At 39.7% G+C, this 72,089-nt stretch overlaps 2 protein-coding genes across 2 annotated transcripts; both read left to right on the top strand.

Moving 5' to 3' along the window:
• The first annotated feature begins 28,455 nt into the window (after positions 1 to 28,455).
• LOC111896263 (uncharacterized) lies at positions 28,456 to 38,422 on the top strand. The gene is made up of 7 exons (XM_023892269.1): positions 28,456 to 28,667; positions 28,822 to 29,028; positions 36,912 to 37,314; positions 37,516 to 37,588; positions 37,640 to 37,792; positions 37,885 to 37,973; positions 38,123 to 38,422. The coding sequence occupies exons 1-7, from the start codon at positions 28,456 to 28,458 to the stop codon at positions 38,420 to 38,422; spliced, it is 1,437 nt and encodes a 478-aa protein (XP_023748037.1).
• A 6,141-nt stretch (positions 38,423 to 44,563) lies between these two features.
• Positions 44,564 to 47,001, top strand: LOC111896265 (UPF0051 protein ABCI8, chloroplastic). Its single transcript, XM_023892271.3, has 2 exons — positions 44,564 to 46,116; positions 46,585 to 47,001. The coding sequence occupies exons 1-2, from the start codon at positions 44,677 to 44,679 to the stop codon at positions 46,801 to 46,803; spliced, it is 1,659 nt and encodes a 552-aa protein (XP_023748039.1). The 5' UTR covers positions 44,564 to 44,676; the 3' UTR covers positions 46,804 to 47,001.
• The last annotated feature ends 25,088 nt before the right edge of the window (positions 47,002 to 72,089 follow it).

Genomic DNA, 72,089 nt, shown 5'->3' on the forward strand with positions numbered 1-72,089 from the left:
AATCCCCATATATTTAATTAGTCTCTTTTGATCACTAAATTAAGTCCAAATTTATTCTTGATCAATACTAATTAAATAACATGATTTCATATTAATATAGAACTTATAATATATTAATATGTCACAAATGTCCTTTTCTCACAAACGGTCTATCCAAATGTTCTGATGCCATGCAACCCAAATGGACCATGCCGAGTCAGGTCAAGTACATACCAATTATAGTTATGGACTTAGACACTAATCCAACATGTAAGTCTCCTTAAACCATATCTTAGTGGTTCTTTCTTTTTAAGACTTGGAATTTTATGCTAGTTGGTCAATTTGATGAGTTTTGAGTGAGATTCGGGAATAAAGTTTGCAATTTTATTACTCTCAAAGGTCCCAAGAATATTGTATGTTTCAGATCTAGAGTCTTAAGTTTCTTTGGTGCTATACATGGGGTTTTGACCCTATTTTTCACCATTTTGGCCTAATATGGTGTATGACACGCATTGGACATGCATGTCCATAAATTTAGGATTTTTATGGACCATTAGGGCGCCATGAATCCTTCTAGAAAGTATTAGTGGAGGACTTAACAAATTAAGAGCTTAATAAGAGTTTGGATCTGCCAGCATAACCGTAACGTGGTCAGGTTTTGACCACGGAGTGGTGGGCAGATCCATCGTGATTTTGTTTGAGCCAGACCACGGCATGGTAGCCTGCATGGTTGACTTTTGACCGTTGAATTTTTTTACCAATTTGAATTTTAGTCAATTGATGGTTTTAGATGTTAAATTGAGGTTTTACCTTTTGATTAATGTTAGGTGGTGTGTAGTACTAGGCCTTATATTTTGCGAGCGGTGGTGTTAGTCTATTTTTATTGTGAGGTGAGTCTTCTCACTATACTACGTAGGATACTAGACTATCTTTTTAACTCTTGTATGTATGTTATGTATGTTGGGAGAGGCCCATTGGGCGAGAACCGTTACGAAGGTTGGGCGAGGCCTGTTGGGTGAGACCCATTATATTATTGGGCGAGGCCCGTAACGTATGTTGGGCGAGGCTCGTTATGTATGTTGAACGAGACACGTATTGGTATGTGGTATCTTGGGGAGATCACTAAGATTTGTGCTTACAGTTTTAAGTTTAAATGTTTCAGGTACTTCTTGTATCAAGGGGAAGAGCCATGCTTGATTTCATTGCATCCACTGGAGATTTCCGCACTATATGTTTTTGATGTTTTTCACTCTGATTTTTTGAACATATAAATTGTTACTATTCAATTGAGCATATAAGCCCATAACTATAATTGGTATAAACTTGAATTGATAGTAGCACAACCCTTTTGGGTTGCCCTCAAACCTAGCAATTGAATAGGATAGCTTTTAGAGAGATAGTGATTTATTAATTTATTATATGATTAATAAATTAATTAGAAATCAAAATAAATAATTTTTTAATGGATTATGAGAATAATATATTAATTGGAAATAATATTATTTAATTAATAATTAATCAGAAATTAATTGGAATTAATTTTGGGATTAATTGGATTAATTAAAACTAGGAGGACTAAAGGTGACAATGTTCAATAGTTGAGCATTGAGGAATTCTAGAACCTCCTGTAGATTTCGAAATTAGTTGTGAGGTGTCGAAGGTCATGGATAGTTTTGATAGTGTGTTAGTTTGTTTGCAAGGGCATTTTATGGATCGAAGTTTCAGTGTTTAATCCCTTGTATTTTTTGTTTACTTTCATCATCCCTATAAATATGGGATGTGTACTAGAGTTAGAGAAGAACTTTCATAATTCCTATCTAAAACACTTTGTACTCTTGAAAGCATAATTAAGCCAAAAAGAAATTATTTAGATCTCGTGTTCATTGTTTTCATATCTTTCTGATCTCGTAATTCATACTCGATTACATAACAACTACAATTGGTATCAACGCATGAATCATTCTGATTTTCATTGGTTTCAAAAATATTTTGAGTCTCATTCTAGATTCAAAAGTTTCCGCACTTTTGATTTTGAAAATCTCATTAGATCTTCAGTAGTGATTCAATTATGCGATTAGGTTGTTTAATTGAGTGTTCGGTTTGTGTTTTCTGATTAATTCATCCATAAATTTTCAAACTACTGAAGCTTTTCTTAAAAATTTGTCCATACGTCAAGGGTGAATTTCAACTTGAACACCATGACGTGTTTCTCTCATCTTCTAGGATCATCAACAAAGATTCCTATGTTAATACCTGAATATTACGATCAATAGGTTGATCGTATGGAAGACTATCTGAATGGTATCAATGAGGAACTATGGAAATGCGTCACTGATGATGTTCATCCTCCATCTGAAGTTTGTAGTGTTGGTACTTCTTCTACAAATTCTGATGTTAATAATCAATCTGAAAGGTAGCTGAAGAACGAGAAGAGATGTATGAGAGAACTCAGATGTAACACCATAAATTTTCAAACAATTTTTTCGTTTTGAAATCACATAATTCTCATATCACAATTCACAAAATCCCATTTATTTAATTTATAAATGCAACTCCATAGTTGTTCTTTTAATAATCCAGGATCCTCAAAGCATAACTCTTTCTCTGGTGTGTACAATCAAGCCAACGCCTTCCCGCGATCCTGAGAGAACCTAAAACACATATCACATAACACGGTAAGCACGAAGCTTAGTGAGTTCCCCAAAATACCACATACACTCATTAGCCACACGAGGCTATAACTCTGTAAGACCCTCCAGTCAATGTGTCTCAGTGGGACCCTCCGGACCCACAACTCTGATGGACCCTCCGGTCGTAACTCTGTGGACCCTCTGGTCCTAACTCTGTGGACCCTCTAGTCCTAACTCTGTAAGCTCAGAATAATACACAATATAAATCACATAGAAATAATGCAGGATATCAAAGTACTCAATATAAACACATAAGACCCTCCGGTCACACAAGAATTACTACTCTAGGTAAAGTATAGTGAGAAGACTTACCTCGGATGATGAACAACTCTTATAAACGCTGCTGCAGCGCACCGACCTCTAACTCTGAGCCAAACCCATAATTAACCCAATTAAGATCTACGACCAAACCCTCACTCATTAGGTCTAAAGGTAGTCCACTAACTAGCCAATCAACAACTCAAAACCCATTGGGCCCACCAAGGCCCAATAATAAATGAGCTCTCCCAAGGCCCAACCCTTATGTCCAAGAGGCAAGCCCAACACAAGGGCCCCAAGGCACACACACACACACACACACACACACACACACACACACATATATATATATATATATATATATATATATATATATATATATATATATTCCTCTGATCCAAATCTCTAATACAACATGCCCAAACTCCAGGCCCAACGCTTAAGGCTGAATATGAGATTTAGCCCAAAAAGCTCACTGCGAGACTACGCGGAGCATACCTCCCTTGGTACGCTCAACGTACATGCCAATCTCGATCGGGAGACTCAATCCAGTATGCGGGGTGTATTAGACTTACGCGGGGCGTAATGCTCAGGTCTAGAAACTCCATTTTCGACTTAACCACTTCATCCCAAAGCATCCAGACCTCAGGGAAGCTTTGCTACAAGCTCCTAACTGATAAAGTTGGCGACTTTATCAGTTTGCATGTCTTAATGGGACCCAACTTTCAAAAATAACCATTAAGACTCTCTTTACTCATCTTAACACATGCATGAGGAGTTCTAAACGACCAAGTTTACATTTTTATGAAACAAGGCAACCCAATACACTTAAAAGGACAGGAGATTTGCTCTGGAGCTCACCAAACTCACAAAGTTCCAATCTTGGGACATAAAACCCTAAAAATGGACTCAAAACAAGAACTAGCACAACAATGAGCAAGTTTCGAACTTGATACTTATGGAAGATGCACCAACAAGTGTATAACTCAGATCCAAAAGCTAGACGCTCAAGCTATTCTTGTTCAAGGCTCCTTCTTCTTCCAAGGACAAACATAACAAGTTATCACCTTTCTAGATCCACATAAGAAAGCCACCAAGATTCAAACTTTATGCTTTCTGGAGCTAGATCAATATGATTAGGGCTTGGATCCACAAGCTCCAAGCCAAGCAATGCTTCCTCAAGGAACTCCTTCTTCCACAATAAGCACCTAAAACTTCACTAAATCACTAAAAAGCTCAAGAATCACTCCAATGGAGGCTTAGGGTCGATTTCTAGGGTTTAGTGGGATGGAGACTGAAGATATTAGGGTTAGGATATGAGATAAGGAGCTTAAATAGGGTCCAAGAACCTAAAATAGGGTTTGGGTCTGATTAGCGTACGCCCAACGTACATATGGTACGCCCAGCATACTCCGAAGAACATTCGCGATCATCCTGGTTAGTATGCCCATCATACTAGTACGCCCCGCGTACACTTTGTGCATGCCTAGCGTACTTGGCTAAGCCTGAAACCATGAAACTTCCGAAGGCCATAACTTCTTCATTATAAATCTTTTTCCGACGATCCTTATATCCATGAAAAGGTAAAGAGAAGCCCCACACTTCTATCAACTTTATTCCTCCTAAAGCCCACTCGAACTCAGATCCAAAATTCATGAAAAGCCCGCACCAGTGCCTTTAACAATGCCTTTGGGCTCTAAAGCACAACCCGAACTCTTTTATCACACAACCTACCTTACCCATATCCCAAAATGGGCCTAAACCTTTCTCTTTTAAAGACTCAAAACCTTCTCATACTCGTATTAAGGCCTATGGGCCTTAAATGACAAAACAATCCTGGACAGGATGTTACAATTCTCCCCCACTTAAATTAGATTTCGCCCTCGAAATCGTTCTTTATCTTCACATAGATCGAAACAAAAACCTGAGAAGCATAACCGGAAAATCTCTTAACATTCATTGATCCCTCTCCCAAGACATTCGAACCAAATAGAAATTCCCAACCCGAAGAAGGACGGACCCTTTTTCCATGGAAGTACCTGCTCTAACTCTCAAGAACTGGAAACTATAGTGGTCTGTCTCCTTGACAGACCGCCCATGCTGAACATCACCCTGATAATTTCTCATCGAATAACATACTCATATAAAACACTTCCAACTCTAAGTACCACGTCAGCTCCCGACCCAACAGTTGAACCTCCAAGGGCTACCCCTTGCACACCAAATAAAATGACTTTACAACCCTCCTTTTCACAATATCTATCTCAGCCCATCATATGACACACAAAGTCACGAAGTTTACTTTACCTCAAGCGAATACTTCAATCCATATGATGTCGCCTCACCTCCGACCTCTGTCGTCTACCACTTACTAGTTCCATGCGTCTGGTGGTCCTTCCCAACCAACGAACCGACCTACTCAGGTCTAAAAACATCATATGGAAACCATTACCACCCAAACTGAGATCCCTTTGAAAATCTGGAATCTCGTCCTGCCTACACAATGCTCAAAAAGAGCCAAACTCGAACTCGAGAGTCTGGTTCAACAGCAGAATTGGAACCACTCATATCTGATCTGATACTCAACTCAAAACCCGAGATCCGCGAATTTTTGTATACATTACTTCTCCAATCCCTTCTGATTAACAACAATCCCTCCTCAACACGAGATATACCAATTCCAACCGTCACAGAGACCCCAGACTCGCCCATGGTCTGACAACCAGGTTCCCGAAGACTTAAGCGATAAGGCTACCCCAGCTTAAGAACTCCTCTGCGTTATACTCTAACTAGTGAATACTAAAGTTCCACGTAGAACAATATTCACTCTTATCGAATACTGAGTGCTACGGCTCCCCGCAGGCTTACGACACCCTCTCACTAACCAGTGAGTACTATGGCTCCCCGTAGTATCACAACACTCTCTCGTTGACTAGTGAGTACTACGGTATCGCGACACCCTTTCCCACTGACTCATGGATGCTACGGCTCCCTATAGTCTTACAACACTCTCTCGTTCACTGACTCACCATGGGCTCATTCCATGGTTTCTCCTGATAATCCCAAGCGATTACTTCCACCCGGATCCACTTGTTCTCTTACCACCCCATAATCTCATTGTCAAGGCATCACTACACTGAGTTCACCAACTCATGCTCCGCATTTCAACATAGATAGGTGCTTACACCCACTCGACATAATCTCCATCACTCCTTATGTAATTTGTCGTAGGCAAGGCATTTTTCTCAGCACAGATACGCCCTTAGATAGTCCCACTCCGCCGACACTTAACTAATGGGTTCCCACTGGAACAAAGTCTCTCGGTACTCCACTCACCATCTCACGAATCGAGCCCCAACATGACCAAAATTAGGACTACATATATGGGTATCTTGGCACACCATCACAACATCTCACGATGTCTTGCCTCAACCACTAATTCTCCACTCACGCAACTCAAAACCTCGAAATGCTCCCATCTTACAATTTAAAACACGGAGGAATCGTCAATGATTGAAAACACGTTGGTGAAAATCCGAAGCTCCATCCTCTACTGATCACCACCCATACGATACTACTCATACCAACTCTAAAATTGGTTGATAAATCAATTTTTGTCCCTCCTGGAGTACAGATCACAATCTATACCTATACCCACAAATCTCAGCTATTGCACCCTGAATGCAGCGACCCAACCGTCTCGAACTCAACATTTACAAACCTGAAAAATCCCTAGCCATCATAAATTCTTTGACCCAACGGCCACATGTCGTGGATTCACTCATCCTTTCTTAAGCACATACACATACATCATCTCGCCTTGCACCTCGCCTCATCCACCAATAACCCAGGTCTCATGTGTCCGCACCATAGATCTCCATAACCATTTCTCTAAGTGCACTTGAACGGATCGCTGATCCCCTCAATAGAATACCCAGTTCTCCCCCACTCATGGTTCGAACCATCACCAATTGGCATACCAAAAATCTACTCCATAGACTGTTTCACCAGGTACATCACACTTGACTCTTGGAACGTACCATGCAATCACTCAATTATCTTCCCAATGGAAACCAAGCAATCTCCAAATATCCCGTAACTCACACAAAAATCTCAGAATCCTTCTAAGGTAACTGCCTCTAGTCCTCTCGAAGCCTCAGACTGACACACTGCCGGATACCCCACTGTTCCGAATTAGATCTAGCTCTCAATTTGGAAATAATGAACTATCACGCACATCGTCTCTGATTCCCCGACCTTCCTCCCAACGTGGGAATCATCAAAAAAGCAAGAGACCTCACTCTCTCAGTCGATACATAATGTAGACAACGAGGGTCGCCGCCCTGATATACTCCTCTTAATCATCTGGAACTTGCTGCTAAAAGTGTGCCTCCCTCAATAAGGCTTCTCCTTGTCCTCTTTCATCCTAGTCCCACTAAAGACTCTCTCATGGTATAAGAAATACTTCGCAGCAAACATACTACCTGAATACTCTGGTGAAAAGGTTGCAACCCTATGCTACCCCATGGGGTTTACCTCCAAACTCTAAAACCGGAAGCTCGTCATCTCTTTTGATTCTCCAAGGAAATGGGGACAACGCAACTCTTGCCACCTAAGGTGGCGCCTCATTTATCGGTCATTTGCTCAACTCAGACCGTGATCCTCCAATAAGCATCATCTTTACTCATCCCTGAGTCTTGCGACTCCAACTGGTATCTCACCAAAAATCTCTTGGAAACTAACTCGATTTCCCTCTCAAGGTATGCTCCATTGAAACTCGTTCGACATAGACCTCTGGCCCCACACTCTATCACATCTTATCTCAGTCTAATCAATCACAACGGGATAATTGGTAAAACTAGAAGCACTAACCGCCACGAATCATGGTACTCGAACCATGCGATCACCTCTCGATCTGCTACGAATCATGGTACCCGAACCATGTTATCTCCTCTCAATCTGCTACTTAGAACCTCTCGAATTCTCTCTGTTTCGAGTACAGGTCCTCTTCTTTCAGTAGTACGGGCCCATACTACCTGCCACATCTACCCCTACTTTCCACACGGGTCTTCCCAGATTTCCTAAGTAGCTGCTCAACCTTCTCGATCACCAATCCCGTTAAACCTGGTCGCTCCCCAACGAATACTCTCCTCCATCAGCATACTCATCTGGCTAAGGTCACTCCCTAGGCTCTTCCTAGGTTCTCTCACTTCTTTGCCATCAGCTGCTGAAGAACTCCTTATGATGCCAGTCATCTACCTCCTAAATATCATCATATTCACTTAATAGTTGACTCCCATCATCAAGGGTTCCACAAAGCACGAAGCAAGCAGCATTTGAGCATCAAATAATCTCTACCAACACATAAAACCACTCTAGGTTACAACTCCACTTGCTCTACTCACACTCAAAAGGTATCACCGAACTCAAGCAACTTTACCCTTCACGGGTATCTAACTACTCTCTCAGTAGGCTCTTCCAAGCTCGACTAGGTATCTCTCCTAGATTACTCCTCTACTCAAAGTTCTCTCTCAAAGATTCCTATTGGATACTCTTACTCTGCACATACTCAAAGCACATCACAGATAGCAAAATTCCTAGGCTAAGGCATCACAAATCAGGCAACTCTAGCCCTAAAATATGAAATACCTAGCCTATCTTCTAGAATGCATCACTAATATCTCAATAATAACTCATAACACAGATAAGTAAGGGTATTTTGGGAAATCAACGTTCGGGCTCTCGCTGATTGTACACAATACTCCTTTTCGTTTTTCTTTTAGAAACTCTTACTCGTTTTTTTTTTTTAAAAAGTCATTTCTTTTGAAAAGTTTGAGTCCAAATATACCCGAAGGTACATCTGAATCCCTCAAACCAAGGCTCTAATACCAACTTGTAACACCATAAATTTTCAAACAAATTTTTCGTTTTGAAATCACATAATTCTCATATCACAATTCACAAAATCCCATTTATTTAATTTACAAACGCAACTCCATAATTGTTCGTCTAATAATCCAGGATCCTCAAAGCATAACTCTTTCTCTGGTGTGTACAATCAAGCTGTCGCCTTCTCGCGATCCTCAGAGAACCCGAAACACATATGACATAACACGGTAAGCACGAAGCTTAGTGAGTTCACCAAAATACCACATACACTCATTAGCCACTCGAGGCTATAAATTTGTAAGACCCTCCGATCAATGTGTCTCAGTGGGACCCTCCAGTCCCACAACTTTGATGGACCCTCCGGTCCTAACTCTGTGGACCCTCCTGTCCTAATTTTGTAAGCTCAGAATAATACACAACATAAATCACATAAACATAATGCAGGATATCACAGTACTCAGTATAAACACATAAGACCCTCCAGTCACACAAGAATTACTACTCTAGGTAAAGTATAGCGAGAAGACTTACCTCGGATGATGAACAGCTCCTATAAACGCTGCTACAGCGCACCGGGCTCTAACTCTGAGCCAAACCCATAATTAACCTAATTAAGATCTACGATCAAACCCTCACTGATTAGGTCTAAAGGTAGTCCACTAACCAGCCCATCAATAACCCAAAACCCATTGGGCCCACCAAGGCCCAATAATAAATGAGCTTTCCCAAGGCCCAACCCTTAAGTCCAAGAGGCAAGCCCAACACAAGGGCCCCAAGCCACACATTTATATATTCCTCTGGTCCAAATCTCTAATACAACAAGCCCAAACTCCAGGCCCAACGCTTAAGGCAAAATATGAGATTTAGCCCAAAAAGCTCACAACGAGACTACGTGGAGCGTACCTCACTTGGTACGCTCAGCGTACATGCCAATGTCGATCGGGAGACTCAATCCAGTACATGGGGTGTACTAGACTTACGCGGGACGTAATGCTCAGGTCTAGAAGCTCCATTTTTGACTTAACCACTTTAGCCCAAAGCATCCAGACCTCAGGGAAGCTTTGCTACAAGCTCCTAACTGATAAAGTTGGCGACTTTATCAGTTTGCATGTCTTAATGGGACCCAACTTTAAAAAATAACCATTAAGACTCGCTTTACTCATCTTAACACATGCATGAGGAGTTCTAAATGACAAAATGGACATTTTTATGAAACAAGGCAACCCAATACACTTAAAAGGACAGGAGATTTGCTCTGGAGCTCACCAAACTCACAAAGTTCCAATCTTGGGACATAAAACCCTAAAAATGGACTCAAAACAATAACTAGCACAACAATGAGCAAGTTTCAAACTTGATACCTGTGGAAGATGCACCAACAAGTGTATAACTCAGATCCAAAATCTAGATGATCAAGTTATTTTCTTTCAAGGCTCCTTCTTCTTCCAAGGAAAAACATAACAATTCATCACCCTTCTTGATCCACATAAGAAAGCCACCAAGATTCAAACTTTATGCTTTCTGGAGCTAGATCAATATGATTAGGGCTTGGATCCACAAGCTCCAAGCCAAGCAATGTTTCCTCAAGGAACTCCTTCTTCCATAGTAAGCACCAAAAACTTCACTAAATCACCAAAAAGCTTAAGAATCACTCTAATGGAGGCTTAGGGTTGATTTCTAGGGTTTAGTGGGATGGATGCTTAAGATATTAGGGTTAGGATATGAGATAAGGAGCTTAAATAGGATCCAAGACCCTAAAATAGGGTTCAGGTATGATTAGCGTACGCCCAATGTACTCCGAAGAACATTCGCGATCATCCTGGTCAGTACGCCCAACGTACTATGTAACATCCCAAAATTCAAGTCCAAAAATATCATTTTTTATTTAATTAACTCATAAAACATTCACTAGAAAATATTGTATAAACACGTCATCTCATAAAATCAAGTATCATGGTTGAAACCCACAACATAAACAAATATCATATCAGAGTACAATCCCAGAAAACACCGTGCGGAAAATCAGATGTGTGTGTGATGCCATTTTACCCCACAAACACTCAGTTAGAAATTGATTTCTATACTCTTAGGGTAAAATGACCATTTTACCCCCAACCAAGTCAAGTCAAAGTCAAAGTCAACTTCCAGTTGACCCGACTCGTCGTGTTGGGACAACAACTCGCCGAGTCCCTCCCTCTCTACTCGTCCTCATCCGTGATCCTACTCATCGAGTTGGGTCGTCAACTCGATGAGTACTTCTCTCATCCGAACGCCCCATGAAAACTCATCCGACTTGCCGAGTTTATGAACAACTCGTCGAGTTGGCCTTCATCCGATGAACCAGATCTGTCCTCAACTCGCCGAGTTGATGAACAACTCGCTGAGTTCTAAGGAGATTGCCTTGGACTCGCCGAGTCCAGTCTTGACCAATTCCATATAGTTGATTTAAATGAGATCTAACACACCAAAACCATAGATATGGCCTCCTAATGTCCACTTCATACGTAAAGTTCCAAACTTGATGCACATGCATGGGGTTTTTAGCTCAAAAATCCACATAAAGTGTCCTACAATGTGTATGGGGCTTTCATGGCCCTTTTATGCCATGAAACCCCTCTTAAGCCCCAGATCTGAAGTCAAAACCCACCCCACACTCCGAATATCGAAATATGACTTAGCAATCCAAATAAATCCCAAGTTAAAGATAAATAAACACCTAGATGAGTCAAGACAGAGGCATTATACCTTGAAGTTGCTGAAGATGAAGTAAACTCCCTGGATCTACTGTCCCCAACTCAAGTTCCAAGCTCCTTTCTTCCTTCCAAGCTTTACTATCACACAAGAACACCAAAAATGGCCTCAACAAAGCACAAACGGCTAGGGTTTTGATGAGAAGTGTTTGGGAGCATAAAGGGGGAATGGAGGTTGCATAAGGTTGTTTAAATAGGGTGCAAACCCTTGGATTAGGGTTTTAGTCCGGACAGCAGCTACTCGGCGACTCCGAGACCCGACTCGGCGAGTCCATGGCTTAAACTCCGCGCCTCATCCCGCTTCTACTTGGCGAGTTGGTCCTTCAACTCGCCGAGTCCAAGACCAAAAATGCAAAATAATTAAATATTTAATAACATAATACGTACCAAGAACCAGGTGCTACAAATCTCCCCCACTTATTTTAGACTTCATCCTCGAAGTCTGCTGCTCGATCCTGGAACAGCTCTGGGTAATGCTCCATCATCTCATCCATCGGCTCCCATGTCCATTCTGATCCCTTCCGGTGCTGCCATTGCACCTTTACCAGCTCAACCCTCTTGTTCCTCAGATCCTTCGACTTTCGGTCGAGGATCACTACAGGCCACTCGATGTAATTCAGGCTGTCATCAAACTGAATGTCCTCCAAGGGTACCACTGCTGAGTCATCCACCAGGCAGTTCCGCAGCTGAGAGACGTGGAAAGTGTTGTGGATCTGACTGAGTTCGGCTGGCAGATCCAATCGGTATGCCACCTTGCCCACCCGGGCTACAACCCTAAATGGTCCAATATACCTGGGGCCCAACTTTCCCCGTTTCCTGAATCGGATGACGCCCTTCCAAGGCGACACCTCCAGGAGAACCATATCCCCAACCTGGAACTCTAGGTCTGATCGACGTCTATCGGCATAACTTTTCTGCCGACTTTGAGCAGTCTGAAGTCTGCTCCGGACCTGCTGAATCTTCTCTGTCGTCTTGAGCACTACTTCGATGCTCCCCATGACCCTTTGGCCAACCTCACCCCAACATATCGGGGTCCTGCACCTCTTCCCATACAACATCTCGAAGGGAGGACGGTCGATACTGATGGGTTTTAGCCATAAGAACTTTCCTATGTGCGCATGCAAAACCCTAATGCTTGGATCTAGGCTTTCTAATTAAACATGATTTGAATCCAAGACTTCTAATGACTATTTAGGTATAAGAACAATATTAAAACAGATCTAGAATCATACCTTTGAATTCCTTGTTTGATCTTGTTGTCTTGGAGCTTCTAGAGTCACAATTGTCACTCCTCTAATGGCTTACAAACACCAAATAGCAAGGAGGATGATTTGGGAGAGAGGAGAGGGAAGGAAATCGGCCAGGGGTTCTCTTCTTTAGATGAAGTGCCGATTTCCCTTTGCCATAGGGTCTATTTATACTTGTAGACTCCTTAAGGGTTACAACCTAAACCCTAATTGGATAATCTTCTCTTAAAGCTATCCAAATCCATTCCTTAGATAACCTTGGACGATTTGAAGCTATCCCTAACTTCTAGAATCCACCCAATCCCTATCTAATATGGATTTACAGTCTAAAGTTTAACTATCAAACAATTGACAGTTTATACCCTCTTATTTAATTAATCTCTTTAAGTCACCAAATTAATTCCAATTAATTCTATGACTTATATTAATCAAATAACAATATTATTATTATTTATATTATTCTCATAATATATTAATAATATTTATTCTATCTTAATAAATCATCCTATCAAGTTGCTATGGTGAAGGCAACCCAAAAGGACCATGCACAACCGGGTCAAATACTTGCCTAATATAGTTGCAGCCTTAGACACTATTCCAGCAGATACTCGCATGATAGCTATTATTATACGAGAACTCCGCCAACGGAAGGTAGGTATCCCAGCTACCTCCGAAGTCTAAAACACATGCCCACAGCATGTCCTCCAGAGTTTGGATGGTCCGCTCGCTCTGGCCATCCGTCTACGGGTGAAAGGGGGTGCTGAAATGCAGACGAGTACCCAATTTGTCGTGGAATTTCTTCCAAAACCTGGAAGTGAACCGCACATCCCTATCCGAAATCACTGAGATTGGCACTCCGTGCTGCGCCACCACCTCCCTGATATAGATTTCGGCCAATTTCTTGGCCGAAATGCTCTCCTGAATCGGGATAAAGTGGGAACTCTTGGTCAATCGATCAAAGATGACCCAGATCAAATCTACTCCTCACACGGTCCTAGGAAGCTTGGTGATAAAATCCATCGCGATGTCTTCCCATTTTCACAGTAGAATATCCAACGGCTGCATCTTGCCGTGTGGTCTCTGATGCTCGGCCTTGACCTTCATGCAGGTCAAACACCTCTCCACGTACCATGCCACATCCCGCTTCATGCAGGGCCACCAATAGTCCAGACGAAGATCCCTATACATCTTCGTCGCCCCGGGATGAATGGAGAACCAGGATTTATGTGCCTCCTCCATCAGGACCTGGCGCACGCCTCCATGATAAGGGACCCACACCCTACGGTGAAGAGTCAACAACCCTCGGCTATCATAGTCGAAGGAGGAAACCTGCCCCACAATCCGCTCACTCTTCTGATGTTCCTCCTTCATAGCCTCCTACTGAGCCTCCTGGATCCGCTCCAGAAGCGGAGTCACCACTGTCATCCTCAGACAGATATCTCGATCGGCGTTGCCTTGCGGCTAAGCACATCGGCCACGACACTAGCCTTCCCCGGATGGTAGAGGATCTCACAATCATAATCCTTTACCGCATCAAGCCACCGACGCTGCCTCATATTCAGATTTGGCTGGTCCATGAGATACCTCAAACTCTTGAGGTCCGTGTAAATCGTATAACGAACCCCATAGAGGTAATGTCGCTAAATCTTGAGGGCGAATACAACAACCCCCAACTCCAAATCATGCGTCGGGTAGTTCGCCTCGTGAGGCTTCAGCTGCCTTGACGCGTAAGTGATGACATGCCCTCTCTGCATCAATACCGCACCCAAACCTGCGATGGATGCATCGCAGTACACAACAAAACCCGCTATGCCCTCTGGTAGGGATAAGATTGGCGCGTCGCACAATCTCTGTCTCAGTGCCTCCAACGCGGCCTGCTGCTCAGTCCCCCAACGATACACCACCGACTTCTTAGTCAGTCGGGTGAGCCGAACTGCTATCTTGGAGAAGTCCTGAATGAATCTTCGATAGTAGCCTGCCAATCCCAGAAAGCTCCGAATCTCAGATGGAGACCTCGGAACCTCCCAACTCATCACGGCCTCCACTTTGGCCGGATCTAACGAAATCCCGTTTTGGTTGACAAGGTGCCCAAGAAACTACACCTCGCGCAACTAGAACTCACACTTGGAGAACTTAGCATACAAGTTCTCCCTCCTCAAAGTCTCTAGAACCTCCCGCAGATGCTCCTCATGATGCTCTCGCGTCTTGGAGTAAACCAAGATATCATCAATAAATACTATCACAGACCTACCTAACATCGATCTACACACGCGGTTCATGAGGTCCATGAACGCGGCAGGAGCATTGGTAAGCCCGAAAGGCATCACCACAAACTCATAGTGGCCATAACGCGTCTGAAACACAGTCTTCTGCACATCCTCCTCTCTGAATGTAAATCAATCTTGGAGAACCAAGATGCTCCTTGTAGCTGGTCAAATAGGTCATCAAATCCTCGGAAGTGGGTAGCGGTTCTTCACCATTACCTTATTCAGCTCCCAATAATCTATACACATCCGATACGACCCGTCCTTCTTCTTCACAAACAGAATCAGGGCTCCCCAGGGTGAACTGCTCGGTCTAATGAAACCCTTGTCTAACAACTCCTGCAACTGTGTAGACAACTCCTGCATCTCAGGAGGAGCCAACCGATACGGTGCCTTGGCTATCGGAGCCGCACCAGGGACAAGGTCGATCCTGAACTCCACCTGTCGCTCCGGAGGTATCCCAAGCAACTCCTCGAGGAATACATTCGCGAACTCTCGTACTATGGGCACATCGCCCACTGTCGCCCTACCCATTTCCCGAGTATCCATAAAGTACGCAACATAACCTGCGCAACCCTGCTGCAGGTAACGTCTAGCTCTTGCTGCCGAACATAAAGCTGGTCCTCGCTGCGGCCTCTCGCCCAGAATCACCAGCTCTCCCCCACTTGGGGTCCTGATTCACACCAACTATTGCACGCAGTCAGTCACTGCCCCATTGGGGCTTAGCCAATCCATACCAATAATAACCTTGTTCCCTCGCAAAGGTATGGGAACCAGATCCACCAGGTAGCGCTCCTCGAATAATCTCAGCACACAATCTCGAAATACCATCTATGCTTGCACCGATCGGTCGTCTGCAATCTCTACCTCTAGAGGGCAATCCAACATGCCCGAAGACTTGGAAAATCTCTTGCTGAGCGCAAGAGAAAAAAACGATCGGGTAGCGCCCGAATCAAACAACACTTGAACCGGGATGCTGTTCACATGGAACGATCCTAAACAGAGCACATATCAATAACATAAACATCATAAAAATAAATCAGAGGGAAAGAATCATACCCGTCACCACATCAGGTGCAGCACATGCCTCCTCGGCTGTCAGCTGAAATGCTCGGCTCCGCACCACTGGAGCCTCTGCCTTGACCTTCCGGCCATCTGTAACCCGCGCCGTCGCTGAGACCGGCGTCGCTGCTGGCGCTTTTGTCAATCTCGGTCAATTAGCCCTTTTATGGCCCCACTGATTGCAATGGAATCATATCAGGTTTGTCATCTGTACTGCAGGGGTGGGGGCAGTACAATCCCTGCCAAAATGCCCCACCTTGTCACACTTATAGCAGCCCGAACCCGGCCCAGTGCGACAAGCTCCCTCGTGTGACCAACCGCATTTCCCACACCGGTCCCGTCCTGCCTGGCCTTTCGGCCTACCATCAGATCCCTTGGGCTTCTTCCCCGAAGCCCCAGTCGTCAGCCCCTCCACTGCCTTCCTCTTCTAGATCTGCTCCATATCAATCTCCCTCTCCCTAGCCCTGGCAAACATGGAATCCAAGGTAGGGCAAGCTGAAAAACTAACATGCTCCCGAATGTCATCTCGTAGCATGTCGTGGTAGCAGGTCCTCCTCATATCCTCATCTCCCGCATACTGGGGCACCAGAAATTCCCTCTCCCGAAACTTGGTGGTGATCTCCGCCACAGTCTCCATAGTCTAGCTCATATCCAAGAACTCCCTGGCCAACCGCTAAAGCTCCACAGCTGGCGCAAACTTCGCCTTGAATCTGGTCACAAAGTCTGACCATGTCATAGCCTCAATAGTTGAGGCTCCCAATGAGTCACCAACAGACTCCCACCAATCTCTAGCCCTGTCTTGCAAGCATCCTGCTGCATATCTCACCTTCGACCCCTCCGGGCAAAAGCTCATTAGTTGCGCAGACTCAATGTCTGCGATCCATCTCCTAGCGGCAATGGGGTCTTTCACCCCATGGAAATGTGACGCACCACTCCCTCGAAAGTTCTTAAAGGACAGTGTGCACGTACCCACCTGGCTAGACGTCATATCACTCCTGAATGCTCGGAGGTGATCCTCCATCAGCTCAACAATCCCTTCCTTGATCGACCCGAAAATGATAGGGGTCGACTCAAGGATGCCTCTCGTGATCTCAGACGCGATGAACTCGTGCAGCCCGTTATCAACCTGCTCGGATCCCACACCCGAGCTTGATCCCAATCCTGATCTGAAACCTCCTGCTCCATGTTGTGTGGTCACCATGCTAAAAATACACGCATAAATGTCAGGATCATACATATACTCGAGAGATCTAACACACTTTCCAAGGTTCCCGGTTTCATCTAGGCCATCCTTGATTCGAGTACGGGTCCTCTGCTTTCAGTAGTACGGGCCCATACTACCTTCCACATCTACCTGTACTTTCCTCAAGGATTGCTTCGACTTCACCAAGTCCCTTTTACCGATACCCTTTCCACTGACCTCATCCTAGGCTTCCCTAGGGCGCTCTCCGACCTACCTTCCGCCATCAGCTACACTAGGAGCCCCTACTACTTCCACCTAACTAACTTGTAGGTACTGTTACATATCCGCTCCTTAGTTAGTTGGAAAAATCCAAAACCCCCATAGCACAAAGCATGAAGCATTCGTGCATCGAGTAACCAAATCAGGCATAACCTATACAGGCTATCCTACTGCTGACTAAACAGTCCTAGCATACAACTCATACAACAGACATATAAGGCATCCTCCTAGATCCTTAGCCCTAACTAGCATGCAATTCACAGAATCATATATCATGCACACCAGGCATCCTCCTAGATCCTTAGTCCTATTCTAGCATGCAATTCTGAATCAAAGCCATATAACATAACATAACAAGTATGGGTATCTTGGGGAAAACTTACTTGAGCCCGTCCGGTCGCATGCATCACACACCTTGTCTTTCTTAAAATCCTTTCGTTTAGATTTTTAGAAACCATTTTATTGTAAAAATCTTTTAGCCCCTCAGTTTGAGTCTAGACACCCCTGAGGGTGTGTCCGAATCCCTCAAACCAGGGCTCTGATACCAACTTGTAACATCCCAAAATTCAAGTCCAAAAAATTTCATTTTTTATTTAATTAACTCATAAAACATTCACTAGAAAATATTTTATAAACATGTTATCTCATAAAATCAAGTATCATGATTGAAACCCACAACATAAACACATATCATATCAGAGTACACTCCCAGAAAACACCGTGCGGAAAATCAAATGTGTGTGTGATGCCATGCTACGCCGCCGGCTCTTTCCCCTTAGACGAAGAGGTACCTGAAACCAAAAACTGAAACCGTAAGCACAAAGCTTAGTGAGTTCCCCCATCATACCACATACCATACAATACCATTGGTATCTTTCAACCGGTAATCATCATCGGTATCTTTCAACCGGTAATCGTCATCGGTATCTTTCAACCGGTAATCATCATCGGTATCTTTCAACCGGTAATTGGGGACTATTCCACCCCTTACCAGTAGCATACAATAACAAGATATAAGCATACAGTCAGGCATATCCGGGTACTGACCTACCCCTTGGTCCTAAGGACCACTATCAGGGAAACTATCCCTATCATGCACGTAACATATCATACAGATATAACTCATAACCAAACACATACCAGACCAAGATAATTATCACAATGACAATCATCTTCTAAATACTCCTCATTGGTGGGCCGGCATTGTGGCCTTAGACCCACCCCTACTGGAAGGTAACTCACCTCGTACAGGTAGCTGCTGATAATTAGTGCGGGAAACCTCTGTCCGCTGCTGCTCCGGAAATCCTTCGGCTACAAACCCCACAAACACTCAGTTAGAAACTGATTTCTATACTCTTAGGGTAAAATGACCATTTTACCCCCAACCAAGTCAAGTTAAAGTCAAAGTCAACTTCCAGTTGACCCGACTCACCGAGTTGGGACAACAACTTGCCGAGTCCCTCCCTCTCTACTCGTCCTCATCCGCGACCCTACTTGTCGAGTTGGGTCGTCAACTCGACGAGTTCTTCTCTCATCCGAACGCCCTGGCCTTCATCCGATGAACCAGATCTGTCCTCAACTCACCGAGTCCTAAGGAGATTGCCTTGGACTCGCCGAGTCCAAGAATGCACTCGCCGAGTCCAGTCTTGAACAATTCCATACAGTTGATTTAAATGAGATTTAACACACCAAAACCATAGATCTGGCCTCCTAATGTCCACTTCATACGTAAAGTTCCAAACTTGATGCACATGCATGGGGTTTTTAGCTCAAAAATCCACATAAAGTGTCCTACAATGTGCATGGGGTTTTCATGGCCCTAAAGTTGGCACCTTTATGCCATGAAACCCCTCTTAAGGCCCAGATCTGAAGTCAAAACCCACCCCACACTCCCAATATCGAAATATGACTTAGCAATCCAAAGAAATACTAAGTTAAAGATGAATAAACACCTAGATGAGTCAAGACAGGGGCATTATACCTTGAAGTTACTGAAGATGAAGTAAACTCCCTGGATCTACTGTCCCCAACTCAAGTTCCAAGCTCCTTTCTTCCTTCCAAGCTTGACTATCACACAAGAACACCAAAAATGGCCTCAACAAAGCACAAACAGCTAGGGTTTCGATGAGAAGTGTTTGGGAGCATAAAGGGGGAATGGAGGCTACATAAGGTTGTTTAAATAGGGTGCAAACCCTTGGATTAGGGTTTTAGTCCAGACAACAGCTACTCGCCGAGTCCGGGACCCGACTCGGCGAGTCCATGGCTTAAACTCCGCGCCTCATCCCGCTTCTACTCGGCGAGTTGGTCCTTCAACTCGCCGAGTCCAAGACCAAAAATGCAAATAATTAAAGATTTAATAACATAATACATACCAAGAACCAGGTGCTACATACTAGTTGATGGGTTTTCGCCAAAAGAACATCCTATGTGCTCATGCAAACCCTAACGCTTGGATCTAGGTTTCTCTATTGTACATGCAATGTATCCAAGACTTAAAATCTTAGATCTAACATATTATAAACTGAAATTAGGGTTTAAAGAATTACCTTTGAATTTTATATAGCAATAACAATCACAAATCCTCCTTGTAATGACTTTAGAAAGCTTAGAGTCACAATTGTCACTCCTCTAATGGCTCACAAACACCAAGAGCAAGAGGATGAAGAACAAGGAGAGAGGAGGCTGCCCAAAATGTCCAGAAACCCTAGTGGAACTCTTAGCCACGTTTTTGGGGCTTAAGGGTACTATATATACATGTAGGCTATTAGGGTTTTCAACTAGGAAACCCTAATCTGACTGCTTAAGCCCTAAGCAGCCCGTGGACCCTTTTAGAATATCTCTTGGACGATTTCTAATGGGTTTCCCCATAGAATTCGTCCAACCTATTATTCCAAGGTGATCCATAGCCAAAATGCAGTTATCTTATAATTACAGTTCCAGTCCCTTAAGTTTAATTAATCTCTTTTAGCCACAAAATCAATTATCAATTAATTCTTTACTAATATCAATTAAACAATATGATTTCTCCTTTAATATATTATTCTCATAATATATTAATAAATCATAATTAATCCTTTCTCTCCATAATTCATCCTATCAAGTTGCTTTGATGAAGGCAACCCAAAAGGACCATGCACCATCGGGTCAAGTACATACCAAAATAGTTATGGACTTAGACACTAATCCAACAGTCTCCCACTTGGATAAGTCTAATAACTATTCTGCGTATGACTTTAGATCCTGATCTGCAATCGTAGCTTTCAAAAGCCGCTGTCAACTCTAATCTTATCAGAAACACGTGTCCTTTAGATAAAGGATCATATATTCCTCCATTCTAGATATCGTATAGACGTGAGACATGGATTGAAATCATTCTCTCAGTCTATATGGTGTTTCCCGATTTCCGATTTATGACGACTGACAACAGACTACAATTGAACACATCAAATTAGTCCCGGCTTGGCCAAGCACTTAGGGTGTCATCACTAAATCATCGAGGGGCCCACATATATCGCTTTCATCCTACTTTGGATAAAAGGAACGGATAAACTTTGATTCAATGCTTGCTTGCACTCACTCACTGAATCACACACAACAATATGTTTTATGACACCAAGTTACTGGTGTGTTTACATATTATCAATGTGTAACTGACTCGCAAGATACAACTCACACATCTCGGTTTCAAGAATATAAGATATTATCGTCTCACCAATCACTCGTGATAAAATCCATGAAGCGATCCAAGTGAGCATGGGTTTAATCCAATGCTCAAATCATATTCATAAGCACTCATGAACGTTGCAGCAAACATTTGCTTATGTCTAATACACTTTAGACAATCCACACACCAATTCACGACAGTCTTCATTCATACCTACTTCCAACATATGAATGATTGTGGTCTGTTCAAATAATTTGATTGTTCTGAATCAATCTAATTATTCAGGAAGTCAAAACATGCAAAGTGAAACACAAGAATAATACTAATCCCATATGGCCCCAAACTCTGGGTATAAATAAAACATTTTATTTAATCGCCATATTGATTACTCATTATTTGTTGTTTCGGGTAATCAACTTCTTACTTGAATTATAAAAACAATTGTCCCATGCTCTTAGCATGCACACAATGTTTACCTACGTTCCTTACTTTGTGAAATAGATCAAATGAACACATTTCCAATCATACTCATTTCACAACTCCCAATCCTTATCACAAGTATAAGAATACCAAATTCTTGCCACTTATAGAATATGCTGGATTCTAACATTTTATGCAATGATCCTTTCGTAAATTCATAGCTCAAAATCATCAAGACTTGGCCATTCTCTATCAGAAGCAATTCTATAGATATGATGTCTCTCATTCAAAGTAGATTCCTTTGAACATCATTCTTTCATAAAAGTTTCTAATCTAGACATAGATTCTCAATATCCAACTCCCAATATGGAAACATTTCCAAATTTTGCCATACGACAACTTATTCTTAATAGAATCTTATCTATTCATAATAATGTCGATATGGTCCATCCAATACCATACTTCCAACTACTCACAAGCGACCAATCCTCAGCGAGCTTTGGATCCTCCTTTGATAGTTGTTTAATTATTTTAGTTAAAACCGATTCTAGTCCTTTTTCCCTCTAAATGCGCTAGACATTTGGAAAATTTTAGAATGGTCAAATATAATAGCACTAGAAATCAATCCTATACCCGAAGCGTATGGGATACGATGCATAATGTCTTACATAAAGATATGATACTTTATCAATCTTCTATCATAATATTTAATGTGTCACGTTCTCACAATTCGAACTATGAAGAGGGATGCCATAATCATAATTGAAATTTTGAGAACGCACTATGTATCCTTGACTAAATTTATTAACATTCCACAACCTAAGCCTTTAGATTTGAAATGAAGTACAATATTCTCTCCCTTAATTATAGCAAAACAACTATTCAACCCTTACGACTTTGCAAAGTATAACTCTTGTTTTCTATAATTAATGTTGCTAACTTGCAATACTTGCCTTAATAATCATATAAGCACAACATTTATGCTCCCACTATCATGATGATTATTATCATATAAGCATAACACTTATGCTCCCACTAGCTTTGACATGTATTCAAAAAACAGCTTAACTTCCAGAAAAACAATACCTATTGAATTTCTTAAGTTCATATTTCTAATACCTAGTGCTTTGATAATCTTTTATCTAAGCTTCTTAGTCTTATACACCTTTTCCTTAGATAGCTCATATGTGTGTCTAAACAATTATAACTAATTGCCAAATATCACAATTCGAATCATGGAAAGGGATACTGTAACCATAATCGAATTCGAGAATACAATTTCACAATCACTATCTTCTTAAAATCTCTCTTAGTGAAAGCATTTCCTCACAGTCATTTTCATGAAGGAGGGAATCTTATGACACTTAGATTTTAATGGTGTATGTGTTCCTATCCATGCGAATTTGCCCAAAACCAAAGTTTGCGACAAATCCAAACTCATATGGACCGAACCTTCTCAATCTTGATCTCTTGCCTTATGGTAACACGGCTGCCCACCATGTCTTCCAAGTAGTTAAGTAGCTCACCCTTTCCTATCAATATACTTTTCATTGATCAAAGTGCTTGCCTTTTATGCGTTCAAATGAGAACTCATAGAACTCACATGCATAATTAACTCAATTGGAATGGCACAGAAACAAAATAATGTCAACACGATGGGTTGTAAACCTCAAGTCGTGTGCTAGTGATGATCGATAAGGTTTATTCTTGATTTGTTTTTGAAACCTTTCAAGACCATTGAGACTCCCACTAACTCCTTGACATATAAGATTCTCTTGTCAATAAACATTTCTTGACAAACAAATATTCAAGAGTTAGTGTAGCTTTTATCAAGACAAAACACTTCACAAAATTGGTCTTAGTTGGTCTTTGTCTTATCCAAGACATCACAACTTTCTAATTTCAAATGTGTAATAATAAGAAAACCTTTTTCAAATTCTACATTTGATGAATGTTATAAACCTTCTTAAGACTTGTCACTCAATGTCACAATCTTAACTCTAAGACTTGTTTTGGAACGAAGTATGATTGACTTCTTGATTTAACTATTTCTTCGATTCTTGATTCCTCTTCTCAGACATACGATTGCACTGAGACTCACTTAGAGGATCAATTGAGATATGGTTCTTAATCATTAAGACCTATCATAAAACATAATAAAAGTACTCTCCCTTCTTCTTAGTATAGAGAAACTTTTATCTTTCTACCTATTTGATTCTTCTTATTCGTTCTGCTATTGATTGATACTCTTTCAATCAACTCAGAATTACACTTAATCTCTTAAGTATAATCATATTTACTTAACCTTAGTAAATCATGACGAATATCTTTGTTACTCTCGTGGTGGACTTGATCAACACACAACCTTGTGTACTCGATCTCCTAGTCCTTCACTTGACACTTTGTCAATGAATTAGTCTAATTTCCAAATATGAAATTTCTTATTTATCATGCAACCAAGTTGTATGATTCCAAGTTTCTATCCAATTGAAACTTGGGCGATGAGAAACTTTCCCTATTTGGTAAATTATTGACCTTTCTACAAATAACATTATTAAGAATCAAATCCATTATTGCAAATAATAGAAACTTACAAACATCAATTTTTCATACACGCCATTGCAAGGATAAATAAACAATATAAAATCAAAATTTATTTTATTGCGGAAAAAATTTGTCCTTACAATGCAATTTAATTGAAAAACTATGTTAATACATATTTCTTAGCAATCTTATTCTAACTCCAAGTAGTAGCTCAAGATTCTAATCTTCAAGTAATGCGATCGAAATCCATTTCTTCACGATTAGATTCCGCTCACTTCTTCCCTTAAGCTTCCTCTCTTTTCTTTGATCCTACAAAACATCGAAATGTAATCTTATCACATCATGTATTAAGAATCTAGAATAGGAACTTAAAAGAGTTAGTTAATGGATTTTACCTAAAGTAGAGCCATACGTTTTGACTCTCCCATCTCTTAGATCTCTTAGGTAAATAGGGCAGCTTCGTCTCCAATGCCCCTTCTCTTGGCAATAAAAGCAAATTGACTCTTTTGGAACAGCACACGTAACTACTTCTGGCTTTGCCTTTCTCTTATGATCAAACTTTTCGATCATGGCATGCCTTTTGTTGCCATTGCCTATATCCATAGAGGTCTGGAAGGAAGATCCACCAATCAACTTTGCTTTTCCAGTGCACCAAATCATTGTTGATTTAGCAGCAATAAGCATATAGGTGAGATCGATGAGGGTTACGTCGTGGTTCATCATAGAGTACTCTCTTACGAAATCACTATATGAGTCAGGAAGTGACTGAAGAACCCAGTCAACAGTCAGCTCTTCACAGACAACATACCCCAACATTCTTAACTTATCAATGTGTGACTTTATCTCTAGGATGTGTGCACACACTGACTTTCCTTCTTCATGTTTACTTGCCAAAAGGGCTTGAGTGAGTTTGAATTTTTCAATCTTATGAACTTGTGGGTTAGGGAGAACAATAGGAGGAGGTGGAGGAAGTGAATCATGATATCGTGTTCCTCGATCGAATCGTGGAATATCATCTTCACGTGAAAAGCTTGTTCCACGGGATTTGGGAAGACCATAGTTGTCATACTTTGACATCTACAAAATGGGAGAAAAATTCAAGTTAGTTGATTGATTGAGTCCTTAATAAATCACTCAAATGAAATATTAAGGCTAGGACCCAACACAATACTCTACAACTTGGGAGAGGGATGCCGTAACCCAAATTGTAGAACATCTGAAGGTAAGTGAATGACGATTCACTAACTTCCACCATGAAAAACGAAAAGGAAATTTAAGTTTTAAATCTATTGAAAATTCCTAGATCTTTTGAGATTCATTGAACTTTTCAATGGCATGTTTAAATCTCGATATGCCCCTCGATTTGTGACTGGGATGCCGAGGATCACAAAACAGGGTGTGAATAACCATGCAAACTTACATTGTGCCCTCAATGTTACAATCACCTATTCGATGTCCCTGTTAACCACACACGCTCCACCAAACTATGACAAACATTGAGTCACCCTTTGCTACCTTTGCATAGAACCACTTAGTGTGCCGGTTAACCACACACGCTCCACTAACGTCTTTGCAAGGGCACAAAGTGTAATATCATGGAATTGCATCAATTCACTTTCGCCTAAAGTAACTAAGATTGGGAATGTTGTAAAAGCATTTAGTTACTTTTGTACTTCATTATACTTATAATGGAAGGTTTCTGTCCTATCCTACCCGTTCGGCTAACGACCCTCCACTAGTCAAGAGTGCGGTGGGTAAGAGTAGATACCAATTCAATCGCCATTTTATAGGCAATTTCCTTAAACACCCCTTATAGACCAGCTTCGTGAATGAGGCCTACTAACGGTAAGACTGACTTTTACTCATATATATATATATATATATATATATATATATATATATATATATATATATATATATATATAATATTAGACTTTTAATGTTATATATAGTATAGGGTGTATTTTACACTTTTAAAACACGGGGTGTTCTAATTTAATAAATTACACTTTTAATTTAATTAAATGTAAACCAAACTATATGGGTTTATTAAATCTCTTTTAATTATACACCTTAATTAATTAATAAAACCATAAGAGTGTGATTTGAACTTTTCAAAAACAATACTAGGGTTTCAGAATTTTAACATTTCTAAATTAATCTTTTAATCAACTTTTAAATTCCAAAACTTGAGGGCAAGTTTTGAAACATTTCAAAACATTAGAGTTTTAACTATTTAAATTTCAAAACAAAACCTTTAAGTTCAAATTTAAACCATAAAACTTACATGGGCACAATAGAAACTTTTTCACAACACAAGGATCAAATAACAAATAATAGAAATTAAACAATTAATTTGTCATTATCTATATTTGACCTAATTTCAATTTCTTGCAAGATAAATTACCCAATTAATACAAATAATCAATCTTTAATCATATAAGGAAGTTATTGTCTAATCAATTGGTAATTATCTTGTGTTTTGGCAAGGATAATCTTTTAGAAACATTAAAAATCATATTTTATAAGTTTAAAACGAATATGGTAATTATCTTTAAGCAAAACAGCAATTAAATCTGAAATGCCCTCTGTCTGACGCTCCGACTTGCTGAGTCACACATTGGAACTCGCCGAGTCACACATTGGAACTCGCCGAGTAGGGCAGACTCGCCGAGTCAGTTCGAACAGAAGGCCATAATTCGATTTTCAGTTAATAATTCAACATAGCATTACATACAACAGAAACCAATCAAGGCTCTGATACCACTGATGGGTTTTAGACAAAAGAACATACTATGTGCTCATGCAAACCCTAACGCTTGGATCTAGGTTTCTCTATTGTACATGCAATGTATCCAAGACTTAAAATCTTAGATCTAACATATTATAAACTGAAATTAGGGTTTAGAGAATTACCTTTGATTGTTATATAGCAATAACAATCACAAATCCTCCTTGTAATGACTTTAGAAAGCTTAGAGTCACAATTGTCACTCCTCTAATGGCTCACAAACACCAAGAGCAAGAGGATGAAGAACAAGGAGAGAGGAGGCTTCCCAAAACGTCCAGAAACCCTAGTGGAACTCTTAGCCACGTTTTTGGGGCTTAAGGGTACTATATATACATGTAGGCTATTAGGGTTTTCAACTAGGAAACCCTAATCTGACTGCTTAAGCCCTAAGCAGCCCATGGACCCTTTTAGAATATCCCTTGGATGATTTCTAATGGGTTTCCCCATAGAATTCGTCCAACCTATTATTCCAAGGTGATCCATAGCCAAAATGCAATTATCTTATAATTACAGTTCCAGTCCCTTAAGTTTAATTAATCTCTTTTAGCCACAAAATCAATTATCAATTAATTCTTTACTAATATCAATTAAACAATATGATTTCTCCTTTAATATATTATTCTCATAATATATTAATAAATCATAATTAATCATTTCTCTCCATAATTCATCCTATCAAGTTGCTTTGATGAAGGCAACCCAAAAGGACCATGCACCATCGGGTCAAGTACATACCAAAATAGTTATGGACTTAGACACTAATCCAACACTAGTACGCCCCGCATACGCTTTGTGTACGCCCAGCGTACTCGGCTAAGCCTGAAACCATGAAAATTCTGAAGGGCATAACTTCATCATTATAAATTCGTTTCCAACGATCATTATATCCATGAAAAGGGAAAGAGAAGCCCCACACTTCTATCAACTCTATTCCTCCTGAAGCCCACTCAAAACTCAGATCCAAAATTTATGAAAAGCCCGCACCAACGCCTTTAATAATGCCTTTGGGCTCTAAAGCACAACCCGAACTCTTTTATCACACAATCTACCTTACCCATATCCCAAAAGGGCCTAAACCTTTCTCCTTCAAAGACTCAAAACCTTCTCATACTCGTATTAAGGCCCATGGGCCTTAAATCACAAAACAATCAGGAACAGGATGTTACATCAGAGGTGCTCTTCCACCCATTGTATACAATTACATATATAGCTGGAAGACTGCAAAGGCAATTTGGAACACCTTGAAGGAGAAGTACAGGGTAGCGAGAAGATAAAAATCAGCTCAGTCAAACATTGTCTGCTTGAGTTAAGAGAATTTAGGCAGAAAGAAGGAAAAACCATCGATATGTACTATGATCGTCTTAATGAATTAATTTTCAAGCGCAATAGATATCGAACCACTAGATCAACAATCGAGTTCAATCTTACATTCATCATGGGACTTCGCCAAGAGTGGCTAAATATTGGTCTCATGGTAAAGACACAACAATGTTTCAACTATTATTCACTGAATGATCTCTATAATGTGTTGAAAGCACATGATTCAGAAGTAAATGAAATAGCTGAAGAAACGAAGGTCAATCTGGGTGGACCTTGTGCTCTAGTGTCAAAGGGGTTTGGAAGAGAGATTGAGAAAGAGCCAAAGAGGTGACTGAGAAGGATGATTCAGAAGAAGAAGGTTTGATCGTCAACTATGATGACGAAGTTGTTGCTTTCTATTCAAACAATCATGTGAAGAAGTTCTATAAAAAGCCTTTAATGCAAAGTCAAAATTTGGTGATTCAAAAGGAAGTTTTTCCAGGAAAGAAAATGAGGAGAATAAGGAAGTAAAAAGTGACGAAGTAAAGGTTAAGAAAAAGCTGAAAGGAGATTCTGGTGTTGACTGTCACTATTGCAATGGAGCAAATCACATGGCAAATGATTGCATGTTGCGAAAGAGGGATGAGAAGAAAAACAAGGTCAAAGATGAAGCTTATTATGTAGAAATATTGGAGGAAGTTCTTGATGGGTTTTACACAAAAGAACAATCCTATGTGCTCATGCAAAAACCCTAATGCTTGGATCTAGGTTTCTCTACTGTACATGCAATTCATCCAAGACTTGTGAAACCCTAGATCTAACATACTATGAATGAAATTAGGGTTTAGATCTTACCTTTGATTTTTATGTAGTAATAACAATCTACTCTTTTTGATCTTTGACTTCTGAAAGCCTAGTGCCTTAAGTGTTGCACCTCTAATGGAATCGCAAACACCACTAGCAATAAGAATGAAGAAGGAGGGAGAAGAGAGGCACAAAAACGTCTAGAAACCCTTAGGAATTAGTTCACCACGCTTTTGGGGCTATAGGGGTCCTTTATATAGGTAGGCTATTAGGGTTTTCAACTAGGAAACCCTAATTTGACTGCTTAGGACCTAAGCAACCCATGGACTCCCTCCTTAGAGGCCTTGGACGAATTCTAATGGGTTTCCCCATAGATTTCGTCCACTCCAACTTCTATTGAGTCCATTAGCCCATTTATGCAATTATCTTATAATTACAATATCAGTCCCCTTTATTTAATTAATCTCTTTTAGCCACAAAATTAATTCTTAATTAATTCTTGACTAATATTAATTAAATAATATGATTTCTCCTTTTAATATATTATTCCCATAATATATTAATAAATCATAATTAATCCTCTCTCTCTCTCTCTCCATAATTCATCCTACAAGTTGTTATGGTGAAGGCAACCCAAAAGGACCATGCTCATAATCGGGTCAAGTACATACCAAAATAGTTATGGACTTAGACACTAATCCAACAGTCACCCACTTGGATAAGTCTAATAACTATTTTTTCATGACTTCAGAACTTGATCAACAATCGTATCTTTTAAAATCCGCTGTCAAATCTGATCTTATCAGAAGCGCGTCCTTTAGATAAGGGATCCTGTATTCCTCCATTCTAGATATCTTATAGACTAAGACATGGATTTTAATCATTCTCTCTGTCTATATATTGTTTCCCGACTTCCGATTTATGACGAATGACAACAGACTATAATTGAACACATCAACTTAGTCCCGGCTTGGCCAAGTGCTTAGGGTGTCATCATTAAATCATCGAGGGCCCCACATATATTGCTTTTATCCCACTTTAGGTAAAAGGAACGGATAAACCTCGACTCAAATGCTCGCTTGAAATTACTCATCAAGTCATACACAACAATAAGTTTTATAACACCAAGTTACTAGTGCGTTTACCTATTATCAATGTGCAATTGACCAGTAAATAACAACTCACACGTCTTGGTTTCAAGAATACACAATATTATCGTCTCACTAATCACCCGTGATTAAATCCATGAAGTGATTCAAGTGAGCGTGAATTTAATCCAATATTCTGATCTTATTAAAGCACTCATGAACTCTGCAGCAAACTTTTGCTATGCCTAAACACTTTAGACAATCTACAGACAGATTCATGACAGTCTTGCTTCATACCTACTTCCAACGTATGACCGATTGTGGAAGTTTGAATAACCTAATTATTCTGGAAGTCAAAAACATACAAAGTGAAACACAATAATAATACTTAATCCTATATGGCCCCAAAAATTTTGAGTATAAATAAAACACCTCTTATTTAGTCACCATATTGATTACTCATTATTCATTGTATAATGTTTCGGATAACCAACTTGCCACTTGAATTATAACAATAGTAGTCCCATCCCCCAAGCATGCACACTATGTTTACCTGTGGCCCTTACTTTGTGAAATAGATCAATTTAAAACATTTTTCAATGATGCTCATTTCATAATTCCCAATCCTTATCATTAGTGTGAGAATACAAAATTCTCGCCACTACTAGAATATGTTAGATTCTAACATTTCATGCAATGATACTTTTGTAATATCACAGCACAAAGACACCAAGACTCATCCAATGAAATTACAAAGTGCTCTTAATAGAGTCTCACATTCAAAGTACATTCCTTTGAACATCCTTCTTGCATAAAAGTTTCTAATCTAGACATAGATTCTTAATTTCCAACTCCCTAATATACAAACATTCCATATTTGCCATACGACAACTCATTATAAATAGATTCTTATCTATTCATAATAGTGTTGATATGGTCCATCCAATACTATACTTTCAACTAGTCACAAGCGACAAATCCTTAGCGAACCTCATACCGTCCTTTGACAGTTGTTTAATCAATTTAGTCAAATCCAGTTCTGGTCCTTTTCCCTCTTAATGCCCTAGGCATTTGAAAAATTAGAACGGTTAGGTATTATTGCATATGCAATCGATCCTATACCCAAAGCGTATGGGACACGATTCATAATGTCTTACATAAAGACATGATACTAGACCAGTCTTCTGCTATAATATATTTTTTTAATTGTCATGTTCTAACAATTTTGATTATGAAAAGGGACGTCGTAATCATAACCGAATTTTGAGAATGCAATTATCCTTTCCATATATAGAATTTCCTTATGTTGAACCATTCCAACATAACATTCATATATATTTGACTAAATTTGACTAAAATCTCACAATCTAAGCTTTTAGATTTTGAAATGAAGTATAATATTCTCTCCCTTAATTATAGCAAAACAAATTTTCAACCCTTGCAACTTTACAAAGTGAAACTTTTGTTTTCTATAATTAATATTTCTAGCTTGCAATACTTAGAATAATAATCATGCTCCCACTAATATGATGATTATTTTCTTACCAGCATAACACTTATGCTCCCACTAGCTTTGACATGTATTCAGAAAATAGCTAAACTTACAGAAAACAATGCTTATTGAATTTCTTAAGTTCATATTTCTAATACTTAATGCTTTGATAAGCCTTTATTTAATCTTCTTAAACTCATACACCTTTCCTTAAACAGCTCCCATGTGTGTCTAAACAGTTTAGAACTTATAGCGATAAGTCTTAATTGTTCAAACTAATTGCCATTTCTCGCAATTCAAACTATGAAGATGGATTCCGTAATCATAATCGAATTCGAGAATGCAATCTTCACAATAGCCATTTCCTTAAAATATCTCTTAGTGAAAGCGTTTCCTCACAATCATTTTCATGAAAGGAGAGAAACCTTATGACACTTAGATTTTATGGTGCATGTGTTCCTATCCATGTGGATTTGTTATAATCATAATCATAAGATAATGTTTGTGAAAAATCCAAATTATATGGATTGAACTTGTTCAATCTTCATTTCTTGCCTCATGGCAGCACGAATGACCACCATTGCTTCCAGGTTGTCAAGCAGCTCACCCTTACCTATCAATGTACTTTCCATTGATCAGGGTGCTTTTCCCTTATGCATTCATATGAGAACTCATAGAACTCACATGCACAATTGAATTAAACGGAAATGGCACAGAAACAAGATTATGTCAACACGATAGGTTGCAAACCTTAATTCGTGTGTTAGTGATTAACTACAGGTTTACTCTTGATTAACTCATGAACTTTTCAAGACCATTGAGACTCCCACTGACCTTTTGACATTTAAGATTCTATCGTCAAGAAACTTTCCTTGACAAAACAAATATTCAAGAGTTAATGCGAAATCCTATCAAGACTAACACTTTACTTAATTTGTTCTAGTTGGTCTTTTTCTTCTTCAAGACATCACAACTTACCAATTTCAAATATGCAGGAATAAGATAACATTCTCTATTCCACATTCGATAAGTGTTACAAACCTACTAAAGATGTTTCACTGAATGTTGCAATCTTAACTCTAAGACTCGATATTGGAACGAAGTATGATTGACTTCTTGATTTAACCATTTCAACAATTCTTGATTCCTCTTCTTAGCCATATTAATGCATTAATATTTACTTGGAGGATCAATTGAGATATGGTTCTTAATCAATAAGACAATCATAAAACACAATAAAAAGTACTCTCCCTTCTTCTTAGAATGGAGAAAATTTTATATTTCTGCCTAATTGATTCTTATTATTTGTCTTTCCATTCATTGAAACCTTTTTCAACAACTCAGAAATATACTTAATCTTATAAGTATAGTCATATTCACTATGACGAATAATTTTATTGTTCTTTGTGGTGGACTTTACCAGTGCACATCGTTGCGTACCAGTTTTTCTAATCCTTCACTTGACTCTTTGTCAAAGAATTAGTCTTGAATTTCCTAAATATAAAGTTCCACATTCATCACACAAACCAAGTTTTATGATTCCATGTCTCTGTCCAATTGAAACTTGGGCGATGATAATCTTTCCTTATTTGGCAATTCTCGATACTACCACAAAAACATAATTAAGAATCAAATCCATCAATGCTAATAATACACAAACATCAATTTTCTAAACACACCATTGCAAGGATAAATAAATAAGATAAAATAAAAATTTATTTTATTGCGGAAAAATTTGTCCTTACGATGCAGTTCAACTGAAAACTATGTTATTACATATTTCTTAGCAATCTATCCTAACTCTAAAGTAGCATATCAAAAATCTGATCTTCGAATCCATGCGATCGAAATCCATTTCTTCAAGATCAGATTTATCACGCTTCTTCCTTAAGCTTCCTCTCTTTTCTTCGATCCTACAAAACATCAAAATGCAATCTTATCACATCATGTATTAAGAATCAAAAAATAGGAAATTATAGAGTTATTTAATGGATTTTACCTGAAGTAGAGCCATATGTCTTAACTCTCCCATCTCTTAGATCTCTCAGGTAGACAAGACAACTTCGTCTCCAATGCCCCTTCTCTTGGCAATAAAAGCAGATGGACTTCTTTGGTATAGCACATGGGACAATCTCAGCCTTTTCTAGACTTCCAATGTTGCCAGTATCCATTGAATTTGGGGGGTTTGATTGACCAATCAAGTTTGCTTGACCAGTGCGCCAAACATTGTTGATTCAACAACAACAAGCAAATAGGACAAATCAATGAGGGACATGTCGTGATCCATCATATAGTACTGTCTTACGAACTCACTATATGATTCAGGAAGTGACTGAAGAACCCAGTCAACAACCAACTTTCCTGAAAACTCGACACCCAACATCCTTAACTTGTCAATATGTGCCTTCATCTCTAAGACGTGTGCACACACAGGTTTCCCATCTTCATGTTTGCTTGACAAAAGGGGTTCAATGAGTTTGAACTTTTCAAACCTTCGTTCACGTGGGTTAGGGAGAATTATAGGAGGAGGTGGAGGAAGTGAAGTATGATCTCTTGTTCCTCGATCAAATCGTGGAACATCATCTTCAAAGGATTCAGGAAGACCATGGTTATTTAACATCTACAAAATGGGAGAAAATTCAAGTTAGTTGATAAGAGTCCTTGATATAGCACCCAAATGAAATATCAACGCTAGGATCCAACACAATACTCTACAAACTAGAAGAGGGATGACGTAATCTAGTTGCAGAATATTTGAAGGTAGGTAAATGACGATTTACCATTTTCCACCATGAAAAACAAAAAAAATATTTTAATTTTTAAATGAATTGAAACTCCTAGATATTTTGAGATTCATTGAACTTTTCAATGGCATGTTTAATCTCGATTATGCCCTTCATTTGTGACTGGGATGCCGAGGATCACAAATAAGGTGTGAATAACCATGTGAATGTACTTGGCGCCCTCATGTTACCATCACCTAATCAATGTGTCGGTTAGCCACACACGCTCCATTGATCTGTGACAAACATCGAGTCTCCCTTTGCTACCAATGCCAATCCCAACTTAGTGTGCCGGTTAACTACACACGCCCCACTAATTGTCTCGGCAAGAGTACAAAGTGTAATTCCATGGATTAGCATACAATTTCAACATTTTGCCTAAAGTAACTAAGATTTGGGAATTTGTAAAAGCATTTAGTTACTTTGTATTTATTATACTTATAATGGAAGGTTGCGTCATATCCAACCCGTTAGGCTAACGACCCTCCACTGGTCAAGGGTGCGGTGGGTAAGAGTGGATACCCAATGACGGTCATTTTACGGGCCGCTTCCTTAAACACCCATTATATACCAGCTTCGTGAATGACGCCTACTAACGGTAAGACTGACTCTTTACTCATAAATATATAGTATTAGACTTTTAATGTTATATATATATATATATATATATATATATATATATATATATAGTACAATGATGTATTTTACACTTTTAAAATACTAGGTGGTATAATTTAATAAATTATACTTTTAATTTAACTAAATGTAAACCAAATCTTTATGGATTTATTAATTCTCTTTTAATTATACACTTAATTAACTTAATAAAACCATAAGGGTTGAATTTTAAACTTGTAAAATTCTAGGGTTTGAAATTTAAATAATTCAAAATTAAACTTTTAATCAAAAATTCAAATTTCAAAACTTGAGGGCAAGTTTTTGAACTTTTCAAAACATATAGGATCAAATAGAAAATAATTTAAATTAATCAATTAATTTAATGATTATCTAAATTTGACTTAATCCATTTTATTTTTCAAGATAATTCATTAAATAATTCAAGTAATCAAATTTTATCATATAAGGAATTTATTATTTAATTAATATGAGATTATCTTTTATTTTGGCAAGGATAATTGCAAAAAAAATTATAAAAATCGGATCTTTATTAATCAAAAATACTTTTGGCAGTTATCCTATAGCAGAATAGGAAAACTCCCGAAATCCCTCAACTTGAGCATGAACTCGTCGAGTTCAGCAGCCAACTCGACGAGTTGGTTAGGCAGTGGCAATTTTTTTTTCGATTTCAAGCATTGGGTAATCAAAAAACATCAAATACAATTAAAACCATTCAAGGCTCTGATACCACTGATGGGTTTTACACAAAAGAACAATCCTATGTGCTCATGCAAAAACCCTAATGCTTAGATCTAGGTTTCTCTACTGTACATGCAATTCATCCAAGACTTGTGAAACCCTAGATCTAACACACTATGAATGAAATTAGGGTTTAGATCTTACCTTTGATTGTTATGTAGTAATAACAATCTATTCCTTTTGATCTTTGACTTCTGAAAGCCTAGTGCCTCAATTGTTGCACCTCTAATGGAGTCGCAAACACCACTAGCAATAAGAATGAAGAAGGAGGGAGAAGAGAGGCACAAAAACGTCTAAAAACCCTTGGGAATTAGTTCACCACGTTTTTGGGGCTATAGGGGTCCTTTATCTAGGTAGGCTATTAGGGTTTTCAACTAGGAAACCCTAATTTGACTGCTTAGGCCCTAAGCAACCCATGGACTCCCTCCTTAGAGGCCTTGGACGAATTCTAATGGGGTTCCCCATAGATTTCGTCCACTCCAACTTCTATGGAATCCATTAGCCCATTTATGCAATTATCTTATAATTACAATATCAGTCCTTTTATTTAATTAATCTCTTTTAGCCACAAAATTAATTCTTAATTAATTCTTGACTAATATTAACTAAATAATATGATTTCTCCTTTAATATATTACTCCCTTAATATATTAATAAATCATAATTAATCCTCTCTCTCTCTCTCCATAATTCATCCTACAAGTTGCTATGGTGAAGGCAACCCAAAAGGACCATGCTCATAATCGGGTCAAGCACATACCAAAATAGTTATGGACTTAGAAACTAATCCAACAGTTTGTGCAAAAACAAAGGGTCTATCTCCGGTGGCTAAAGTCTTGGATAACGAAGATGGAACATAGCAGATTTGGTCTTCCAGATCTGATGATGAAGAAATGTGAAACGCTACTCATGGGGCAATGTTCGCAATGCGTGAAGAAGAAAAGGAAGAAAAAGTGACTGAAAAATGATTTGTTTCGACTTCCACTTATCAAGCACCAATGACATCAAAGTTACATGAACTTTTACAATATTTTAATATTCTCTCTAGTGCATATGATTCCATTCTTTCTGATTTTGATGAAGCTATTACATATGTTAATAATTTGCTTATCTTTGCTAGTAATGATGCTAAAAATTCTAGTACTCAATTGCTAGAAACACAAAGGAAGTTGGAGTCGAAGATAGCAAAGATAGATCATCTAGAATTGCAAATTACAAACGTCATGTGTGACAGGGATAGTTTAAGCAATGATAATAAAATTTTGTTGAAACAAAGGAACATTTATTGTAATACCGCTAAACGCTTATATGGTAAACTTATTGCTTTACATCATTCATTAGATATCAGTAAAGAACAGCATATGAAACTTTTGCCCTTTTTAGCTTACGAAAGAGAGAAAATCGATTCTATGACCTATGACTGTGAAATAATTGTTGCTGAAATGGATAAGGTTCCTAATAATAGATATCCATATGGAATAGTGAAAATTGATTAATACCTAAATGTGAATGAACTTGTTGATATTGTAAATGAAACCTTAACCAAAAATGAACAAATCAAGATTTTGAAAAGAAATGAGAATTCAAAAAATTGACTCTTAAACCAATTATGCTGATATCAAAGATGATTCTGATGATATTAGTGAATTAAGGAAAAGGAAGTTATTGATTGTTCTCAGTTTTCTGTCATTAATGTCATCTCAATGACTAAAGGCAAAGAAAAATGTAATGACTCTATGTTTAGAACTGACACATCTTTACTTTCAACTTCTTAAGTTTGTGATCTTGATCATGTGACTGTCGAAGACAGCCAAACAGACAGTGATGATGACAATGATGTTGTTCCAAAAGAAACTATAATTTCAAGGGTTGTAGTTGATCAAGTTTTTGACGAGACTAAAAAATTAGACAAGATTCTGAAGGAAAAAGGTTCTCATTATCTTGAAACAAATATAGTTGTGTATCCAAATTTCAAGTGGACAGACGATGTCATTTTTCAAATAAGGTTTTTCTCACAGCAGGAAATTGTGATACGATTAAACCTGAATTTAGAAAAATGGTTAAAGAGGATTACATGAAAGCATCAAAAGATGGATTTTCTCAAATCAAAGTACTGTCGAAAATAATCTCACAAAGAACTCATACATTTTTCAAAGACAAAAACCACAACGAATATGGGTTGAAAAATCTGAAAAATCAAAAGATTTTCCAAAACAGATTGATATTGATACAAAATATGTCAAGATTAATTCTACATAGTGTAAGAAACAAATCGAAAAGATTTCAAAAGAAAGTGGTATTTCAAAGCGACAAGAAAGAAAGAATGTCTTTTGGCAAATCATTGAGTCTCGAAAGAAATCGAATGATTTGATAAATAAGTCATTTGAAAAGAAAAAGTCTAAATCGGTTAAGAATTCTTTTATAAAGATTGTTGTAAACAAGAAAAATCCCGTTTTAACTCAAAATAAACCACGAAATGATTTTTCAAAAAAGTCAAAATCAAGTTCTCCAACCAATGATCAAACATCAAATGCAAAGAAGTTTTCAAATCATCAATAAACAAGGAATTTCAATTCAAATAATCAAACAAGGTTTTCACAAAAACATTTTTCAAAGAAAAATCGATTTTCGAATAAACCAAGGTATCTTCAAAATCATTTTTCTACACAAAAAGTTTTTAACTTAAAAGTTTGATAAAATTTGGAAAATTGGGCCATAGATAGGCCGTATTTGAGCCTTGATGATTATGAGATATTGGACCATCAGAATGCCAAGTGTTGGACCAAGATTAAATTGTTGGACCTTAAGGTAGACTATGTAAGGGTTTAGGCCCAATTTTCAAAATTAGGCCATGTGTTGGGCTTTGGTTCATAGTTTGACTTTTGGGCTTTTGGACTGGGCCTTGAGCTTGAATCAAGCTAAAATGGGGCGTAAAGTAGTCTTTTACCCCAAGCATGGACTTATGGTTATGTGTTGGGACCCAATTATTAATCGGGTGTTATGTATGTTAGCGTATACCGGGGTTAGCCCGATGTAGATTATATGTTTCCGGAATTCGGTTCGATGTCGGGTCAAGCCCGATGAATGTTTGTATGCTTGATGTCTTCATGATTCTTTTATGTGTTTGTTATATGTTCCGAAGTTCGGTCTGATATTGGGGCAAGCCTGAGGAATGTTTAGCTTATATGTTTTGTGTTATGTGTTTCGGACTTTGGTCCGATGTCGGGGTAAGCACAAGGAATGTTTATATGTTTATGTTATGTGTTTATGATATATGCTTGTTGATATGATATATGTATACCGGACTTTGGTCCGATGTTGGGCGGGGCCTAATGTAGTGGGCTAGCCCCAAGTTATGTGATTATGTGTATGGTATGTGGTAGCTTGGGGAGACTCACTAAGCTTCGTGCTTACAGTTTTCAGTTTTGGTTTCAAGTACTTCCACTAGCAAGGAGAAGAGTTCGAGATGATTGTAGTGCACACACCATTTGTTTAGCATGGGATGTTTATACTCTGATATATTTGACAGATGTTATGACATTTTGAGATACACTAAATATGATTTTTATATGATGTATATTGACTATGGTTTTCTTAATAATTAAAAACGAAATTTTTGGACTGTATTTTTGGGATGTTTCACTCGGTATTGAGCCCCACTCGGTATACATACCTGTCAATCATCAGGCCACGCCTGGTATACATATAACATATAAACATATAATCATATAAACACATGTGATAATTACAAAGATAATAGCATACATGATAGTCATTGGGCCCCACCTGTCATTGGGCCTTGCCCAGTAAACATACAAGCACATAACACATGCAAGAGTCACACATACATCTAGCACCCTAACATAATAAACCATGGTTCGACATTGGTGCCTTCGACCTGCTAAACACAGTGAGGAGACTCACCTCTAGCTGATGAAGCACTCGAATGAATCTCCGACTGTTGGCCCGGAAAATCCCCGTGCTATCAAAATGAATAACATCTAACTATTAATCGGATTCTGACCCATAACCAAAAGTCTAAGCTATTTGGCCCATAACTAGGGTAAAAGACCATTTTACTCTTTATCTAACTTGGCCCAAAGCTAAGGCCCAACTCAACTATTCAAAAGACCTATATCCTAAGGTCCAATTTATGGCCCAATCTTCCAAATTGGGCCCAAAACTCATCATGGGCCTAATATCCAAGAAAGCCCAACACGCTAGCTCCAAGCCTAAAACAGAGGTATAATGCCCCAACCAGACCCAAACTTACAAACCTAACTATGGCCCAATACCAAGGATGTTAAGCCCAAAAGCCCATCTACTGAGTATGCGAGGCGTACTCAGCTCGTACGCTTAACATACTCCATCTGGGGCTAGCACGTGCAGCGTACCAGCTAGGTACGCCCAACATACTCCCCAGTTTGCCAACCTACTCCATTAAGCACTTAATTGGCTGAGAGCTCAAGCCAAACTCTCAGATCTTGTCATAAAAGGGAACTTATCACGTAAAGTTAGCAAGTTTATACTCATGCATGGCTTTATGGGACTCAAAAGCTCAAAAAAAGCTTAACCGAGGTCTTAATACATTCATGGATCAAAATACTCCATAAATTCGACATTTTTATGAACATAGGGACTGAATAGAGCTAAGCTCTAGCATCCATTGCTTCTGGAGTTGATCAAAAGCTCACATTTAACACAAAAGACTCAAAAGTGCACAGAATACACCATAAACTAGATCTAACATATATGAAACGACCCAAAAATACAACCCAAAAATTTCTTTTGAAATCATATCAAGAAACAGTAAACACTCGTAATCAAATAAAAGACCAAATATGACGTATCTCAAAATCTCAAACTCAAATATGTATCAACAAAGTAAGAAAAATATCAGAGTCTCAAACGCTCCCAGGCTAAAAAAAAAACTATGGTGTGTGCCATGCCATCATCCTGAGCCCTTCCCTTTGCTAGCTGAAGTACATGAAACCAAAACTGAAACTGTAAGCACGAAGCTTAGTGAGCTCCCCCCAAACTACCACATACTAATACTAACACATAAAGCACATATTGGGCCTTGCCCACTGCATCGGGTCCTGTCCGGCATCAGACCGAAGTCTGGCATAACTTGGGCCCCGCCTGGCATCAGACCAAAATCCGGAATAACTTGGGCCCCGCCCGGCATCAGACCGAAATCCGAAATAACTTGGGCCCCACCCACTGCATCGGACCGTAGTCCGGAATAGACTGAACATAGCATAAACATATATCATAATCACAAATATTGCATCGGGCTTGCCCGACATCGGATCGGAGTCCGAAACATGCAACACATAACACAAACATGCATGAATCACGAAGACCTCAAGCATACATAACTACTTCTCGGGACCACCCCAACATCGGACCATAGTCCAGAACTACTATCATCTAAACTGGCCAGCATTGTAGCCGTAGACCTGTTCCTATTGGAAAGAAACTCACATCGTGTGTTTGACTGTTGTAACTCTCGGTGAGAAATCTCTGTCTGCTGCTCCGATCACTCTCCGGCTATAATTTCCATAAAGACACTTAGTCAAAAGCTGATAACTCCTCATGGGGTAAATGACCAATTTACCCCCTGGTCAAGGTCAAAGTTCCAGGTCAACTCTACTCCCCGAGTCAGTACATTGACTTGTCGAGTCCTATAACTCGAAATCCTTACTTCTCACGACTTGACTCGCCGAGTCATTCCCATGACTCGTCGAGTTCCTAAACCTTCGATTCCTACTCCTGGCCAACCCACTGAGTTACCTCCTTTACTCACTAATTCAACTCGCAACTCACTTATCAGGGCACTAAGGTCCGCGACCCGACTCGCCGAGTCCATGAACGACTCGCCAAGTCTTCTTTATAACATAACCATTCATACCATCCTAAACCATTCTGATGCCTCCAACTCTTGGATCTGGACTCCTGAGGCTGGTTTTACACGTAAAGTTGCTAACTTTACGTGCATGCATAAAGTAATGAAGCTATAACACAATAACAAAGCTAATAATGGAGGTATTTGCTCAACATGAAACTATGGCTGCCTAAAGGTAATCTCTTAGGGCTCCTGAAGTCCAAAAATGTCTAGATCTAAGATATGAAGCATCAAGATGTCCTACAATCCAGGAATTTAAGGTTTTTGGGCCAAAACCTTCATAATTGGGGACAAAATAGATCTAGGAGTACAAGAATCAAAATGAGAGCTTGACTACCAGAAAGAATGCCAAAAGAGGAGTAGGTTGTGGATCTACTTCTTCTTCCTTGAGTCTTATATCTTCTCCTTCCTCTTCTTACTTCAAAATGCACCAAAAATCACTTCAAATGGTAAGAATCACTCACAATCACTTATGGGGCCTAGGGTTTCGGGATTTAGTCTCTCAGGGGTGATGGAGGCTGGTATGGGGCGCTAAAAGTTGATTAAATAGGGTGCAAACCCTAAAAACTAGGGTTTTCTCCAGCCTGGCAGACTCGCTGAGCAGGGAATTTCAGACTCGTCGAGTCGCCCCGCTAAATCCATGTGCTGACCCGCATCTACTCGACGAGTTAGGGCTACTGACTCGTCGAGTAGCTTCTAAAATAAAAAGAATTATTCATTTGAAATACGTACCATGGACGGGGCGGCGTTACAATATATGATCATCAAGGTGTGAGCTTTTTACCTCAAAAGCTTGCAAATAAGAAGCTAACCCTATATCTACAAGCTCAAGGCACTCCTACAAGTGTTCTTCTTCTTCTTCTCCTTCACAAACCACCAAAAAAACTCTTTCAAGCTCAAAACTCAACAAATCACTCTAGGGTTTCGATTTCAGGGCAAGGGGAGGTGGAGGTTGGTCTAAAATGTCCAAGAAATGAGCTTAAGTCGTTTAAATATGGCACAAACCCTAAAAATTAGGGTTTGTCCCAGCCCTGCGTACGTCATGTGTACTCCACGTACGCCTCGCGTACGTGGGTGGAATCCGTGACCATCAGAAGGCTAGTACGCTAAATATACTCATAGAGTACGCCCCGCGTACTAGCAATGGACCCAAATTGATAACAAATTAGCATCAATGACTAAAAGAGAAACTTACCCAAAACTTGAATGTTATAGTATTTCATGTTATATCCAAGGAGAAAGATGATAAATGGAAGTTAGAAGTAATGTGATAGAGAATGGAGTGAAACTTTTTTAAGTTCCATGTATTGATGTAATTCGTATTTGCTTGTTATGGTTGTATGGTGCTCAAGAGTAACAACCATGATTTTAATTATAAATGTTTTTGTAAGACTGGTTTTTATCAAATGTGACTTAACACCCGCAATGATTTTTATAACCATAGCATTTTAAAAAGTTTGAAAAAATTAAGATGTTACAATGGTATTAAGGAATGACAATAAACTACTTTTTTTCTCTGGCAAACAACAAATACTAAAGTACTTAATTTAATATGTTATATATGAACATGTCTTTTGATTTAACGTTGGAATGGTGACTTTTTAATATGTTATATATGGACATGTCTTGATTTAACGTTGGAACAGCGACTTTACGAAGAAATCAAGAAACACTCTTAGTTAAATTCATAACCTTTTATAAATTTGTTCTTATTTAATTATCTTCATTTTTTTTTCAAATGTGTCATGTTTTTCTTAAATACTTTTTAAAAACATTTATGTCAACAAGAGAAAAAGAATATGAAGGAAAAGTTATACGGCTAATGATTCTTTTACAAGCTATATTGAGAGTTGAAACAACTTATCATGTATTTAAACGTTCTATCACCAAATGATTTATAGGCTAGCCCTATCAAGTATTACCATCTATCTTTGTGGTTGATGATGGTTCAAGTCTCCGTCTAGGACATAAATATAATTAGGAAAATATTAGATCTGTAGTTCTAAAGTTTTTTTAAACCTTTTGTTACTGAAACCAATGTTTTAAAAACCGATTTGAACCGGCCGATTGAATCGGTTGGACCGGGAACCGGAAGAGGGAGCGGTTCAACTATCACCGGTTTTACATTGATTTCTAAACCGGATTGAACCGACCGGTTTTTAGAAAAAAAACGGTTTAACCGATCAAAATAAACCGTTCAACCGAATAAAAACACATGAAAAAGAACCATTTCCATAATAAACTTTGGTGATTTTTTTTCAAATCTATTTAGTCTAAATAAAAACATATGGTAAATGTTATAAATTTTTTTGATGTGTTTGTATTCATCAAAAACTATATTTCGTTTCGGTATTATACTTTATTTTCTTTTTGACGTATATGGATTGATGTAAAACACTAAAACTTATGGTTATGTGTTATTTTAATGTATTTGAATTCATCTACAATTTATTTTTATGTGTATTTTTAATGTTTGAACTTGTAAACATCAAATTCATAATTCTTATATGTATGTATGTTTTGGAAAATAGAAAAATACATGAAAAATGTAGAAACCGGTTCACCCGGCGGTCGAACCGGTTAAACCGGAAACCGGTCACCATACCGGTTCAACTAAAAAACCGGTTTTTAAAACATTGATTGAAACTCAACAAAATAGAAGGACTAAATCTTTAACATTCACTACTTGGGGAGGAATTGTGTATCAAGACGATATCTTTGAGGGCTTTAACACAATGAATAAATGAATATGAATCCCAAAATTTAGGAAGTATATGAGGGCTCGTGGTTGACATACGAATATGCTGAATTCAAGCCTTCCACACACCACATAAAAACCATATCATCGACTCTCTCGACTCTTCTAGGTTTTCATCAGGCATCTTCTGGTAATTCGACCATATCAATGGCTTCTCTCGTCACAAATGGAGTCTTTTCAACCTTTTCTCCACAACCCATCTCAGAAACCCCTAAAATCTCAAAAGGATCATCTTCAAAAACCGAAATTTCTTGTAAAACACCGAAGTCAAAGTCCCACAATTCCAGGTTCTTGAAGCTCAGAGCTGATGCAAAAACAATCCAATCAGAGACAGTCGCTGAAGGTAATTCTTCAAATTCATCTTCAGTCGATGACGACCCACTTCAGAAATTTCTTAAAAGAGATTACAAATGGGGATTCAGTCAAGAAATTGATTCGTTCACGATCCCTAAAGGGCTTTCCGAAGAAACAATCAGGCTAATTTCATCAAGGAAAAACGAACCTGATTGGATGCTTGAGTTTAGATTGAATTCTTATCATAAATTCCTTCAAATGACGGAGCCAAAATGGTCCGATAACGATTACCCCAAAATCGATTTCCAAAACCTGTGTTACTATTCAGAACCCAAAAAGAAACCAACTTTGAATAGCCTCGATGAAGCCGACCCAGAACTCCTCAAGTACTTCGACAAATTGGGTATCCCTCTAAGCGAAAAGAACCGTCTAGCAAACGTCGCTGTGGATGCTGTTCTCGACAGCGTTTCAATCGCCACAACTCATAGAAAAACATTAGAGAAATCCGGGGTAATCTTTTGTTCAATTTCCGAAGCCATTAAAGACCACCCGGACAAAGTCAAAAAATATCTAGGAAAAGTCGTTTCCTCAGATGATAACTTCTACGCTGCTTTGAATTCAGCTGTATTTAGTGACGGATCCTTCGTATACATCCCTAAAGACACCAAATGCCCGATGCAAATCTCAACTTATTTCCGTATAAACGCCATGGAAACCGGTCAATTTGAACGAACTCTTATCATAGCAGATGATCGAAGCTTTGTTGAGTATCTAGAAGGTTGCACTGCTCCTTCTTATGACACGAATCAGCTCCATGCAGCTGTTGTTGAACTCCATTGTAACGAAGAAGCTGAAATCAAATACTCCACAGTTCAAAACTGGTATGCGGGTGATGAAAACGGGCGGGGCGGGATCTTTAACTTTGTGACAAAACGTGGCCTTTGTGCGGGTCGAAAATCCAAGATCTCTTGGACCCAAGTGGAGACCGGGTCTGCAATTACATGGAAATACCCGAGTGTTGTTTTGGAAGGTGATGATTCTGTGGGTGAGTTTTATTCGGTTGCTTTGACTAATAATATGCAACAGGCGGATACGGGTACAAAGATGATTCATAAGGGGAAGAATACAAAAAGTCGGATTATTTCAAAGGGGATTTCAGCTGGAAATTCAAGGAATTGTTATAGGGGACTTGTTCAGGTTCAATCAAGAGCTGATAATGCAAGGAATTCTTCTCAATGTGATTCTATGCTTATTGGTGATAAAGCTGCTGCTAACACTTACCCTTACATCCAGGTATGCATCTTGTTTTTAGTTTTTGGGTAATGTTATAAATACATATACAAAGCTATAAATAGGTAGATTTTTCAAAGTGTAATGTCATAATAAGTGGGAAAAATGAATGTACAACATTATGATTTAGGGGATTTTTCAAACTATAATATGACTTAATAAGGACATTTAAAGTACAATGTTGTAGTAGAAAGACATGAAGCAAGATTCTATAATACACAAATGGAAGTATGTTTCTATTTCTTGCATTTCTCGTTTGTTTATACTTTATACTATGGGATGTTACTTTCATTGCTTGCTTACAGGTTTCTACAGTGAAGAATCTGCCAAATATAGCAATGAAATTCAAATACAAAGCAATTTTGTCCATTAAGTTAACGAAAAGAAAAAACAGCACCTAAGCAAATATTGTAATTATACGTACATAATGATATTATTGTTGATGTTTTTGTGTGTAAACACTTTAAACAGGCGAAAAATCCATCTGCACGAATAGAACATGAAGCAAGCACTTCGAAAATTGGAGAAGACCAACTCTTTTATTTTCAGCAAAGAGGGATTGACTATGAACGTGCCATGGCTGCAATGATTTCTGGGTTTTGTAGGGATGTTTTCAATGAGCTTCCAGATGAATTTGGTGCTGAAGTCAATCAGTTGATGAGCATAAAGCTTGAAAACTCAGTTGGTTAAACACACACACACACACACACAATCATGGAAAAAGCTTTCAGTTTTTCATCTTCTGTTGGATAAGTAAGGGTGTTTGTTTCACTTGTCATGATGTGTAAATGAATCGGGTTGTGTATACATGTAATGTCATCCATATAAGCATACATTCCACATTCACAGATTGTTTTTCATATATGGGTAGTCGTTTTTTTTCCGGAAGGGTTACATGCAAGAAATAGTAATGCACTTTTATTGATTTGTTTATTATAGCATCGTACTTTCATTTTTTCCTGTTAGAACATTGTATTTTGAAAATTTTATCAAATTATGGCAATGTCTTCCAAACACAAAGCAATTTTGATTGCTATAATTTGATAGATTTGTCAAGGTATAATGTCCCTAATAACGAAGATGTTATGATTGGGTAGTGTTTTCAAAGTATGGTGTCTTAATAAGAAAAAAAAAATATTAGTATAATGCGATAATAAAAGAAAATGAAATTATCATGCTTTACTAGGTAGATAACTGAAAGTAGGTTGCTATTATATATATATATATATATATATATATATATATATATATATATATATATATATATATATATATATATATATATATATATATATATATATATATATATATATATACACACACACACTCTAAAGGATAAAAACTACCTATGTTGTGTTATTGACTTGGTATTCCATAATCTTGCTTTAATGTATCTCTTACAACAAAGTAATTTAAAAACGGTACCAATGTTATCTAGATAATTGAATGGATCTTTTTTACATATATCGTCTTACTAAAAAATGAAAATCAAATCAAATAAATTCTCATCATGAAAAAAAAAAAAAAAAAAAAAATTAATACCGAAAAAATTAATAATAGACAAAATTGCAAATTTGGTCCTCGTGGTATGTCAAAAATTGGATGTTTGGTACAAAATGTTTTGGAGTTGCACCACTAGTCCAAAAAGTGAATTGTATTGCAGGTTTGGTCCAAATGTTTTTGGAAAAACTTAAAATGACTGATTTACCCTTCACGCTTTGTTTTCTTATTTTTCTTTTATTGCATAAATTAAAAAAAAGACAAAAAGAAAATACCACTCTCTCTCTCTCTCTCTCTCTCTCTCTCTCTCTCTCTCTCTCTCTCTCTCTCTCTCTCTCTCTCTCTCTCTCTCTCTCTCTCTCAACACATAAAAAACCACTTTCAGGAGCGCACCACCACCATTAATCTCACCTTTTTCACACCAAACATATCAAAATCCAACAGAGAAGTATAATGAATGATTCGATACTTCGAGATATGGGTTTTATCTTTTTTTGGCGAAGGATAGATCTGAAAAGTAAGCATTTATCAGAAAAAACACCACCACCGTCGAAACCCCTTCTGTTCTTGTCGGAAACCTCTTGGCCGATGTCATTGGTTGCTCGATTTCACCGACTGAAGGATGATCTGCGCGTCTCATCTCTATGGATGTAAAAAACACCAGAAATGTCCAGCTAGAATGAGATCTAGGTTTTTGAGGGTATTTCTATAGAAAAAATTAATTAGATTTTTCTTTTCATTGATTTTTTGGTTGAAGTTTTGATCCATCCAGTGAAAATGGGGAAGTTTTGATTGATCATCCAGCTGGGATTTTCAGAAATCGATAGTTCTTGAACAAACCCAGAAAATCGCCTCCTCCATTTTTCCAAAATCGATAGCTTTTGAAAAAACTCATCATATGTTTCAGATCCAAATCTAAGCTCTCTATTTTTAATTCCTTAGTCGAAACAGAGGGATTCAGAGGGATAAGAATGGAATTTGGTTCGTGAAGCACACCAGTTGAGGGAAAACCATCCAACATAAGGATTCTAATTTCAAATGGGTTTACATTGTTCTTCACTGTGTGTGAGTGTATGTTTTTCAAATTTTCAATGTGTGTAGAGAATGAAGCAATTTTCTGAAGAGCAGAGGTTGCAGATGGAGGTTTGATGGAAGTAACAGATCATACAAGTTTTGATCCATGTGGGTTGGGTTTGAAAACAATATTGATGAGTTTGAGCATCTGGGTAACTGGAAAAAGGTTAAGGAAAGAGGGTGTAGCTTGATAAATTTCTTCTTGGTGTGTGTGTGTGTGTGAGAGAGAGAGAGAGAGAGATGGTGAGATGGGGGGAGAGAGAGTGCGTGTATGTATGGGTGGGTGATATTTTCTTTTTGTCTTTTTTTTTTTTTAATTTATGCAGTAAAAGAAAAATAAGAAAACAAAATATGAAGGGTAAATCAGTCATTTTAAGTTTTTCCAAAAACATTTGGACCAAACCTGCAATACAATTCACTTTTTGGACTAGTGGTGCAACTCCAAAACATTTTGTACCAAACATCCAATTTTTGACATACCATAGGGACCAAACTTGCAATTTTGTCTTAATAATATATGAGATGAAAGAAATATGTTATGGACAAAATTGCAAAAATGGTCCCTGTGGTATGTATTTTTTGGGGGTTTTAGTCCAAACCACTGACTTTTTTGGAATGGTGGTCCTTTTGAGCTAGTTTACATGCAGTTTTGGTCCCTGTCCAAACTAAAAAGACTATTATACCCTTAATGAATTTTATTTTCATTTTTCTTTCACTTTTTAAAATTATTATTATTATTAAATATAAAACTGGGCCCACCTCTCTCTCTCTCTCTTTCTCTCTCTCAATAAAATCAAACCCCTACCTACTTCTTCATCTTCCCCAATCTTATATCTGTTGAGCAAACATACACATTGTTCATGGATGGCTGCATAACTAAATGTAGGGACTTGTTTTGCCAACACCACCAATTGTACAAAAAGAGGGATTACACGTCTTCTTCAATCAATCGGGAAGAAAACACAGTCGAAGGAAGAAAAAGGGTGGTTGCTCGGTGGTATTAAATCAATCGTGAGGAGGGGAGAGAGGCAGCCACCAGATTCCAGCGATGATCGAGTAAATCGCATGTAGGGGCGTCGGTAGATGGCTGTTGCCGGCGTCTTCTATCTCTTCTAGATCGATTTGTAGTAAACACAAAAAGGGAAAGGATCATGGTTCTGTGGTGGTGCTCGACGAATCAAATGGAAAGGACTGCGAAGATCGACTGAAGGAGATGGAGAGGTTTCTTGGTGGTTACTTCCTTGTCCGATTAGAAGAAAACACAAAGGGAGGGAGAAGGTGGAGCAAATCGGAGGCAACACAGCAGGTGGTGGATGGAGACAATGATTTTTGATTCTGAAATGCCAAGAGGGAAAGGGGACAACTGGTTTTCCGATGTGTCTTCTCTCAACTGCAAGCTTCTGACGAGGCTATTGCCTTCGATCCATGGTGATAGTGGGGGCATGGGGTTGATTGGGGTGGTTGTGTGAGGCAGATCGTGAAGAAAGGGGAGGGGTCCGTCGAGACCGTCGCTCCTTTGTTGGTCGAATCTCCGTCACCGGCTGTCACGAATCTAGTGGAGCAAAGCAGCTGCAATGGGTGGTGGCAGTGGTTGAAGGAGGAGGAATCATTGTCGCTTTGGCTGGAGAGAGATAGAGAGAGAGAGAGAGAGAGGTGGGCCCCATAATTTTTATTAATAAAACTTTAAATTAAATAGCAAAAACCATAAAAAAAAATGTATCAGAAGGGCATTTTAGTCTTTTCAGTTCTCTGAGGGACCAAAAATGCAACGAAACTAGCTCAAAAGGACCACCAATCCAAAAAAGTCGTAGTTTTGACTAAAACCCCAAAAAAATACATACCACAGGGACCATTTTTGCACTTTTGTCATATATATATATATATATATATATATATATATATATATATATATATATATATATATATATATATATATATATATATATATATATATAGGGGTGAGATCGATTGAGAACTCATAGTTTTTCGAGAACCCGAGAACTAAAAGTGGAGCGTTAGATCAAAAGTAATGCATTAAGGGCATGATCGTAATCTTACCAATCTCATTTATTATTTAATATTTTGTGTTATTGGAAATATTAATAGAAATGTCTAAAAAATTACATAATAAATCAAATTTAAAAAAAAAATAATGGTTGAAGTGATTGAGGTCCCTACTGAGTGTATGACCTCATAAAGAGCTTGGATTTGCCTTTTGGAGCTTATAGTGCCATGCATGCACGTAAAGTTTGCAACTTTACATGATAAGCATGCCCTAGGAACATAGATCTATGGTTTGGAAGCGTTGCATGTCTCAGATTTGATCTGTATGGGAAATAGGTTGAAGGGACTCGGCGAGTTCTATGAAGATTGTCTTAGACTCGGTGAGTTGGATGAACAACTCGGCGAGTCCTATGAAGATTGCCTGGAACTCGACGAGTCATATGAACTGTTACTGAGTAAAGAGGGGTTTAGGTGTTGAAGGTCCAACCCTTCGTATCTGCACGTAGAATTAGCAATTTAACGTGTAGCAATAGTCCCAGAAACCCAAATCCTCATAAAGGATGCTCTGGTGAGGATTTAGAAGCGAGTAGGAGATCTGCTCGTGGGGACTCGGCGAGTTGTTCTTGGACTCGGCGAGTCGGATCGCGAGTCAGTTCTATCGTCCCAAGTAGTGAGTTAAGGGTGACTTAGTGAGTGAGAAGAGGGACTTGGCGAGTAGGACCGGGGTAGTAGGAGAAGGACTCGATGAGTCTGTGCCATGACTCGGCGAGTCCAGTCAACTGGAAGTTGACTTTGACCAAGGATTTGACCTTGGACCAGGGGTGAGTCAGTCATCTGACCTAAGGGTATTTATGAGTGGCTAATCTATGTTTATGATTTATAGCCGGAGGATTACCGGTTCAGCAGTCAGGCGCTTAGCAAGCAGACTTTCAACAACTACTTTTCGAGGTGAGTTACCTTCCAGTAGCAATGGGTCTACGACCATAATGTCGGCCCACCAGTAGGAGTTGTATGATTAGATGATTGTCTCTGTGATATTCATCTAGGGTTTCTACTACCTGTGATATGTTTATGTGCTAGTATGATATGATGCTATGTGCTAGTGACAGTAGGGGAGATAGTCCCCAGATTACCGGTCGATAAGGCCGAAGGGGTAGTCATGCCTAGTTATGCTAGATAGATTATGTGATATGTGTTATGTGATAGTAGTAGGGGTGAAATAGTCCCCAGCATCCGGTCGAGAGGAGCGAAGGGGAGACCAGCACCCAGGTATGCTAGTCAACATCCAGTCGAGAGGACCGAAGGGGAGACCAGCACCCAGATTTGCTAGTCAGTATTCGGTCGAGAGGACTGAAGGGGTAGGTCGGGCACCCAGATATGCCTGACAATATATGTATGTTATGTGGTACAATGGGGGAACTCACGAAGCTTCGTGCTTACAGTTTTCAGTTTTGGTTTCAAGTACCTCTTCTTTGAAGGGGAAGGAGCTGGCGCGGTAGCGGCACATCATACACACATGATCTTTGTTTTCCGCAATATGAGATATTCTGGGATCTGTACTCTGACAATATTATGTTTTACGTTTTGGTTTACAGTAACGAGACATGTTTTTATTAAATGATATGGTCGTATGGTATTTTGTTACAAACGTTTTGCAAATCACATAAATAAAAAAATGAAATTTTTGGGCCGTATTTTGGGACGTTACAAGTTGGTATCAGAGCCCTGGTTTGAGGGATTCGGACACACCCTCGGGGGTGTCTGAACTCAAATCGAGGGATTAAATGATTTTGAAAAAGGAAATGTTTTCTAAAAGTTAAGTAAAGAGTTTTGAGAAAGAACGAAGTGTGTGATGTGCGCGACCGGCCAAGCTCAAGTAAGTATTCCCCGAAGTACCCATACAAGTATATGTTATGTTTATCAGATTCAGTAGAACATCATGCTAGAATAGGACTAAGGATCTAGGTATGATGCCTTATGTGCCTGCTTTATGTGCTTCAGCTTATGAGAATTGCATGCTAGTATTTGTTGGATTAGTGTCTAAGTCCATAACTATTTTGGTATGTACTTGACCCGATGGTGCATGATCCTTTTGGGTTGCCTTCACCAAAGCAACTTGATAGGATGAATTATGGAGAGAAAGGATTAATTATGATTTATTAATATATTATGAGAATAATATATTAAAGGAGAAATCATATTGTTTAATTAATATTAGTCAAGAATTAATAAGAATTAAGTTTGTGGCTAAAAGACATTAATTAAACTTAAGGGACTAGAACTGTCAATTGTGTGATAGTTGAATATTGAGCTAATGGACTCCATATTAAAGGGGTGGATGAATCCTATAGGGAAACCCATTAGAAATCGTCCAAAGGCCTTTAAGAAACGAGTTCATGGGTTGCTTAGGGCCTAAGCATCCAAATTAGGGTTTCCTTGTTAGATAACCTTAATAGCCTCACTATTTAAGAAACCCTTAAGCCCAAAAACGTGGTGAACTTGTTCTCTAGGGTTTCCACACGTTTTGGGCAGCCTCCACTCTCCTTATTCTTCATTCTCTTGCTCTTGGTGTTTGTGAGCCATTAGAGGAGTGACATTTGTGACTCTAAGCTTTCTAAAGTCATTACAAGGAGGATTTGAGATTGTTATTACTACATAACAATCAAGGTATGATCTAAACCCTAATTCATATGTTATATTGATTATCATATTCTAGATCTAGGGTTTATAGTCTTGGATATATTGCATGTACAATAGAGAAACCTAGATCCAAGCATTAGGGTTTGTATGAGCACATAGGATGTTCTTATGGCTAAAACCCATCAGTGGTATCAGAGCCTTGATTGGTTTCTATTGTATTGATGCCTTGGTTATTTGTTCAAGCTTCAAAAATCGTTTTTTTATCCCTGCCTGATGAACTCGGCGAGTTCCAATGTGGACTCGGCGAGTTGCTCCTACTCGGCGAGTCCATAGAGGAACTCGGCGAGTTCGAGCGTCAAAAGGAGGCTGTTTCGGGATTTTTGCCTATTTTGACTTAGGATAATTGCCATAATTGTTTAAAATTAATAAAATTCAAATTTTATTGATTCCTTATGATTATCCCTGTCAAAATAAAAGATTTTGGTCATCTAATTAGATAATTGTTACCTTATTTGATAAATGTTAAGTTATGGAAATTATTTGATCATTATCTTGCAAGAATTTGAACTAGATCTAATTAGATAACCACCAATTATAGTTAATTGCCTTATTTGAATTATGTGATCTAGAATATTCTTGACAAAGTTTACAAAAGTTTCAAATTAATCCCTTTAGGTTTTATAGTTTAAATTAGAACTTGAAAGTTTTGGTTTTGAAATTTAAATAAGTTAAACCCTAATGTTTTGAAATGTTTCAAAACTTGCCCTCAAGTTTTGGAATTTAAAAGTTAATTAAAAGTCTAATTTAGAAATGTTAAATTCTAAAACTCTAGTATAGTTTTGAAAAGTTCAAATCACACCCTTATGGTTTTATTAATTAATTAAAGTGTATAATTAAAAGAGATTTAATAAATCCATAAAGTTTTGGTTTACAATTTAATTAAATTAAAAGTATAATTATTAAATTTGATCACCTAGTATTTTAAAAGTGTAAAATACACCCTATACTATATATAACATTAAAAGTCTAACATTATATATATATATATATATATATATATATATATATATATATATATATATATATATATATATATGTATGAGTAAAAGTCAGTCTTACCGTTAGTAGGCCTCATTCACGAAGTTGGTCTATAAGGGGTGTTTAAGGAAATTGCCTATAAAATGGCGATTGAATGGGTATCCACTCTTACCCAACGCACTCTTGACAAGTGGAGGGTCATTAGCCGAACGGGTACGATATGACAGAAACCTTCCATTATAAGTATAATGAAGTACAAAAGTAACTAAATGTTTTTTTACAAAATTCCCAATCTTAGTTACTTTAGGCAAAAGTGAATTGATGCAATTCCATGAAATTACACTTTGTGCCCTTGCGAAGACGTTAGTGGAGCGTGTGTGGTTAACCGGCACACTAAATGGTTCTAAGCAAAGGTAGCAAAGGGTGACTCAATGTTTGTCATAGTTCGGTGGAGCGTGTGTGGTTAACCGGCACATCGAATAGGTGACTGTAACATGTAGGGGCACCATGTAGATTTGCATGGTTATTCACACCCGTTTTATGATCCTCGGCATCCCAGTCACAAACTAGAGGGGCATATCGAGATTTAAACATGCCATTGAAAAGGTTCAATGAATCTCAAAGGATCTAGGAGTTTTCAATACATTTAAGACTTAATCTGTTTTTCGTTTTTAATGGTGGAAATTAGTGAATCGTCATTCACTTACCTTCAAATGTTCTGCAATTTGGGTTACGACATCCCTCTCCCGAGTTGTGGAATATTGTGTTGGGTCCTAGCCTTAATATCTCATTTGGGTGATGTATTAAGGACTCAATCAATCAACTAACTTGATTTTGTTTTCTCCCGTTTTGTAGATGTCAAAGTACGACAACTATGGTCTTCCCAAATCCCGTGGAACAAGCATTCCACATGAAGATGATATTCCACGATTCGATCGAGGAACAAGAAATCATACTTCACTTCCTCCTCCTCCTCCTCCCGTTGTTCTCCCTAACCCACAAGATCGAAGAATTGAAAGGTTTAATGTCACTAAAGCCCTATTGGAAATGAAACATGAAGATGGTAAACCCGTGTGTGCCCACGTTCTAGGAATGAAATCACACATCGATAGGTTGATAATGTTGGGTGTGTCATTCCCTGATAAGTTGGTGCTGTGAACTGGGTTCTGCAGTCACTTCCCGAATCATATAATGAGTTCAAAAGAAAGTATTATATGATGGATCATGACGAAAACCTCATTGACCTAACTTACATGCTCATTGCTGCTGAATCGGAAATGATTTGGCAAAGCAATGGAGCGTATTTGTTGGGAAAGTCAATCAACCATGTTTCCGAGGACGTTCTAGGAGAACCGGTCTGCGTTTGCTGCCAAGAGAAAGGGCGTTGGATACAAGTCTGCCCTAAGAGCCTGAAGAGTCCAGAAGATGGGAGAGTCAAAGAGTATGGTTGTGCTTCAGGTAAAATCCACTATCTGACTCCATTAAGTTCCTATTCATTGATTCTTAATACATAATGTGATAAGATTGCATTTGAATGTGTTGCAGGATCAGTGAAAAGAGAGGAGGCTTGATGGAAAAGCAAGATGAGTCTAATCACAAAGAAATGGATCTCGATCGCATGGACTTGAAGATTAGATTTTGAGCTTAGAAAGTTATGATAGAGTTGTTAGGAATATTTATTACATAGTTTTTCAATTGATTTTTCATTGTAAGGACAAAATGTTTTCCGCTGCTTTATGAATAAAATAAATTTGACTCATTTATTTATTTATTTATTTCCTTGCAATAAAATCGTTATTAAAAAATTGATGTTTGCATATTTCTACAACGAATGGATGTGATTCTTATTATGATAATTGTGAAATGTCGAGAATTTGCCAAATAGGGAGAGTTTCTCATCGCCCAAGTTTCAATTGGACAGAAATTTGGAATCACGCAACTTGGTTGCATGATGAATGAGAAATTTCATATTTGGAAATTAGACTAATTCGTTGACAAAGTGTCATGTGAAGGACTAGGAGATCGAGTACACAAAGTTGTGTGTTGATCAAGTCCACCACAAGAGTAACAAAGATATGCGTCATGATTTACCAAAGTTTAGTAAATATGATTATACTTATAAGATTAAGTGTAATTCTGAATTGATTGAAAGAGTTTAAATCAATAGCAGAACGAATAAGAAGAATCAAGTAGGTAGAAAGATAAAAGTTTCTCTATTCTAAGAAGAAGGGAGAGTACCTTTTATGCTTTATGATAGGTCTTAATGATTAAGAACCATATCTCAATTGATCCTCTAAATGAATCTTTGTGCAATTGTATGTCTAAGAAAGAGGAATCGGGAATTGAAGAAATGGTTAAATCAAGAAGTCAATCATACTTCGTTCCAAAAACAAGTCTTAGAGTTAAGATTATGAAATTGAGTGACAAGTCTCAAGAAGGTTTATAACATTCATCAAGTGTGGAATTTGGAAAAGGATTTTCTTATTCTTGAACATTTGAAATTGGAAAGTTGTGATGTCTTGGATAAGACAAAGACCAACTAGGACCAATTTATGAAGTGTTTTGTCTTGATAAAAGCTACACTAACTCTTGAATATTTGTTTGTCAAGAAATGCTTATTGACAAAAGAACCTTATATGTCAAGGAGTCAGTGGGAGTCTTAATGGTCTTGAAAAGTTTCAAGAACTAATCAAGAATAAACCTTATCGATCATCAATAGCACACGAGTTGAGGTTTACAACCTATCGTGTTGACACTATCTTGTTTCTGTGTCGTTCCAATTGAGTTAATTATGCATGTAAGTTCTATGACTTCTCATTTGAATGTATAAAAGGCAAGCACCTTGATCAATGAAAAGTACATTGATAAGAAAGGGTGAGTTGCTTAACTACTTGGAAGACATGGTGGGCAGCCGTGTTACCATAAGGCAAGAGTTCAAGATTAAGAAAGTTCGGTCCATAAGAGTTTGGATTTGTCGCAAACTTTGGTTTTGACAAATTCACATGAATAGGAACACATACACCATTAAAATCTAAGTGTCATAAGATTCCCTCCTTCATGAAAATGACTGTGAGGAAATACTTTCACTAAAAGAGATTTTAAGAAGATAGTGATTGTGATAATTGGATTCTCGAGTTCGATTATGGTTACGGTATCCCTTTCCATGATTCGAATTGTGAGATTTGGCAATTAGTATTAATTGTTTAGACACACATATGAGCTATCTAAAGAAAAGGTGTATAAGCTTAGATAAAGGATTATCAAAGCATTAGGTATTAGAAACATGAACTTAAGAAATTCAATAAGTATTGTTTTCTGGAAGTTAAGCTGGTTTCTGAATACATGTCAAAGCTAGTGGGAGCATAAGTATTATGTTTATAATAATCATCATGATAGTGGGAGCATAAATGTTATGATTGTATGATTATTAAGGCAAGTATTACAAGTTAGCAATATTAATTATAGAAAACAAGAGTCACACTTTGCAAAGTAGTAAGGATGTAAAGTTGTTTTGCTATTATTAAGGGAGAGAATATTATGCTTCATTTCAAATCTAAAAGCTTAGGTTGTGGAATGTTAATATTTTTTTAGTCAAAAAATACATAGTGTGTTCTTAAATTTTGATTATGATTACGGCATTCCTCTTCATAGTTCGAAATGTGAGAACGTAGCACATAAAATATTATGGCAGAAGATTGATAAAGTATTAAATCTTCATTATGCATCGTGTCCCATACGCTTCGGGTATATGAATGATTGCAAATGCTATAATATTTGACCATTCTAAAATTTTCCAAATGTCTAGCGCATTTAGAGGGAAAAGGACAAGAATCGATTTTGACTAAGATAATTAAACAACTATCAAAGGACAATCCAAAGTTCGCCGAGGATTGGTTGCTTGTGAGTAGTTAGAAGTATAGTATTAGATGAACCATATCGACATTATTATGAATAGATAAGATTCTATTAAGAATGAGTTGTCAAATGGTAAGTATGGAAAGGTTTCCATATTGGGAGTTAGATATTGAGAATCTATGTCTAGATTAGAAACTTCTATGCAAAAGGATGTTCAAAGGAATGTACCTTGAGTGAGAGACATCACATGTATGGAATTGTCTTGTAACAATCTCTGATAGAGGACTTTGTAATTTCATTGGCTATAGTCCTTGTGACTTTAGTGCAGTGACATTACGAAAGGATCATTGCATAAAATGTTAGAATCTAGCATATTCTATAAGTGGCAAGAATTTGATATTCTTTCACTTGTAGAAAAAATTGGGAGTTGTGAAATGAGTATGATTGGTAATGTGTTCATTTGATCTATTTCACAAAGTAAGAACCATAGGTAAACATTGTGTGCATGCTAAGAGCATGGGACAAGTGTGGTAATAATTCAAGTAAGAAGTTGATTACCCGAAACAACAAATAATGAGTAATCGATATGGTGATAAATAAAAGGTGTTTTATTTATACTTAAAGGTTTGAGGCCATATGGGATTAGTAGTATCCTTGTGTTTCACCTTGCATGTTTTGACTTCCTGAATAATTTAATTGTTTCTAACAGTCAAATTATTCGAACGGACCACAGTCGTTCATATGTTGGAAGTAGATATGAATGAAGATTGTCATGAATTGGTGTGTGGATTGTCTAAAGAGTGTTGGACATAAGCAAATGTTTGCTGCAACGTTCATGAGTGCTTATGAATATGATTTGAGCATTGGATTAAACGCACGCTCACTTGGATCACTTCATGGATTTCATCATGAGTGATTGGTGAGACGATAACATCTTATATTCTTGAAACCAAGATGTGTGAGTTGTATCTTGCGAATCGGTTGCACATTGATAATATGTAAACGCACCAGTAACTTGGTGTTATAAAACATATTGTTGTGTGTGATTTGGTGAGTGAGTGCAAGCGAGCATTGAGTCAAAGTTTATTCGTTCCTTTTATCCAAAGTAGGATAAAAGCGATATCTGTAGGCCCCTCGATGATTTAGTGATCGCACCTAAGCGCTTGGCCAAGCCGAGACTAAATTGATGTGTTCAATTGTAGTCTGTTGTCAGTCATCATAAATCTGAATTCGGGAAACAGCACATAGACAGAGAGAATGATTTAGATCCATGTCTCAGTCTATACGATATCTAGAATGGAGGAATATATGATCCCTTATCTAAGGACACGCGTATTTAATAAGATCAGAGTTGACAGCGGCTTTGGAAAGCTACGATTGCAGATTAGGATCTGAAGTCATACACAGAATAGTTATTAGACTTATCCAAGTGGGAGACTGTTGGATTAGTGTCTAAGTCCATAACTATTTTGGTATGTACTTGACCCGATGGTGCATGATCCTTTTGGGTTGCCTTCACCAAAGCAACTTGATAGGATGAATTATGGAGAGAAAGGATTAATTATGATTTATTAATATATTATGAGAATAATATATTAAAGGAGAAATCATATTGTTTAATTAATATTAGTCAAGAATTAATAAGAATTAAGTTTGTGGCTAAAAGACATTAATTAAACTTAAGGGACTAGAACTGTCAATTGTGTGATAGTTGAATATTGAGCTAATGGACTCCATATTAAAGGGGTGGATGAATCCTATAGGGAAACCCATTAGAAATCGTCCAAAGGCCTTTAAGAAACGAGTTCATGGGTTGCTTAGGGCCTAAGCATCCAAATTAGGGTTTCCTTGTTAGATAACCCTAATAGCCTCACTATTTAAGGAACCCTTAAGCCCCAAAACGTGGTGAACTTGTTCTCTAGGGTTTCCACACGTTTTGGGCAGCCTCCACTCTCCTTATTCTTCATCCTCTTGCTCTTGGTGTTTGTGAGCCATTAGAGGAGTGACATTTGTGACTCTAAGCTTTCTAAAGTCATTACAAGGAGGATTTGAGATTGTTATTACTACATAACAATCAAGGTATGATCTAAAACCTAATTCATATGTTATATTGATTATCATATTCTAGATCTAGGGTTTATAGTCTTGGATATATTGCATGTACAATAGAGAAACCTAGATCCAAGCATTAGGGTTTGTATGAGCACATAGGATGTTCTTATGGCTAAAACCCATCAGTATTGAGTAGACAGTAGTAGGATAGCCTATTTAGGTTATGCCTGGTAGTATGAGCTTAGCGGTATATGCTAGTTCAGCTTCTCATTATGAGGACAGACTTGCTTGAGTAATTGTCCTGCGCCCGAATGTTGCTTGCTTTGTGCTTTGTGGGACTCTGAGTAATGGGAGTTAGTCATTAGGTGAATACATCACATTACATGTGATCAGAGTTGAATAATCTTAGAATGTTGGATTTAGACCTATTGTGCAGCTCTCGTTTGAGTCTAACCGTTGTAGGGACAAGTATGTTACTCGAAGGATTATCTGAGCCTCATCACATGTGATGGTATTCAGGTAATGGCTAAGTAGCATTACAAGGAGGCCTTCAGCAGCTGAGGACCTTCCCTAGGGCAAGCCTAGAATTGGAATAGCAGAGGATCAACAGTGGTGAAAGGGATCTGGTAGAGTCAAAGCTGTCCTTGAGGAAGGTACAGATAGATGTGGAAGGTAGTATGGGCCCGTACTACTGAAAGCAGAGGATCTGTACCTGAACCAAGGAAGGCTAAGGCAAGACCAGGGAACTTGTAATAGATGTGATCCCTTTAGAGGTATCAGTACCACTAATGGTTGCATGTGTGTATTGCAGAATGGTGGTACTACGTCAAAGTCCAGCAGGTGGCAGTTCTGGAGAGGGATCGGGTTCGGGATCAGGTTCCGAGCCGGTAGATGAGAGGCTATGCGAGTTCATCGCGTCAGAGATCACCAGAGGCATCCTTGAGTCGACCCCCATCATTTTCGGGTCGATCAAGGAAGGGATAGTTGAGCTGATGAAGGACCGCCTCAGGGCGTTCAGGAGTGACATGGCATCTGGCCAGTCAGGATCTCACACACTGTCCTTCAAGGATTTCATGGGCAGTGGTGCGCCAGATTTCCATGGGGTGAAGGACCCCATTTCTGCCAGACGATGGATTGCGGACATTGAATCCGCACAACTGACCGGCTTCTGCCCCGAGGGGTCGAAGGTGAGATACGCAGCAGGGTGTTTGAGAGACAGAGCTAGAGACTGGTGGGAGTCTGTTGGTGACTCATTGGGAGCCTCGACTGTTGAGACTATGACATGGTCGGATTTTGTGACCCGGTTCCAAGCAGAGTTTGCGCCAGCGGTAGAGCTTCAGCAGCTGGCCATAGAGTTTTTGGACATGAGACAGACTACGGAGACTGTGGCAGAGATCACCGCCAAGTTCCGGGAGAGGGCATTGCTGGTGCCCCAGTATGCGGGAGATGAGGATATGAGGAGGACCTGCTATCATGACATGCTACGAGCTGACATTCAGGAGCATGTTAGTTTTTCAGTTTGCCCTATCCTGGATTCCATGATTGCCAGGGCTAGGGAGAGGGAGATTGATATGGAGCATATCCGGAAAAGGAAGGCAGAGGAGGGACAGGTTGCAGGGGCTTCGGGGAAGAAGCCCAAGGGACCAGACGCAAGGCCGAAAGGCCAACTGGGCGAGGCCGCTGCAAGAAATACGGCAAGACGCACGAAGGAGCGTGCAAGCTAGGATCGTCATGCTGCTATAAGTGCGGCAAGTTGGGGCATTTCAGCAGGGATTGTACCGCCCCTACGCCTGTCTTTTCGACGTTTGAGTTGCTGTGTTTCCACTGCAACCAGAGGGGCCACAAGAAGGCCAATTGCCCCCAGTTGACAGCAGCATCAGCGCCAGTGAAGGCGCCAGCTCCAGCAGCCCTGCGGATCACAGATGGCCGGTAGGGCAAGGAAGAGACTCCAGTGGTGAGGAGCCGGGCATTTCAGCTGACTACCGAGGAGGCACGCGCCGCACCCGATGTGGTGACGGGTATGACTCTTTCTCTTTATTTTATTTTTATGATGTTATGATATTGATATGTGCTCTGTGTATATGCATTAGGATCGTTCCATGTGAACGATATCCCAGTTCAGGAGTTGTTTGACTCGGGTGCCACCCGATCGTTTGTTTCTCTTGCGCTTAGCAAGAGGTTTACTAAGTCTTCGGGCATGTTGGATTGCCCTTTAGAGGTAGAGATTGCCGATGATCGATCGGTGCGAGCATCAGCAGTGTTCAGAGATTGTGTTCTAAGGTTGTTTGAGGAGCACTACTTGGTGGATTTGGTTCTCATTCCGTTGTGTGGGAACAAGGTGATTATAGGCATGGATTGGTTGAGCACTAATGGGGCAGTGATAGATTGCGCACAGTAGGTGGTGAGGATCAGGACCCCAAGTGGGGGAGAGTTGGTGATCCACGGCGAGTGGCCACAGCGTGGACCCACAGTATGTTCAGCAACGAGAGTTAGGTGTTGCCTTTAGCAGGGTTGCGCGGGATATGTCGCGTATGTTATGGATACCCGGGAGGCGGGTAAGGTGACGGTGAGCAAGGTTCCGGTGGTACGAGGCTACGTTGATGTGTTCCCAGAGGAGCTTCCGAGAATACCTCCGGAGCGGCAGGTAGAGTTCAGGATCAAACTAGTCCTTGGTCCGGCTCCGATAGCCAAGGCACCATACCGATTGGCTCCCCCCAAGATGCAGGAGTTTTCTACACAACTGCAGGAGCTGTTAGACAAGGGATTCATTAGACCGAGCAGTTCACCCTGGGGAGCCCCGATTATGTTAGTGAAGAAGAAGGACGGGTCGCATTGGATGTGTATAGATTATCGGGAGCTGAACAAGGTAACAGTGAAGAACCGTTACCCACTCCCGAGGATTGATGATCTCTTTGACCAGTTACAGGGAGCATCTTGGTTCTCCAAGATCGATTTGCGTTCAGGCTATCATCAGATGAGGGTCAGAGAGGAGGATGTGCAGAAGACCACATTTCGGACGCGCTATGGCCATTATGAGTTTGTGGTGATGCCGTTTGGGCTCACCAATGCTCCTGCCGTGGTCATGGAACCGTGTGTGCAGACCGATGTTGGATCGTTCCGTGATAGTTTTCATTGATGATATCTTGGTTTATTCCAAGACGCATGAGGAGCACCTGCGGGAGGTGCTGGAGACCTTGAGGAGGGAGGGCTTGTATGCCAAGTTCTCCAAATGTGAGTTTTGGTTGTGTGAGGTGCAGTTTCTTGGGCACCTTGTCAACCAGAACAGAATTTCGATAGACCAAGCCAAGGTGGAGGCCGTGATGAGATGAAAGGTTCGAAAGTCTCCATCCGAGATTCAGAGTTTCTTGGGATTAGCGGGCTATTATCGGAGATTCATCCAGGATTTCTCCAAGATAGTCGTACCATTGACCAGGCTAACAAGGAAGGTCGTGGTCTTTTGTTGGGGGCCTGAGCAGCAGACAGCGTTCGAGACACTGAGACAAAGATTGTGTGAGGCGCCAATCTTAGCCCTACCAAAGGGCATGGAGGATTTTGTTGTGTATTGTGATGCGTCCATCTCAGGGTTGGGTGCGGTGTCGATGCAGAGAGGGCATGTCATCGCCTACGCGTCGAGGCAGCTGAAGCCTCACGAGGCGAATTACCCGACGTATGACTTGGAGCTGGGGCCTGTTGTGTTCGCCCTCAAGATTTGGTGTCATTACCTCTATGGGGTTCGATGTACCATTTACACGGACCATAAGAGTTTGAGGTACATTATGGATCAGCCGAATCTAAACATGAGGCAGCGTCGGTGGATGGACGTGGTAAAGGATTATGATTGCGAGATCCTTTATCACCCGGGCAAGGCCAATGTGGTGGCCGATGCGCTTAGCCGCAAGGCGGCGCTGATCATGGATATCTACATGCGGATGACAGTGGTGACTCCGCTATTGGAGCAGATTCGGGAGGCCCAACAGGAGGCCATGAAGGAGGAACATCGGAAGAGTGAGCGCATAGTGGGTCAGGTTTCCTCCTTCAACTATGACAGCAGGGGATTATTGACATTACACCGCAAGGTGTGGGTGCCATACCTCGGAGGCGTGCACCAGATCTTGATGGAGGAGGCGCACAAACCCCGATTCTCCATTCATCCCAGGGCGACGAAGATGTATAGGGATCTTCGTCTGGACTATTGGTGGCCCTGCATGAAGCGGGATGTGGCATGGTATGTGGAGCGGTGCTTGACCTGCAGGAAGGTCAAGGTCGAGCATCAGAGACCACACGAAAAGATGCAACCGTTGGATATCCCGCTGTGGAAATGGGAGGATATTACGATGGATTTTATCACGAAGCTTCCCAGGACCGCGTGAGGAGTGGATTCGATATGGGTCATTATCGATCGATTGACCAAGAGCACCCACTTTATCCCGATTCAAGAGAGTATCTCGGCCGAGAATTTGGCCGATATCTATATCAGAGAGGTGGTGGCCCGACACGGAGTGCCAGTTTTGGTGATTTCGGATAGGGATGTGCGGTTCACATCCAGGTTTTCGAAGAAATTCCACGACGAGTTGGGTACTCGTCTGCATTTCAACACCGCCTTTCACCCGCAGACGGATGGACAGAGCAAGCGGACCATCCAGACTCTGGAGGACATGCTGGGATACCTACCTTCCATTGGTGGAGTTCTCGTATAATAATAGTTATCATGCGAGCATCGACCGCCCTCCCTTCGAAATGTTGTATGGGAGGAGGTGCAAGACCCTGATATGCTGGGGCGAGGTTGGCCAGTGGGTCATGGGGAGCACCGAAGTGGTGCTCAAGACGACCGAGAAGATTCAGCAAGTTCGGAGCAGGCTTCAGACTGCACAGAGTCAGCAGAAAAGTTATGCCGACAAGCGCCGTTCAGACTTGGAATTCCATGTCGGGGATATGGTTCTTCTGAAGGTGTCGCCATGGAAAGGCGTCAGCCGATTTAGAAAGCGAGGCAAGTTGGGCCCAAGGTACACCGGGCCATTCAGGGTTGTAGCCAGGGAGGGCAAGGTGGCATATAGGTTGGATCTGCCAGCCGAACTCAGCCAGATCCACAACACTTTCCACGTCTCTCAGTTGCGGAAGTGTTTGGTGGACTACTCGACAATGGTGCCTTTGGAGGATATTCAGGTCGATGACAGCCTGAATTACATCGAGCGGCCTGTGGCAATCCTCGACAGGAAGTCGAAGGATCTGAGGAACAAGAGGGTGGAACTCGTGAAGGTGCAATGGCAGCACCGGAAGGGATCAGAGTGGACTTGGGAGCCGGTGGAAGAGATGATGGAGCACTATCCCGAGCTGTTTCAGGATCGAGCAGCAGACTTCGAGTACGAAGTCTAAAATAAGTGGGGGAGATTTGTAGCACCTGGTTCCTGGTATGTATTCCTTGTAACTTATATTTCTTAAATAATGCATTTTGCCTTGGACTCGGTGAGTTGAAGGACCAACTCGCCGAGTAGAAGCGGGATGAGACACGGGGTCTAAGCTTTGGACTCGGCGAGTCGGTTCCCGGACTCGATGAGTAGGCCCTGTTTGGGTAAAAATCCTAACCCGGGTGTTTGCACCCTATTTAAACACTCTAACTCGGCCTCCTTTGTCCCTAACACTTCCAGAAGAGCTGTAGAGCGAAACCCTAGCCCCTTTTTATCCTTGTGAGTGATTTTGACCTTATGAAGGAAGTTTGAAACTTAAGAGAAGAAGAAAGTGGTGGAAGAGTGCAAGGAGGGGAAGTAGATCCGACATCTACCCTGCAAGAGGATTCCATTCAGGTAGAAAAGTCCCTACCTTGATCACTAGTTCATTAGATCCCCTTTCTGCCCCTAATTGGTGGTTTTCAAGCCCTAAAACACCAAACTCCATGTGTTTGTGCTCTATGATCTGAAAGGACTCCAGATCTAGACCTTATGGACGTATTAGAAGTATAAAGTCTATGTGGTTGAAGTGATTGAGGTCCCTATTGAGTGTATGACCTCATAAAGAGCTTGGATTTGCCTTTTTGAGTTTATAGGGTCATGCATGCACGTAAAGTTTGCAACTTTACGTGATAAGCATGGCCTAGGAACATAGATCAATGGTTTGGAAGCGTTGCATGTCTCAGAGTTGGTCTGTATGGGAAGTGGGTCGAAGGGAATTGGCGAGTTCTATGAAGATGGTCTTAGACTCGACGAGTTGGATGAACAAGTCGGCGAGTCCTATGAAGATTTCCTGGAACTCGATGAGTTGTTCTTCAAACTCGACGAGTCATATGAACTGTTACTGAGTAAAGAGGGGCTTAGGTGTTGAAGGTCCAACCCTTCGTATCTGCACGCGGAATTAGCAATTTAACATGTAGCAATAGTCCCAGAAACCCAAATCCTCATAAAGGATGCTTTGGTGAGGATTTAGAAGCGAGTAGGAGATCTGCTCGTGGGGACTCGGCGAGTTGTTCTTGGACTCGGCGAGTCGGATCGCGAGTCGGTTCTATCGTCCCAAGTAGTGAGTTAAGGGTGACTCAGTGTGACATCCCCTAATTTCTCGGCCAGAAAAGACCGGTTTAATTTATTCTTTTTAAAATCAAATCAGAGAAATCTTTATAAAAGATGTTGCGGAATTGGTCCCCAAAACAAAATATGATAAAAGTTTGTCAAAACCTTTCTTTAAGAAATATATCATTTCCTTTTATATCAAAACCTCGGGATGTCATGTTCCGATACATATCAAAAGCATAAACAAGACATTATAAGCCTTACGACAATTATTTGTAACTACTGGCCTATAATCCAAAATTCACTCATCATCATCATCCGACTATGCTCGGGGTCCTCTACCTGTAATATAAACAGCTGAGTGGGTCAGTCTTGGAAGCATGGAGAGCATATAGGGTTTTCAACCCACAATACATAAATTTATTATGTTTAAACATCAATCAATCAACCTAATTACCTCAAATCCCATTATTTTATTTATTTCTTAAGGGTTTACCCTAAGAATCAACTATCCCTACTTCCTAAGGATTCATCGTAAGGAATAGACACAAAGTTACCTCGTGACCGGGGTTTATACAACGGGCACTAATTCCATAGCTGCCAAAGTTTATTCAACATGTGCTAAGTCCATAGCTCTCATTTATCGACAGTATTATTTACAGGTATTCTCTCCTGCAATTCATGTCAATGGGTTTTAGAGTACAACAAATGAACATATAGTTCATTACACCTACAGGTTGTGGGCCTGCTAGTGTTCCATAGACTGTCTAGAATAGTTCATGGTTGTCATCCATACTCTGCTGAATGACTACAACAACAACAACAACAACAACGAGGTCTCTCACCTTTTTAACACACATCAACTATTTCATCTACCCATGTTCTACCCAACATATTTTGTAGATAAAAAGCATATATAGTTTAAAACTTGTATAAAATATCAATTCAACAGTCACCTCAATTAAACAATTAAAATATTTACACATAACACGTATTTCAAGGTAAATACTTCATATCTATGTGTAAATTGAAAGGAACTACACACTCACATGATTTAGTGAAAACCGGGCAACAATTTGTTTCCTAAAACGATCGTTTCTAATAAAACCGAGAGTTTTATTGAGAAACCGGGCTCTGCGAAAAGTCGGGCTTCGAAACCGAAAAGATAAATTTTTCGGGCTTCACGGGCACTTCGTGGCATATTCCGGAGCTTATAATCGATACCGGGGCTTCGGGGGATGATAATATGAAAGAAATATGGAGAAAGGGGCTAAAAATGACAGGTTTTCAAAATACCCCCGGGAGGTCTCGCACCCTTCTATTTATAGGGAATAACTTCTGATCGGACGACTGAGAAGGAACCACGCCTCGCAGATCCGAGGGTTCGCAGGGAAGGCTCGCACGTGGGCTGCGCATGGCTCGCACATGGTCTGCGCATGCGAGGGGCTCGCTGGCAGTCTGTGATTGGACCGAGGTCTAGGGTCCGAAGTAGAGGGTTCGTGGCATGCTGCGAGGGTTCGGACATGTGCTAAGAGGGTACGTGTCGCACCACTATTGGACCACTTCGGATCAGGCCATGTGCTCGGATGAATCAGCAGCTTGGGTGACTCAGCAGCTCGGATGACTCAGCAGGACACGTGGCACTTTTTCAGCGAGGGTGACGTGGCAACTCGTGACTATGCAAATTTTCTCGATTTTCGCGCCAAAACTTCTAAAATCCATAAATTTCGCATACGAGATCCGTTTTTGACGTTCTTTATATGCACGCGTAGCTAAAATTACGCTCTACAACTTTCGTTTATACTTCATCGGCTAATTTTGACTTTAAATTTTATATTATTATTTTTAACAGACCGGGACAGGAAATCCGTTAAAAATTCATAACTTCTTCATCCGACGTCCGTTTTCGTCAAACTTTTTACCGTTGGGCTCCTAATGATGAGACCTTCAATTCTCGTTTAGGTTGTGTCGGCTAAAAATCGCTCGATCTAAAATTCAAGTTTTTAGCTGTCTACTGCTAAGCTGAAACTTCGAAAAATCATAACTTCCTCATACGAAGTCAGATTTAGGCGTTCTTTTTATCGAACTTCTCGGTTTAACGAATACTATGACTTTCGTTTAGATTACTAAGGCTAAAAAGTAGTTTATCAAAAACTCACTTTTTACGACATTCGGCACCGTGTCGGTTTTGTCGCGAAACTTCGACAGGTCATAACTTCTTCGTTATAACTCGGATTTCGGCATTCTTTATATCCCCGAAATCCTTGTTTCGACCACTACAACTTTATGTAAAGATATAGGGTTTATCTCACACTTTAATTTTGACGCTTATTTTTATTTTTAATTAATTAAACCCTAATAATTAAGCATAAAACACATAATTCACATAAAATTCACATAATTCCTTTTCATTTCTTCTAAATGAGTTACAAAGGTTAACCTAGACCATTATGTCAATATTAATGCCTAGCCTAGAAACACGGGCGTTACACTCAGTGAGTGAGAAGAGGGAATTGGCGAGTAGGACCAGGGTAGTAGGAGAAGGAATCGACGATTCTGTGCCATGACTCAGCGAGTCCAGTCAATTGGAAGTTGACTTTGACCAAGGAGTTGACCTTGGACCAGGGGTGAGTCAGTCATCTGACCTAAGGGTATTTATGAGTGGTTAATCTATGTTTATGATTTATAGCCGTAGGATTACCGGTTCAGCAGTCAGGCGCTTAGCAAGCAGACTTTCAGCAACTACTTTTCGAGGTGAGTTACCTTCCAGTAGCAGTGGGTCTACGACCATAATGCCGGCCCACCAGTAGGAGTTGTATGATTAGATGATTGTCTCTGTGATATTCATCTAGGGTTGCTACTACCTGTGATATGTTTATGTGCTAGTATGATATGATGCTATGTGCTAGTGACAGTAGGGGAGATAATCCCCAGATTACCGGTCGATATGGCCAAAGGGGCAGTCATGCTAGATAGATTATGTGATATGTGTTATGTGGTAGTAGTAGGGGTGAAATAGTCCCCAACATCCGGTCGAGAGGACCGAAGGGGAGACCAGCACCCAGGTATGCTAGTCAGCATCCGGTCGAGAGGACCGAAGGGGAGACCAGCACCCAGGTATGCTAGTCTGTAACGCCCCGTTCCTAAGAGTACATACTTGTGAGTCCCCGGGATTTAAGAGGAAAAGTATTTTGGTCATCTTGTAGGAAAAGTGGAAAAAGAGGGCCAAATATGAAATTTAGGGGACACACCGAGTACGCCCAACGTAAGCTGGGATTACGCCCAGCGTAAGGGCGTAAGTGGACGCGGGTGCAAGGTTAAGTACGCCCAGCGTACTCTCATAGTTCTAAAACCCTAAAATTAGGGTCAGCCACTATATAAGGAACATGTTTGTTCATACCCTAGCCTCCATAAGCTCTCTCTTAACCTCAGAAACCCTAGATAGCCGTTCCACCTCCATTGTTGGGTGTGTTTGGCCTTGAAAAGCTTATTTTGGCAAAGGAGAGGCTAGAAGAAGAAAGTGGAAGTTGTCAAAGAAGGAGTGGAGTGGCTGGAGCTTGTAGATCTGGAAAGATATCATCCTTTGGAGCCTATCTGAGGTATAAAGCTTCTTGCTTGTCAGTTATATTGCATAGATCTTAGTGTTGTGAAGTTTTGACATCATTCTAGTCCCAAAAGTCCTCATCTTGATGCATGTTTTGAGTTGGTCGAGATTATTTGTCCTTTCAGACCTTTGGAGAGGTCTTGAGTGAGAAAAATGATGTCCCAAGGGTTGTGGTTGTTCCATGTGTGAGATATGTAGGTCTTAATGGATTAAGACCTTGGATTAAGAGCTTTATGGACGTCCCAAGTGATAAAGTTTGAGACTTTATGAATCTTAGGCATATTTGGCCTAAGGATCTGAAGTTTGGGCTTAAGAGCTTAAGCCATTAAGAAGTTATGAGGACTTAATGAGCAGCGAAGTTACGCCCCGCGTAACATAGGAGTACGCCCCGCGTAGCGGGTCAGCGCCCTGATCCCCAGTTGCGAATCAGCGTATACGCCCAGCGTACCAGGGAGGGTACGCCCAGCGTACTCCCTCTGTTGGGTTTTTCATTTTGGGCCTTAGGGATTGGGCTATTATTGGGCTGCTGGATTTTGGGCCGTGACTGGACATTATGGATTGAGTATTGTGGACCCATTGGTTGTTATGGATCATGGGTCTAGGCCCATTTGGTGAGGTGGGCCCAATTTAGTAAATTGGGCCAATAGTGGGCTTTGCTTCGGACTTTTGGACTTTGGGCCATTGGTGGGCTTGGGAGCTTACCTAGTGTTGGGCCGGATTGAGTTAAGGGTAAAATGGTCAATTTACCCTTGAAAGAGTATTGTGCTTAGCCTAATGATTATTTGTGCTATGTTGGCTAGTTCGGGATTTTCGGTGAGGCGGTGATTCGAGAATCTGCTTCTTCAGTTTAGAGTTTCGGCAGTGCGAGGTGAGTTATCCTCACTATATCAACAGGGTCTAAGGCACCAAGGCCGGCCCTTTATCGGATTGAGATCCGGGTATTTGTTGTTATGATTTGCTTTGATATGTTTGCATCCTGGTAACTAGGATGGTATATGTTAGAGACCTGGTTGAGGTCGGTATCCTGATATGTAGGGTGATGCTATGCTAGTGACCGGTTAGGTCGGTATCCTGGTTAGGATGATGATATGTTATGTGATCTGTTTGATCGGCTTGTTGACTGTGAATTGTTATATGATTGTATGTTTATGTGCACATGTTTGTTTGGACTGGAGTTGGGTTGAGGCGGGTCCTGCTTTGTGTTGTAGGCCAAGATACCCAGGGCGGACCGGTTGTCCCGAAGGCCCAACGAGCGGTCCGGATAGGCTGTAGGCCCCAAGAAGGCGGACCAAACGTGCCGAGGCTCAGAGAGTGGACCAGGCCGACTGAAGGCCCGGTGTGGGCAGACCAGTCATACTGTAGACTCAGAGAGTGGACCAGGTGGATTGAAAGCCCGGTGCGGGCGGACCAATCACACTTGTAAAGCGGGTTAGATCTGATCCCACATCGACTGGGAAGGAGAACTAAGCATTCCTTATAAGGGGTGTGGATACCTTCCCTATCACAACGCGTTTTAAAGCCGTGAGGGCAGCAGATCCCATAAGAACTCTGCATTTAAGCGTGCTCGGGCGGGAGTAGTACCAAGATGGGTGACCCCCTGGGAAGTCCTCGTGCCGAGTGGCCCAATGCGGACAATATTGTGATACGTGTCAGAGGGGGATGTTACAAATGGTATCAGAGCCAGGGCACGGGTCGATGTGTTCGACGGGGAC

Source organism: Lactuca sativa, chromosome 1, assembly GCF_002870075.4.
Source record: "Lactuca sativa cultivar Salinas chromosome 1, Lsat_Salinas_v11, whole genome shotgun sequence".
Taxonomy (NCBI): Eukaryota; Viridiplantae; Streptophyta; class Magnoliopsida; order Asterales; family Asteraceae; genus Lactuca; species Lactuca sativa.

What these genes read in the sequence shown, in the direction of transcription:
- LOC111896263 (XM_023892269.1), top strand. Translation starts at nt 28,456, where the DNA reads ATGGGACTTCGCCAAGAGTGGCTAAATATTGGTCTCATGGTAAAGACA. An exon ending in TTGGAGGAAGTTCTTGATGG is followed by an intron (nt 29,029 to 36,911) that starts GTTTTACACAAA and finishes TATTCTCTCTAG; the next exon opens with TGCATATGATTCCATTCTTT. An exon ending in GACTAAAGGCAAAGAAAAAT is followed by an intron (nt 37,589 to 37,639) that starts GTAATGACTCTA and finishes CAACTTCTTAAG; the next exon opens with TTTGTGATCTTGATCATGTG.
- LOC111896265 (XM_023892271.3), top strand. Translation starts at nt 44,677, where the DNA reads ATGGCTTCTCTCGTCACAAATGGAGTCTTTTCAACCTTTTCTCCACAA. An exon ending in ACACTTACCCTTACATCCAG is followed by an intron (nt 46,117 to 46,584) that starts GTATGCATCTTG and finishes CACTTTAAACAG; the next exon opens with GCGAAAAATCCATCTGCACG.